General features: G+C 36.5%; 3 protein-coding genes, 3 long non-coding RNA genes and 1 pseudogene across 11 annotated transcripts; 5 read left to right on the top strand and 2 right to left on the bottom strand.

Moving 5' to 3' along the window:
* Nucleotides 1–12,982: 12,982 nt before the first annotated feature.
* Nucleotides 12,983–15,031, bottom strand: LOC106414332. Its single transcript, XR_007326074.1, has 4 exons — nt 14,515–15,031; nt 13,879–14,002; nt 13,573–13,794; nt 12,983–13,494 (listed from the first exon to the last, which is right to left on the bottom strand). It is a non-coding gene; the product is annotated as an uncharacterized LOC106414332 (long non-coding RNA).
* Nucleotides 15,032–23,698: 8,667 nt separating this feature from the next.
* On the top strand, nt 23,699–25,257 carry LOC125590548 (casein kinase 1-like protein 8). Its single transcript, XM_048764145.1, has 3 exons — nt 23,699–23,765; nt 24,727–24,872; nt 24,955–25,257. Exons 1-3 carry the CDS (start codon nt 23,699–23,701, stop codon nt 25,255–25,257), a joined length of 516 nt encoding a protein of 171 aa, XP_048620102.1.
* A 3,185-nt stretch (nt 25,258–28,442) lies between these two features.
* LOC106415859 (COP1-interacting protein 7-like) lies at nt 28,443–33,762 on the top strand. Its single transcript, XM_013856665.3, has 13 exons — nt 28,443–28,765; nt 28,950–29,132; nt 29,251–29,371; nt 29,462–29,504; nt 29,638–29,690; nt 29,778–29,833; nt 29,915–30,067; nt 30,143–30,285; nt 30,372–31,588; nt 31,684–32,556; nt 32,643–33,051; nt 33,388–33,453; nt 33,544–33,762. Exons 1-13 carry the CDS (start codon nt 28,707–28,709, stop codon nt 33,597–33,599), a joined length of 3,432 nt encoding a protein of 1,143 aa, XP_013712119.2. The 5' UTR covers nt 28,443–28,706; the 3' UTR covers nt 33,600–33,762.
* A 3,247-nt stretch (nt 33,763–37,009) lies between these two features.
* Nucleotides 37,010–41,866, top strand: LOC106414233. Of its 2 annotated transcripts, XR_007326073.1 has the most exons (7): nt 37,010–38,048; nt 38,135–38,401; nt 38,545–38,651; nt 38,761–38,824; nt 38,968–39,117; nt 39,201–39,602; nt 39,694–41,866. It is a non-coding gene; the product is annotated as an uncharacterized LOC106414233 (long non-coding RNA). The 2 variants fall into 2 exon arrangements; XR_002660092.2 differs by having other exon boundaries at nt 37,011–38,048; nt 39,201–41,866.
* Nucleotides 41,867–66,824: 24,958 nt separating this feature from the next.
* LOC125591023 lies at nt 66,825–66,916 on the top strand (annotated as a pseudogene).
* A 150-nt stretch (nt 66,917–67,066) lies between these two features.
* On the bottom strand, nt 67,067–67,921 carry LOC106358416. The gene is made up of 3 exons (XR_001272474.3): nt 67,827–67,921; nt 67,552–67,649; nt 67,067–67,334 (listed from the first exon to the last, which is right to left on the bottom strand). It is a non-coding gene; the product is annotated as an uncharacterized LOC106358416 (long non-coding RNA).
* Nucleotides 67,163–70,766, top strand: LOC106358415 (squamosa promoter-binding-like protein 2). 5 transcript variants are annotated; one of them, XM_013798210.3, is made up of 5 exons: nt 67,163–67,410; nt 68,925–69,617; nt 69,713–69,816; nt 69,937–70,158; nt 70,251–70,766. In XM_013798210.3, the coding sequence occupies exons 1-5, from the start codon at nt 67,181–67,183 to the stop codon at nt 70,550–70,552; spliced, it is 1,551 nt and encodes a 516-aa protein (XP_013653664.2). In that variant the 5' UTR covers nt 67,163–67,180; the 3' UTR covers nt 70,553–70,766. The 5 variants fall into 5 exon arrangements, with proteins under 5 accessions (XP_013653664.2, XP_022562997.2, XP_013653666.2 ...); XM_022707276.2 differs by lacking the exon at nt 67,163–67,410 and adding an exon at nt 67,664–67,876; XM_013798212.3 differs by lacking the exon at nt 67,163–67,410 and adding an exon at nt 68,100–68,264.
* The last annotated feature ends 1,323 nt before the right edge of the window (nt 70,767–72,089 follow it).

Genomic DNA, 72,089 nt, shown 5'->3' with positions numbered 1-72,089 from the left:
GAAGTGAAGTTCCCCGATGGGTATGTTTTGAATCTCTCTAGATGTGTTGAAAAGGGTCAAAAGTTCTCCGAGATGAAGAGTCATGATTGTCATGTATTTATGCAACGACTACTGCCCTTTGCATTTGCGGAGCTGTACATGAAGCACTTGCAGGTACGTAGTGTATTATATCACAATAATTTACAAAATAATATATGACTAACAATGTGTTTAATTTTTTTTGGAATATAAAAGGCATTGGAGCATTTTTCAGGGATCTGAGCACACGCACTCTTAAAGAAGAAGTTGTGGAACAGCTTCAGGAGAACATTCTCATCTTATTGTGCAACTTGGAGAAGATATTTCCTCCCGGATTTTTTGACGTCATGGAGCATCTAGCTGTCCACCTCCCATATGAGGCATTGCTTCGTGGACCTGTACATTACGGATGGATGTATCAGTATGAGCGAGCCATGAAATATTTGAAGGGAAAAACAAAGAACCTCGCCAAAGTTGAAGGTTCTATAATTGCTGGAAGTTTGACGGAAGAAGTTTCTCACTTCACATCGTACTACTTTGCGTCAAAAGTACGTAACCGGAGAAGAGCTCCAAGAAGATATGATGATGGTGGTGTTGCGCCAACATATGCAGTTGCTGGTGTTCCAGACATCTTTAGCCAGATTGGGCGACTCGGTGGGAAGTCTAAAGAGGTTTGGTGGGAAACACTATAAGTATAATTAATTGTATAATTGCGAGAGATTCATTCCTATAAAATGTGATTTTACAGCCTATTTGTTTCTCAAGTCGAAGAAACATTTCCTGGTATATCCACAAGTGACGTAGACAAAAGGAAAGATCAACACTTCATTAAGTGGTTGCGGAATCAGGTATTAACTCAAACTCTTTTTTCATACATGATCTGTATTTCATTAACATTCTCTTTATTTTTGCAGGTTGATTATGACGACGACGATGCAGATTATCCTAAGTGGTTACACGAAGTAATTCAATCTCCACCTGTAAAGGTCACCACATCACAGATGTATTTCACACGAGGTTATACTTTTCATACATATGAGTATGGTAGACAGCGGGCGACCAGTAACTATGGAATATGTGTGAAAGGGGAAACATATTTCTACGGGATCTTGACGGAGATTATTGAAGTCGAATTTCCAGGGATACTGAAGCTGAAATGCGTCCTCTTCAAATGTGAATGGTTCGACCCCGTCGTCAACAGAGGTGTTTGGTCTAACAAATTCGGTGTAGTTGATGTCAACGGTGGACGAAGGTACAACAAATTCGAGCCTTTCATCTTAGCTTCACAAGCAGACCAAGTTAGCTTCCTTCCATACCCTCGGATGAGAGATTCAAGTATAAATTGGTTAGCAGTGATCAAAGTTACACCTCGAGGACGAATCATCAGTGGAGAAGAACCACCATTGCAAGAAGAACATATAAATGAAGTCGAGGAACCTGAACAAGAAATTGATGACATCCTTCTCATTGATCCGCATAATCACGAGTACGAAGATCTTACCGATGATGCCACAGACGAAGCTGTTGAAGACGAGTTTAATGAAAATTATGATGTTTCTAGTGATGACGAGAATGTCGATGTATCCGATTGATGTATTTGTTTTATGAATAAGATGAGGAAGTTGGTTTTATGAATAAGATAATGTGGGGTTGTTTTATGAATAAGGTAATGTGGGAGTTTGTTTTATGAATAAGCAAACGTGGGAATTGTGGTTTGGAATGGAAATAAAAATGGGGTTTGGAATATATGAAGTAGAAAATAAGGAATATGGGGCTTGGGGTTGGGGTTTCGGATTCTAGGGATTTAAACATAACACTCGTTAATTCCACGTAAGCACAAATCGTCGTAAAGGACTCGGGATTGTCTCTCTTACTCAGGCCTCTCAGATCTTACCTATCGGGGCAGTATGTTCACTTGGTTGAATAACCAGACAGCAAAACTCCTCGCGAAGAAGATTGACAGGATCCTTGTCAATGACAATTGGCTCCTCTCTTTCCCAATCTCCTATGGTCATTTTGGTGATATGGATTTTTCGGATCACTATCCAAGTACTGTCATCATTAGCTCGCGGGCCAAAAGCAAGAAACCTTTCAAGATCTCTCACTTCCTTATGGATCACGAGCAGTTCACCCCTCGGTTGGAGGCCTTCTGGGACAACACCAACATTCCAGGAACTGCTATGTTCCAGTTTTCCAAGAAACTCAAGATGCTGAAATCAGTGATAAAAGACATCAACAGAGAGCATTATTCTGACTTGGAAAAATGGGTCCAAGAGTCACATGTTGGTATGCTATCTGCTCAAGCTGATCTCTTATCTTCTCCATCGGTTACTTCTGCCGAAAGAGAAAGAGAAGCCCATCAAAATTGGGTTAGGCTGGCAAAGGCTGAAGAAAAGTTTATCTATCAGCGATCAAGGGTGACTTGGGTGAAGCTGGGGGACTGTAACTCTTCTCTTTTCCATCGATCTATGCAGACCCGAAGATCAGGGAATCAGATACATTACCTAATAGATGACCAGAACAACAGGCTAGAGAATATCAATGATATTAAAAGCCATTGTGTGGACTACTATACGAACCTCCTTGGCAGCCCCTCCCCATCTCTCTCTACTGATGATATCGGGGAAATCCACCGTCTAACATCTTTCAAATGTGACGAGGCTTGTAAATGTATGCTCATGGCACCAGTTTCCCAAGCGGAGATAAAGAAGGAGGTGTTTGATCTCCCTGCCAATAAGGCGCCTGGCCCTGATGGCTACACAGGAGAGTTCTACCGAAGAGCTTGGCCTATCATAGGGAACGATTTCACTCAAGCAGTGCAAGAGTTCTTCTCTTCAGGTAATATCCTCAAACAATGGAACGCCACAACTATTACCTTAGTGCCTAAATCGACAGAAGTTGAGAGGATGAGTGGGTTTAGACCTATCTCGTGTTGTAATGATGTCTATAAGGTGGTCTCAAAGATTCTTGCAAGACGCTTGGAGAAGTTGCTGCCATCTATGATCTCTCCATCACAGTATGTGTTTGTCAAAGGCCGTCTCCTTGTGGAGAATGTCCTCCTCGCTACAGAGCTAGTGCAGGGATTTGGATCTAAGAACGCTTCTCCTAGGGTTCTCCTGAAGGTTGACATAAGGAAGGCCTTTGATTCCGTAAGCTGGCCTTTCATTCTGGAAGTCCTCCGAGCCGCTGATTTCCCAGGTATCTTCATCAACTGGATCAGAAACTGCATTACAACCACTTCCTTCTCTATAAATGTCAATGGCGAGCTCTGTGGGTACTTCAACGGTGGTTGTGGCCTAAGACAAGGGGACCCTATTAGCCCAACGCTCTTCATCATCGCTATGGAGGTATTCTCATTTCTGCTCACAGAGAAGTTTTACTCTGGCCTTATTGGGTATCATCCTCTAGGACCGAACCCGAAAATTTCACATCTTTGCTTCGCCGACGATCTCATGATCTTCTTTGACGGCTCAAGCAACTCTCTCACTGGTATAGCAGAGTCTCTGGATGAGTTTTGCCTCCTATCTGGGCTGGGTTTGAATAAGGAAAAGACTGCTCTGTTCCATGCGGGCATGGATGACACAGAAACAACTACTCTAAACGCTAGTGGCTATCTCTTGGACACTCTCCCCATAAGATATTTGGGTCTTCTACATCATCGGCGCCTTAAAAGTCTGAGTACTCGCCTCTTGTTGACAACATAAGGAGGTGAATCCAAATCTTGAAGGTTATACTGCTTAGCTATGCGGGAAGGCTGCAGCTTATCAAATCGGTAATCAACAACTTGATTAATTTCTGGCTCTCTGCCTTTGTTCTCCCTAAGGGGTACATTAAGGAGATTGAGAAAATCTGTCGAGACTACCTATGGTCCTCCAACCCCGACGCTCGCGGAAATGCTAAGGTCTCGTGGTATGACTTATGCCTTCCGAAAGCGATGGTGGAATTGGATTGAGAAACCTATTTCTATGGAACAAGGCTCTCACTCTCAGACTGGTTTGGTTACAATTCGCTGGTACTAAATCGCTTTGGGTTGCTTGGAACAAAGAACACCACCTAAAAAGATGTACTTACTGGAATGCTGAACCACAACCAGGTCACTCTTGGATTTGGAAATCTCTGATCTCTCTCCGGCCCCTGGCTCGTCATCTGATTGGCTGTAACATAGGGAATGGACAGCAAGCTAGCTACTGGTTTGACAATTGGCTTCCTCACGGTCCTTTCATTGACAATTGGCTAGAGATACGTCTCTTATATCTCTTATTTAAGATATGTCTTTTAGTTTTTTTAGTTAAAAGTTAAGAGACTGTATCTTATATTACGTTAAGAACCCCAACCTAAGAGACCTGCAATAAATGCTCTAACGATGAGAGAAAAATAAAGTCTTACTAATTAAACATCGTACATGACCAGATTGTTTTATTCTTCTGACGTAGACGCATATCGTAAACTTAAATATAGATGTAAAATCGTAATAGTTAGTTATCAAAAAGATCGTCTGAGTCAAACATAGATGTCTACCCATAAACAGGGAAAAAAAAAATAACAAACTCGTCCACGAAAACTGATGCGATAGCATTATTTAAAAAGGGAAAAACTGTGTGCCTTCTTGACCATCTTCAAAGATGCATTCTCGGGAGGGGTCTTCTGCTCATCACCAGTCGGGGCTGTTCCTGTATTTGGTGCTGACTGCTAACTACTTCCACAAGTTTCAACCTTACAACGACTGTGTCGTCACCTGCAGGTCCATTGTTGTCGTCGCCTCCCTGATCACATCAAATAAACTATATTTATTTGTATGACATATAACATAACAAAACTTACATTATTAACAAAGTCAGGGTGTGGTACTGGTGCGCCATCACGTTCGTTAAGGATGCGATTGATGGTGAAAGTAGGCTTGGGCATAAAATCCGGAACCCGAAATTCGAACCGAACCCGAACCGAAAAACCCGACCTGTTATCCGACCTGAAATGTAAAAATACCCGAACGGGTCTTGTAGGGTGATACAAAAAATATCCGAACCCGAAGTGTTATTAACCGAACCCGAAAATCCGAAATTAATAGTTAATATAAATATTTTAATATATATATATATATATATAAGTATTTCAATTATTAAATTCAATATTTGTGGTAATATGATATATAATAATAAATATTAAAATTTTAATAAATAATTTAAGTACACAATTAGTTATAAATAAGTATTTTATAATTTGCTCATTGAAATAAAAAAGTTTACTCTCTATAAGACAATACATACTGTTTACAAATGATGTTTGTTTTCATGCTTGATTTAACATTTTATTGTTATTTTATCAATTTTATGTGTGATAGATTAATTTTTATTTAATTTAGATGTTTTTCTTTATGTTTTGCTTCAAGTTTTCTATTTTTTTACTTCGGTTATATCCGAACCGAACCGATATAACCCGAACCCGTACGATATATGATTACTTTATGGGTTTTATGACGCAATACAATTTTGAACCAAACCCGAAGTGTTATTATCCGAACCCGGCCCATATTAATAAAATTTTAGTATGGGACCTAGGAGCGTAAACCCGAAAACCCGAAAACCCGAAAACTCCGATCCGAACGCCAACGGGTACCCGAACGCCCAGGCTTAAGTGAAAGTCTGATGATTAGACGTGAAGTTGTAAGTACTGACCATGACCTGAAAGGTGAATGTTTTTTTGGTACAACCGAAGCAAGCAATATAACACCATCCTTTTATCTATCTTGATGCTTGTCAACTTTCCAGTGCATATGAAATCAATATCCTACATATAGGATGACCAGAATCATATCTATGGTGCCACACATGCAATTTTAAAATTATTAAGGAAAGATGTATTACCTGAGTTGGAGCTGTGATGATAAACTCATTAAGCTCAGATATGGCCAGAGTCTCAACCTTAGAATATCCTTCAGCAGTGGAGCGGCTGAGGGAAGCCTAGTGTCTGTGGAGACCAACCTGCATAAATATATAAAAATATTCTAATGCATATAAAATAATCATACTACTCACTTGCAAAAGTAGCTTTCTCCTTCATTAGTCTCCTTATCAAAATAAATGTGGGTTCTTGAAGTAGCACCAAGATACAGACGTCTTTTTTTTTTTTTTTGCTAAATGATACAGTCAGGTTGCACGGGTACGCCAACTTGGTGCCGTCTCACGTACCGGGTTCGGCTGGGGAACGGGTATGGCTCGGGTACGCCTTGGAAACGTCCCCAACACGTGTAAGGTGAACCCGGGACGGCCTGAGTCAGTCGGAACGGGTTGGTCAGAGACCGGAGACGTCTCGGAAACGTTTCAAAGCAAAATAGACGTATCCTTTGATTTTTTGTGTTATGAAATATAAAGTTAAACCATATTTATTTTTAATTTGTTGATTCTATTAAGTCTGAAAAGATTAAAAGATGTAGTTAAAAAATTTAGAGGTGTAGATGCTAATAGTTTAGAGGTGAAGATGCTTAACACAGAGGCAATTTTGTTCCAAAACTTGAAAACCCAGTAATTTTTAAATTTCGTAAAGAAGATGACATCGTGTCATGTGACGACTATATATGCTTTGACTAGCGTTTTTAAATATCACACTTCAAGAAAATTTGATTTAGTGGTTAATATTCAGAATATCCAAAACGATAAAATAATGTCATCATCTAAAAACCAGTTAAAACAATGCTTAGAATTAAACTTTTTGTAAAATTTTATATTACTTAGTCTTAACTTGTGATTTGTATATAATATGAATATATTCGGAGTGAATAACTCCCTTTTGAAAATCCCAGCACATGTTAATTAAGAAGTGATTCAACCGGGTTATACATATAAGTATTTTATCGCCGTATCCCAGTTCCGTACCCGTATTTTAAATTTTTGGTTTTGCCGTTTTCCGTCCCAGTTTCCGGACCCGTTTCCAGTCCTTGTACCCGTGTCGGGGCTGCTTAGGATACAGACGTTTGGAGCTATTATTTATACTAGGGGCATTGCCTCCGCGCAAGCGCGGGGTTGTGGACAGAGTTCTTGTTTCATCTTAATATTTTTGCTAGGGTTATTGTAGTTGTGAATTTTGCGTTTTGAGTTGTTTTTCAAGTTTTTTTTTATTGTTATAGGGTTAGAGTTGGGATGATGAACTGTGTATGCATTGTTCTCCACTTATGAAGGACTAAACTGTGTTAGTAATGTGATTGATATAATTCGTGTTGTTGTTTGTTGTGTCACTGAGACTTATTGTTTGTTTGTATTTTTAATTTGTTTCTTGTACTGTTGAGAGTACATAAATTATATTAAAGTTGTTGAAAATACTTTTTGTTTCTGGATATTTTTTATCCAGTTTAGTCGTATAAGTCTTGTGTATTAAGTAATAATTTTTATTATCCTTATTATGTTTGTTATATGTTTTTATTTTATTTTTAAACTTATTACTCTTACCGGACCTTTAAAACAAATACATGAAGACTTGTAGAAATAACTATAAGATGAGTGACAGTTCTGAGTATTTGGGCTTTAATGAGTTTTAAACGAATTTATGTATTTTTCATAAGAAGATAATAGCATTGGCCTGTTGACATTGGGCATGTAAGCTATTTTTATAAGACAAGAGGAGTGAGCAGGTGAAGCTGTTGTTGCCGCATTTGTGTCTGTCGGGATTGTCTCTTGTATCTCTTGTTGTGGTTGTGTTTGTTTATTTTTTATTTGATGGGTAATATGTAAACAAAAATCATTGTTAGTTGTATTTATTAGAGTTCATAACTTACTCTGCTTTTTTGTTTATGTAATTTCATTGATCTTGGTTGTCGTATTCATCTTCTTTGTTGTAAAAGTAAGTTTGTAAATTGTTAAATAGCTGACCGTGTAGTTTGTATTTGTTTAGCTGACTCGATGTATGTGTCGTTACGAAAGTAAGTTTGTAAATTGTTAAATAGCTGGCCGTGTAGTTTGTATTTGTTTAGCTGACTCGATGTATGTGTCGTTGAGTTTTAGTTGAGGTGATTGGTTTGGCATATTTGTTTTGAAGTTTATTTCTAAGATTAGACAAAAAAGAGAGGTGATCATTAATGATTCGTCTTTTTTGGAATTCTAGTTTTTGATGTCTTGATTGTTTGAGTTGTTGTGGTTTCTTTTAAGCTGTAAAATAAAGATTTGTGTAAAATTAGTTTGATAAGTAAGAAAGAAAAATAGACGACCACAGATTTTGTGTAGGAAATATTTTTGATTATTGATGTTAGCACAATATAGATAATAGTATAAAGAGAATTGTGTGTTGATTGTTTCTTACAGATCGATTAGGAGACAGATAACGACTCGAGTTGTTTCTTTGCTAAGGTCAGAGCCTTGGACATAACGGATTTGTCCAACTACATCTGCGAGTTTAAATATCCTTTATGATAACAAAACATATTATAAACCCAGATGCAATATGATAATATACCTGAGAGTTCTAGGTTTGTGTTCGCAATCACTTGGAAATTGTCAAACTGTCTAATTATGATTGGAGATTGATCTCAGGAGCACCCGTGATGACTTCATCAATAATAGTTGGTGAAATGAAACGAATGGGGAATGGATGATCAGTTATCTTATACATGCTTGAGCATCTAGCAACCTCAAAACGATCGACTTTCAGTCTTTCACAATGAAACTTGCTTTCAAAGATGGCATGTATGATTATCACGTCCGGCGGGAATAAACCCATGAATCACAGAATGTGCAAATAATATTATTTAACAAAGAATCAGGAAATCAATTTAAAACAATTATATTAAATAAGTGTGATAAATCGAAGATTAACTTACCTTTTCATCAAGGAAGAGAACCGTGATTCCCATAAACTCACTGTCTTTCTTGAAGTTCAGGGAATCCCATAAGCGAGGAGGTTAGAGGCTATGCTCTGACTACTACGACCAACACGGAGAGACTCGAAGGTTGAGTGACGGATGCTGGGAACGCCGGTTTGAGGAACTGGAGAGGCAAAAATACATTTTCTAGAAGATCGTTAAAGCTAAGAGGAATCAATGAGTTTTGTGGAGATGAAAATTGGGTTCATCAAAGATGAGAATCATATATATAGGGTTTAAAGAAAGACTACAAATCAGGAACATTTAAGATCAAGCGATTTAAGATGGAGAGATGAAAAGTTCATCGGTGAAAAAATAGATTACGAACAGACACACAACACGACTCTTCAGACTTGTCTAAGACAATGATGAAAAGAACCCTAATCTCATGTTAAATGAAGACAGTTTACAATATGAAAAAACTATAATTGTTGTTTTTTTCATATAACGTGATGAACCTTATTTAAAAATGAAACTCATAATACACTTGTAGGCCCGACCCACAGAGAAAACCGAAGAAGCAAAGGTTTCAGACCTTCATAAATATATATTAGTTTCAGTCATCAATGTACAAAGTATCCCTTAGTTTAGTGGTATAAATGTTGGTGTTTATATCTCAATAACCCGTGTTCGAGCCACAAGTTTGACACTTTTTTCACACTTTTTAAAAGTGGGATCCACCAAAATACTGACGTGTCGTCTCAGGAGTGAGGCAACTGCCTCATTATATTATAGATTAGATGAGAAGCTTTTCAATCGAAATAATAACTAATACCTCCAACCATTTTCTTGGATCACCACGCATGACTTCGAGTCTTTTGTGAAATGAAACTGCGTTTGAGTCGAACAAACTAAGTCACAGAAACATCCCACGCATGTTATTTACAATAAATATTTATAAATTGGAGGGCTAAATATGAAATAATGAATTACTTATCCATTTTGATAGTCACCATCGCGGTTTTTCTCTTCTGGAGAATCACTGACTGTACTCTTCACCGTGGTGATCTCCCCAATGATGTCTCTGAGAAAAAATGAGTATTAAAAGCGTTTCCCAGTTATAATGATGACAACTAAAAGGAAGTTTACCTGGAAGTTGGGTGTTCGTATTCGCTAGTCCGAACAGCTCGCCTTGACTACGGAACCGGAAACATTCTTCAGGTATCGGTGAAATCGGTTCGGTAAACTCATTCAAGGAGATTGCATCACTGAATTGAACCAAAAGGGAGGAGCCAGACAGCCTGAAGTTTGGATTACACCGAGCCACATCAAATCCGGCGATAGAATACATCGCTCCCGCCGTGAGATGAGGTTGGAAGGTTGGAGCACAGCTAGCATTCACGGTGGCTGGCATGTGAGTTGCCTGAAAAATGATTGGAAGTATATCAGGATAGCAAAACGGATCATAGATGGCTAATGAAATTATTAAAGAACAGATTCGTAATTTTCACGATAGTTCACCTGCAATTGACATCATTATTATCAAGAGCATAACATTTCTCGCCTCCAAGAATCGCAGCAATCTAACTTCAACTTTCGAAGAACATCTCCCGGACTTCAACTCGAAAAGGAAAACTTGGGAGTTAGCTATATCTTAGAACAATTGTGTTTTGCTGTTTAAACATATTGATAAGATGATTGTAAGAGAAAGATAGCTGGCTTATTTATACGCTCAGGTTCACCGACTCCTAATCAAAGCATGCATTTAAGGCTACATCGTGGTGATTGAAGTAATGGAGATTAATCACGAAGAAGAAACAAACGGATGCGTTTCAATGCCACATATGATTCAGAGGAAGATGAAAAGTCTCTGAACAACGAAGAAGGAGACGACAACGCCAGAATCCTAGAGTTTTTGTTACGGGCTTGTATTAAATCAACCGCATCCCACCACTTTCCCAGCCCATACACAAAAAACATATAAATTCAACAGAAAGTCCAAATATTAGATACGATTGAAATAAATGAAATGCAGCACATAAAATGGGACACGTGTTGGACCATGGAGGAGTAATTTTATGATGTGGCGGATGAGGTGTCTCAACCAAGAGTGAATAAACCTTCTTTTATAATAATAGACTAGGGTCGGCCCGCACTACGAGCGAGATGTGAATTTCCATCTATTATGGTTTGTATTATTTTTGTTATATTTTGTTATATGTGTGATTAGATTGCGAATGGAATTGATATGGGTGATAATGGTTTATGTCATAAGATATGGATTAAGTGGATGGTTTCATTGGATGAGAGATTATATATGGTAGATTTATTTTATTTGACTATGTCTCTATCCATATATATTTGTTTTTGAGACTTGTTTCTGAGAGCAGCTCCAGCGTTTGTTCAGGTGTCTCACCAAGACCAAACCAAGGTGACTATTCTCTCATCAGTGAATATTTTTCCCGTTTCTTTGACATATCATGTAATTAGTCCATCACTACTGTTTATAAGGTGATTTTGTTAAGTGGGTGGATTTATTTTCTTTTGGGCATGTTTTCTAAATATTTTATTTGTTAGGATGTTTTGTTCTGTTATGATTGATTGTCAATTTTGAACTCTTATGTGAACATATTATGTATGTTTTTTGTTATTGTTTGTTTGATGCTGTTAATTATGGAGTCAGTTGGGACGATTTCAAGAAAAATGATATTTTTTTTCTTTCATTTATTGGGGTTACATTATTAGTACTATGAATGCAAGAAGGTTCTTTTCAAGAAAATATTTATGCATTTAATACGAATAATTGTTAATTTGATCCAGAAAAATGAATTTGAGAGGGGACATGATCAAATCGTCACTTTAAGAAGTAACAAAATCTATAAACATGGAAAAAGAAAAAGAAAAAGATTAAAATTATGCTCTAAGCCAGTTTATATATATGGAAATAAGTTTCTAAAGGTAGAATGAAGCTCCAGTAATTTTTTTTACCAGGCTAATGTTACATTTTTGCAACAGTTAGTTCAAGTGATTGCTAAGTTTATAATATGTTATTTTAAATTAATTTTAAAATTAATTATATTTGATTTTGATGTTTGTGTCTATATTAATATGTCGCGGCGTATAACATATTATATTGGGTGGACGAGGTATAGGTGGTGTTCTTGTTGTTTGTTTTTTTGATAATTATGAAGCCATAAATGGTTGGTTAATTGTGAATTGCTATATTTTAGGCTCTCAAGAATAGATTTGTGGTTCTCATGATTATCATTTGCATGAAAGGATTGAGCATAACATGATTGGATATTGTTACGTTTTATGCTAGGCTGAATATTATATTGAAGACCTGAGTAAAATATTGAAAATGTAACTCAATTGTCTATATTATAAATTAACACTTAAATGTAGATTTATAATATTCTATTTCAAATATTTCAATTCGTTTAAGGTCATTGCCTAGTTGTAAAGAAAATACATTTTGATGCTTAAGTAATTTACGATTTTTTAAGCAAAGTTATATGTGTTAACTATTATGTAAATATTTTGGTTTTATTTTTTTATTTTTCTATTAGTTTCTTAATTTATACAGTTTTAATTTAATATTTTATAGTTTTTTTGTAAATGAATACTATTACTTTTAATGTTTTTTTGTTCAACGTAGTTAATTTTTTATATTTAAAATAAGGTTATATTTTATGGAACCAAAGATACACAAATAACAATAAAGACGATAAAAATAGATATAAATTATTTTTTCATGTAGTTGAACTCCACTTATTTTTAATTTGGGATGTGGTTTATTTTTTTTTTATTCTAATATTTTTAATTTCTTATTCAGATTTTAACGGTCTTTATAAATTTAATTTTTTTAATGTAAATATGATGTCACGATAATATAAAATAATTCAATACATTTATGCATTTTTTATTTTATTACATAAATTTAGAAAAAATGATATTTGGTAATATATTGATGTCAGTAAATTAACGAATCAATTAGAAAAATTATTTATGAATTATTTAACGTTTTTTAAAAGATTTGGTATAAAAATAAGATAGATTAATAAATATGTTAAACCTAAATTAGTGACGTGCTCATGTTGTCTGAGAAAGCATAAATTATTCTGAAAAAAAACGGTATAACTTTGCATATAAATAACATTAGTACATACTATGTTTAAGTAGTTTGGAAAAAAATCATATCAAAAGTGTAATATTGTTAACGTAAACTGTTATTATTGTTGTTGTTACTAATTAAATAGAAACAGTACATATAATAACAGGAAGATTACATGAATCCAGCACCTTCAAAACACTATGCTACAAAGGTTCTTCTCCTTCACCTTCTTTTGAAATTTCAGGAACTTGTTACAATAAGCAAAGACAAAGTCAAAGAGTAGTATCCATCCTATGTGGACAGCAGCTACAACTCGTAAGAAGTCATGTTCGAGAACCCATTCGTCGGCAACATTATAAGGCTCATGTCTCCGACACCAGCATCTGCACTATCGAATGTCTGTTTCCTACTTGAGATGTGATGATACCGTACGACATTCCAGCAACTTTTTCATGGCAGATACATTACACCTTTGAGCAATAGCGGGTTGCAGCGTTAGTGGCACCGAGGAAAAGTGTTTCAGTATACATGACTGATGACTCCAAAGAAGTTATTCAGGTCCTGCTCCTTCTCTCTTCTGTGGTTTTGGGATGAATCATTCACGGTTTAATAAGATGATAGTTTAATAAAATGAAACATATGGAAGCAAGCTTACATTTTCGTTCCAGTTTCTAGAAAATTAAACCAAACATGACGCCAATATTGTCATGAGAAACCGGATAGCATTGTACTGAAGATATCTCCAGTTAGACCAATACTGTTTCAAGAAGCAAGATTTGATTTGAGTCAAAATGGCTATGAGTACTTAGCTTGGAAGTAGAGATCTTTCGATCATGGTGGGGTAGTATTGAGCTCTTTGATGAGTTCCTGGTTTCTCCTGAAGTAGACATCGATGTTGAGGTCAGTAAAGTTTAGTAACACTCTGGTCTAATACTAATATTAACATTTGACTTTAACATACCGATGAAAAAAGGAGTTACTGAATAGTTGAGCAAAGATCACACTCATTTGTGACTCCATTGAAGAAGTAGCGACGTCAAGCATCAACTGTATCCATCCTTGATCTTTGGAACCCCTTCAGCAGCCTGCATAATAAGGCTATTATTAGTTTGACCATGAGAAGGACAAAAATAAAATGTTTTACATACATCAACAACAGCAAACCTCTTCAAGAGCTTTTTTCTCCCTATCTCTCAGGTAACTTAAACGCTTAAATCTCAGTGTGTGCTTCCACTAACTCTCGATCTTTATATGCATCCTAATAGAAAAAAAACTAATAAATCAAGCAAACACCAACAACCAAAAAGATGCATAAAATTATAAATCAAATCGATGTGTAAACAACTATAGATCGAGCTAGAATTTTTTCCAAACCTCTATCTTCGTTCCTGTTTAATCATCTCATATATCCAGTATTCCAAATTTCATGAAACCTATTAAGGGAGGAGGACAGAGACTTAATCAAGAAAAAAAAATCTATGTTAGACAAAGATCTAAACAGGAAAAGTTGGTAATAAGGATTCAACACGACGGGATTGTAACATTTAGAATCGGATACTTAAAAAAATATGAACTGAAGCAGAGATTTAAAAGTAACCTGAGAATCCAGTAGAAGAATATCCACTCCCATGAGTTCGCCACTGCATCGTATGTTCCTGCCTCCCAGAAACGGAGCATCAGGACTTGGACTTGAACTAGTAGATATTGATAATAAGAAGCAGAAACATCTCTCAGAACTCTGGTTCTGTCGCATTCTCGAATGGCTGAGACGGAGACGAAGCAAAAATAAACCCTAATATGTAAAGACGTTCAACGCCGCGTTTCCAATTGAAAAACAACTCGATTGGCTGGCATAATCAAACAAAAGAAAGGCCCAAGTCAAATAAAAAAACCCACGTAACAAATAGTTTAACGAAGTGATGCGTTTTGGCAAGAAGGACACATGTCGCAACATCAATAAACAACTTTCTGACCTGAAATCATAGGTGGCAGCACAAAGAGAGAAAAAAAACATTTTTTTATATATATAAAGATAAAGACTAGGAATTAACCGGTGCTACGCGCGGGGCTTTATCAATTTTCAAATGTTAACTATATAGTTATTCTTTTAGAATTTGTATTATGAACAACAACAAAATTCTGAAGTGTATGTTTGTGTGAATACATATTTCCTTATAAAAAAAACAGAAAACTATACATTTTTCATATAGATGTTTGATATTGTTTTCCATTTTTTAACATTTTTTATGTTTTTGTCACAAAAATATATTTCAATAAAGAAAATGACCAAAATAGCCTTTTTATTTTGAAAATTTTAATTTTTAATTTTTAATTTTTAAAATTTCAAACTCTATCCTCAAAACCTCACCTCTTAACTCTAAACCCTAAGTATAGATTAGTTAACACTAGGGTATAAACGTATTTTTTCTCTTTAACAAAACTTGTTTTGGTCATTTTTTATCACTGAGAGCTATTTTGTGACAAAAACTTAAAAATGACTCGCCTAGAAAATTTCTATGTATTGTATATTTATTTATTTTAATTTTTGTTTTGCTTTTATATCAAATGGTAATATTACGATAGAAGTTTAACGTAATATTTCTATTTTTAATATATTATATTTGCTTATTATTTATTTAACTATACATTTTTCTATTTAACTATATATTTTTAGATATATGTTTAATTTAGTTTTTTCATTTTTTATATTGTATATTTACTTACGTTTATCTTTTCTTATTTTGTATATTTACTTATTCCAAATTTCTTGCTTTTATATCAATGATAATATTACAATATATATTTAATATAATATTTTATTTATTATATACTATATTTACTTATTATTTATTTTTTCTTATATTATATATTTACTTATTATAATATGTAACATTTCTATTTCTTATATTGTATATTTACTTATTATTTATTTCTTCCTATATTGTATATATATTTACTTATAAAAATATTTGTAAACAATAAAAATGTAAAAATAATACATTTTTCAGATAAATGTTTAATTTTGTTTTTCCATTTCTTATATTTTATATTTACTTATTATATATATTTTTTATTTTAAATCAAATGGTAATATTACTTATAATGTTTAATGTAATATTTATATTTCTTATATTGTTTACTTACTTATTATATATTTTTCTTATATTGTATATTTACTTATTATATTTTTTTTGCTTTTATATCAAATGGTAATATTACTTATAATGTTTAATGTAATATTTATATTTCTTATATTGTATATTTACTTATTATTTATTTTACCGTACGTTTTTCAGATGGTTAATGTAGTTTTTATAACTCTTATCATGTATATTTAATTATTATTTATTTTTACCCTAATATTATGATCTAATATTTTTATTTCTTATACTCTATATTTAATTATGTGGGATTTACCAAATTTTACTCAAAACTTGATTTTGATTGCAAAAGTATACCCAAACTTGAATCAAATGCAAAAGTAACCCAAAAGCCTTGTGAAATTACAGCCAACCCCTTGTGACCCAACAAAAAAACAGAACTCATTTTTACGAATATATATCCGCTAAGTCTTATGAGTCTTCTGAGATTCTGTTAAGTCTTCTGGACGACGTTCACGGAAGTTGTCTGGTATAGTTGATCTTAAAAATAATTTATAATATTTGTAAAAAATCTGAGATTCTGTTAAGTCTTCTGGAAGACGTTCACGGAAGTCGTCTGGTATAGTTGATCTTAAAAATAATTTATAATATTTGTAAAATATATTTTGATAAGCGAAAAATTAAAATCATGTAATTATAAACAGTTTTAAGTGATATAAATTAAGATATAATAAAATTGAATTGTTTTCAACATAGATGAGTGAAAGTAGTGAATCATGATATTCATTGGTCTAGGGTTTGACAACATATGTTGTAGTATTATATGTATTCTTAGAGTTAGATTTTGGAAAGCTTAAATGTTTTTTTGAAAAATTAAATTTTTTTCTACATGTGATTATTTCTGTGTATAGTAAACACTTTTTAAGTTTAATTTGATTTTATGAAGTGTTTAGTTAGTTAATTTAGTTTAGGGATTATGTTTAGGGTCTAGACGACTAACATTTAAGTCGTCTGGGAAGTCTTATAACTCCCGCTAACGCTAAAAATATTTTAGTTTCCCGCTAAAAATATTGAAGTCTTCTGGGCGACTTACAAGTAAGTCGTCTAGCAAGTCTTCTGATCGAAAATATTTAACCTTATTGAAATTTTTGTCTCCATATATAAAAATATTTTACACATTCTCTCTCCTCCTCTCAAATGGCTGCAACAAAAATGGTATGTTCCTCATTTTGAAACTCTCCAACCTCTCTTTAATCTCTTTGAACTTATAAACACCAAACTTTATATCAATTTATTGTTTTTGTCTCGTGTCTTTCTCACTAGTTTATCTTGTTTTGCAGGTTTTTCATCACATGGTTCTCATCTTCCACTCATTTAAAGGTAGATTTATTAATTTTAGATATGTATTTTTGTGTATTCTATAAAGGTAGATCTATCTAATATTCCACTCATTTTCTATGTTCTTAAGCCATTTGAACGTTTTTGGAGATGCAGGTTTTTCAGATCTGGAATTAGATATGCAGGTTTTTCAGATCTGGAAGACTTCTTGGCTAGAAGACTTCCAGGCGACTTCCAGGAAGACTTCCAGACGACTTCCAGGAAGACTTCCAGACGACTTCCAGGAAGTCTTCCAGACGACTTCCAGGAAGTCTTCCAGACGACTTCCAGAAAGTCTTCCAGACGACTTCCCGAAAGTTTTCTGACAGAATCTTCTCCCATGTCTCCCTTTCATAATAGATCTGAGCGTTTTGGTAAGTTCTTATGTTGATTTTTCTTCATTTGGTAACTTCATGTTGCATAAAATTCATACTTTTTTCCCAAACTAAAACTCTTCAAACCCACTCTAATCTCTTTGACTTGAAAACACTAAACTTTATATGATTTTTTTATTTTTGTCTCATGTCTTTCTCACTAATCTATCTTTTTGTTGCAGGTTTTAATCAGATGGTTCTCATCTTCCACTTGGATATGTACTTTGTGTGTTCTATAAAAGTATGTCTATCTAATTGTCCACTCATTTTCTATGTTTTTAAGCCATTTGAATGTTTTTGATATGATATGTAGGTTTTACAGATCTGGATTTGATATACATATTTTTCAGATCTGGATCAGACTTTGGAAGACCTATGGGAAGTCTTCCCGGAAGTCTTCTAAAATATAATGCGCTAGAAGACTTCCAGGAAGTTTTCCAGACGACTTCAAAGAAGTCTTCCAGACGACTTCAAAGAAGTCTTCCAAACGACTTCCAGGAAGTCTTCTAACGGGGTCTTCTTCCATATCACCATATCAAGTGGAGTCTAAGCTTGTCTTTGTAGAGGAATGATCTATAATAGTTTTGTTTGTGGTCTGTTTTGTGATTTGCATGTGTACTCCTTTAGTTATGACTTTTTTTGTAAATTTGAAGAGATATTAATAAAAAAGTTTGAAAAATATGTTCATTTTCCACGACATTATTTTGCCAAAATTACTTGACATAATTGAAGTTATTTATACAACTTCAATAGCAAAACACAATAACATAAAAAATTAATCAAATTTATTACAACTAAGGGAGAAGAATTCTCAAGAAAACTTAGTTAAATTCACAAAAGATAAAACATTACATAAGTTCAAAGCTAGAACACTTTCATTAGATACATAAGTAAAAAAATATATCTTATGATCTGAGAAGACACATTAAACCATGTTACTTGATATTCTTGAAGTTACTTAACACTTTTGAAAATTAAATAAACATATCTTAAAATTACTTAACAAATTTACAAACACTAACGCAGAAGACTTCCACGGAAGTCTTCTCAATTAGCTAGAAACTTTACTAAGCATGAATGTTGGTAACCTTATAAATATCACCAATTAAGTTATAAATTTCATTCAGTAGCCCAAATATTGACTAATATACATGAATTAACAAAAAAAAAATTAAAAATTCTTTATAGTTTTAGAAAAAATGAAAGTTTATTAAACATTGACGCAGAAGACTTCCACGGAGGTCGTCTGGTAGACTTCTAGGAAGTCGTCCATTTAGGTTAGTTTTGCAATTGATTTTTAACCTAGACGACTTACATGGAAGTCGTCCATCTTTGTTTGTTAAAAAAAAATTTCGAGACAACTTCCATGTAAGTCGTCTAGGGAAAACATGTTAGTTTTGTATTTGACCAGATTGTGTCAGAAATTTAAACATTTCCTGGACGACTTACATTACATGTAAGTCGTCCAGTAGAAAATTAAAAAATCAATATTTTGTTATACGTAGACGACTTACATGGAAGTCGTCTCAGGTTAGTTTTGCAATTGAAAAATAAAACAAAAAAAATTATTTTTTTCTAGACGACTTACACGGAAGTCGTCCGTCTGACGACTTACATGGAAGTCGTCCAAGATAAGCAAGGTTTGACCAGAATCTCGGAATAAAATCATAGACAACTTTCGTGGAAATCGTCTGATGGACGACTTCCGTGTAAGTCGTCTAGACAAAAATAATTTTTTATTTATTTTTCAATTGCAAAACTAACCTGAGACGACTTACACGGAAGTCGTCTAGGTATAACAAAATATTGATTTTTTTTATTTTCTACTGGACGACTTACATGTAAGTAGTCCAGGAAAAGTCAAATTTCTGACACAATCCGGTCAAATGCAAAACTAAGCCGTTTACCTTAGACGACTTACATGGAAGTCGTCTCGATATTTTTTTTAACAAACAAAGATGGACGACTTCCATGTAAGTCGTCTAGAAAAACACATCTAAAAATCAATTGCAAAATTAACCTCTGCATTGACCAAAAGACTTCCATGTAAGTCGTCTACAGCCAGACGACTTACCCGGAAGTCGTCTGGACGAACAGATCCGGGAAAAAACTAATTTCATAGTTTCAACCAGTGAGATAACTTGTTTAGCACACAAAAGTCTTCTCCAAGCACCCAGAATCTCAAACAAAAGTGACCCACCAAGAATCGTAAGCTTCAATGGCTCTATGAACCATAAAAATTTTAGAATCAAAATCTTGGGTTTTTTTTAGATGAATATGGAGAGAAAGTAAAGAGATGTTGTTTTTGGTTCATAAGAATTGAGAAAGAAAGAGTGTAAATCGATTTTTATGTGCATTAAGAGCTTCAAATTGGTTGTTCATGGTGGTTGGTATATTGATAGCAATTGCAATATTCTGAATACTTGAGGAAGATGAGGGTGATAGAGTAAAATAAGCATTTTCAAAAAAAAAAAAAAAAAAAAATGATGGCATTTTCGTGAATAATCTGAACTTTGGGGGTGAAAGAGGCAAGTCAAAGTTCCAAAAAAAACATGAGTTAGTTTTGTGTTTGACATAAGTTTTGAGTCATATTTGCAAAAAGCCCTTTAATTATTATCTAATTTACTACACATTTTTCAGATAGATATTTAATTTACTTTTTCCAATTCTCATATTGTATATTTACTTATTGTCTATTTTTCTTTATATTGTATATTTACTTATTTTAATATTACGATAGATGTTTAATATAATACTTCTACTTCTTATATTGTATATTTATTTATTATTTATTTTACTATACTTGTTTTTAGAGATATTTTTAATTTAGTTTTTTTCATTTCTTAATTGTATTTTACCTATTATTTATTTTTTCTTATATTGTACATTTACTTATTCTAATTTTTTTGCTTTTATATCAAATGATAATATTATGATAGATGTTTAGTGTAATATTTCTATTTCTTATATTGTATGCTTGTTTTTTATATTGTATATTTACTTATAAAAATATTTGGAAATAATAAAAATGTAAGACTATACATTTTTCAGATAGATGTTTAATGTAGTTTTTTAATTTTTTATATTGTATATTTATTTTTTTTATTGTATATTTGCTTATCTAATTGTTTTTCTTTTATATCAAATTGTAATATTACGATAGATGTTTAATGTAATTTTTTTTCTTATATTATATATTTACTTATTATTTATTTTATTATATATTTTCAGATAGATGTTTACTGTATTTTGTATTTTTTTATTGTATATTTACTTATTATTCGTTTCCTGGTTATTTTTCGTTTTTGCTTCTTTGGCTCATCACACGTTTTCCCTATTTTGTTATTTGCAACGCTAAAGAGTTGGCGTTAATTGACTGCTTTGTGGCCGCTGTCTAGGAGCTTATTAGTGAGATAACAAATATATATTATAATGATTGAGTTTTTGCTCTTTCCTAAGGGTGTCCACTTCAGCATTTCATTTATTTTGGTGGGACTCATCTTTATCCTTTTGTTTTAATATATTATCTATTCGTAAAAACTTACAATAAATAAGTGAGTGCAACGGTTTACACATCTTTAAAAAGACTAACAACCAGGGTTCGAATAGAAACCATGGGTGTTTTGCATGTTTTTATGATTAAGTTTAATTAAAGGCAATTATGATTTCTACAAGTCGTCTTTCTCTTTAGACTTTTAGGTTTTCTGCAATATTGACTCCGACGGCTCATAATATTTCACGAGTTATAGATCAATTTCTTCGTTTTTGCCATTTTCATGAAAACATCATGAATCTTTATATAAACTACTCGATTATAGGATGAAACGAGTAAAAATTAAACTTTTTTTAAGAATCCTGATTTTCAGACCGAATCAGTCTAAATCGTCACGGTTGGTGCCCGAGTTACGTTTTTCCAGCGATTTTACGGCCCTCGGCGATGAGTTTTCGAGCAGGGCTGTTTAATGAATTAACGGTTGTTGGGTCATATTAATTAACTCGCGGCCTATCGGACCAAGTTTCTACATAAGCCTTAAAAGATAAGGCTGGCGTCAGATAGACTCAAAGAAACCTCCTAATCGTCTATTCTTTCTCACCGTCTCTAAGCTAGGGCCTAGGGTTCTCCCACTTCGTCGCTTAACTCTCACCTCAGTGTCGCGTATCATTGAAACTCTTTAAATTGATAGAATTTCATAGTCTTACTGAAAACTTGATTAATATAACTTTTCTTTGTTGTTTGTTCTACTTTCCGAAGTTGTCCACTAAGACCTATACGCCATGGAGCGATTCACTAATTTTCCAGACTTCGAATCCGAATTAAAACACATTGGTAGTTTCAAGTAGGAGGTGAACAAAATCGTTTACACAGCCGACAACTACAAGAACAACCAATGAAAAAGAAATACAGCTTCTTGGACGGATTAAGAGGGTTCGCATAGACCTGAGATGAGCTCATGGCGATTCATTTTTTATTTCTGTTAAAAGATCTCGCCTTGACCATATTCATAGGGTTATGTTCTCTTGCTCTATGTCTAATAAAATGTTTCACTATTGTTTGGGATTTCTAAATTGTGGTAGATATTATTTTCTTATACTTGCACAGCTTGCGGATTTACTGGATAGCTAATGAGGATGAAAATTAGTCAGTGTATCAGATGTTGAATCTCAGCGGATATGTGGGTCTCTGTCCGACATATTCATGGGGAAAATGTTGCTAGATGTCGAATTCATGAAGATAAATCAGAAACTCTTTTAGACGTCCACACATAAGATATGAAATATTAACACATAAGAAATCACCGGTTATTCTCATATCAACCTAACCGATCTATTATAATATAGAATATATACAACACGGAAAAACAAAAGTTAAGAAAAAATCTCATACATAAGATTACAAAATGCATCAATAACGTACCCGGCGGGATATGTGTAGCATCCCAATCCCGCAGTCTGAACTGGATCAGTCCAAGGTCGGACTGATCAGACGGGATAGACATGTTGGACATTACATCTGGATAGTACTGGTCAGGTTATGACGATACTGTCTGTCCGAACATAGCAGTTGAGCTTGTCAGACTAATCTGGACGGATTCAGACAAGGCAGCTGGACTTGTTATCTGAGATCAGTTAGTCAATGTGTGGACTGACTGGTCTACGTTCTGACGGGAACGGATAGTGAGCTGAACATGAACTGATTAGCCAAGGAAAATGGCGGGAATGGTTAAGTAGTGGTTCCAGGAACAGTTAACTGACTGTTACTGGAGCAGTTACAAAGTAGTTACCGGAACAGTTACAAGACGGTTCCTGGTGGTTATTGGACTGCTTAACTGACTGGGACGATTTACGGAGAGTTGAGTTAAGGAACTGTTAAGGCGTTTATAGAGCAGTTGGAACTGCTAGGAGTTACTGGAAAACCGTCAAGGACGGTTACTGACTGATAAGAAACTGTCCGAGGGCGGTTACTGATGGGTTTGGGGCGCGGAAGCAGTTATGGGACGGTTATGGACGGTTAAGGCCGAGAAGTAACCACCCAAACTCCCTTTAAATTAAAATCCCGCGGAACAGGAAGGACATCTCTGCTCTACACGGTTCAGGACGGACGAGAGAGAGAGAGAAATACCGAGACAGGTTGATTCTGGTCGGAAAGATAGAGAGAGTTGGCCGGAAAGCGGATCGGGGTCTCAGTTACTGGCCGCGGGTCTGTCTGATGCACTGCGACTCCGACTGATCCAAACACGATCGGATCGCAACTGGGATACCGACTGGATCGAAGGGATGGAGCGTGGGTACTGATAATAGATCAGCGTACTGTATCTGATCAGGTACAAAACGGGAAGGGAACATACCGAATCTGTGTTCTGCGTGAGTTTTGGTGATTTCGAGTCGTCCTTCATACTGCGGGCCTGATGATGCAGATCTTCCTTAATGGATGGCGAGTTCAGAGGAGGCTGGCTTGGCTGGTTCTGTAGATGGCTTGATGGTTTCTGATGGGAGGCGTTTGTATTGATGATGCGGATCAGACAGCAAGGGTTATCTGAGGCGGTTATCGGATGTATGGTGCTGGGATGCGATTCTGGCGGTTAAGACTCGGATCGAGTCGTAAATCTGTTCCAACGATGGTAATATTCGTGTCTTGGTGGAACGGCTGGTAGCAAGGCGTCTACGTCCTGTTGCAGACTGAGTGTTGGTTGGATCGAGAAGAGTCTAGATCTGTACGTGTGCTGGGATGCAAGAGGATGGCTGTGGAGCCGAGTATGTACTGACTGATCCGTGTGTGATCAGGGACTGGTTCTGGGGTGCTAAGGATGGCTAGCGTACTGTCTGTTCTGGATGGCTGGTTGGAGACCAAGCCGTCTCTCCTTGTTTACTTGGGTTACATGAGGATGGTTGGCTGAGTGACAAAAGAACAAGGGGATTCGGTTAAGCTCAAGCTATTGGTTAGATAATTAAGGCCGGGAAGCATGAAGACAGCAATGAAGGAGCGTATGGATGGATTATCAGACAACAAAGCACTGAAGCAGTAAGGTACATGTTTATTATGCTGCGATTACTAGTAGACTGCTAAGTTACTGGATTAGACTTAGCGAACCTTGTGTACTGAACTGAACCTGTTAGAGAAAAGCTGGTTAAAAATCGTAAGTAAAGGGAATAATTCGAAAAGAACCAGTCTGGGTCGGGGCAAGCGAACTGAGGACGAACCGGCGGTAAGGGAAACCGGATCGGGGCCTTTCACTATGCCCCTAGTGATTATAATTATTGCCTGTCCAACTTCATAGTGTAGAACAATTTTTCTCTATTTCCAGATCTATAGTTATTGATCATATGCTTGATTCAATTCCATTCTTGATTTTTTGAATACATTGTTTCCTTCTGCACATTCTCTTCTCGTAGTTTGGTGTTTTTTGAAGAAATCCAGACTTAGAAATCAAACGTGTCTAATTTTGTTTCCGTTTACAGCTGGACAAGACGGCCGTGATAGATTCTCGGGTGCTTTAGGGGCATATGCTAGAAGAAACGACTCAGGAAGTGGCGCGGTTCAAGCTGATCGATCTAGACCAAGAACCTCAGAGAATGTATTAGCATCATCAAAGGATACTGCACCAGTGAGTCATCTAAAAGCAGCAAAATCTTCTTATATGCTTTTTAAATCCTTTCTAACAAAAAAATGCATTTGATTGAAACCAGCCAAACCACGAGAGAGTTGAAAGACCAATCTCTTCAACAAGACACGCAGGTTCGTCAAGGAAAGCCATTGTCTCGAGCGTTAGAGCCACTTCTTCAGCTGACTTTACAGAGAACCGCTCGAGCAGAATTGTCCCAAACAATGGCCGTTCCTCAACCGCTCAACGGACTCAGCTTGTTCCTGACCCGACCGCTAGACCATCATCATCTTCTTCTTTCGCCCGAGCTGGGCCATCAAGGACTTCTCGTGAAACCACGCTCCAGAACTTTGAGCTACTTACCATAGGGAATGGGAAGAGGAAGTGAGGCTTTATAATGAATGAAGTGGAGGAAACTGTGACGTTTTTTATGGTCACTTTGTTTTTTCTTTTGCAAATTAATCGGCTTCCTAATTTAAGGAATCAAACAAACGCCATTTTATTGAAAGTTGTATATATGATATAATATAGAGCTATTTTCACTATAGGGCAGTTTTAAGTTTTCTATTACACTCTATAGCAGTTATTGCTCCTTAGACACTTTCTTCTAACTTATTCTCTTCTTTTCTAACTAAAGTGTAGTTTAGTTATAACTAAGTGGACCCACTCAATATTTCATCTTCATCCTTATTTTTTTGTAACCACGTAAACAATGGTGTAACCATATAATGAAAACATCGGTGATGAAAACGGCTTCGCCGAAAGCTGTCGGAGAGCTTCCTCCTTCACGCCGTGCTCCGCAACTAATCCGCCTCGTTCTGTGACAGTAATAAAAAGAAGAAGCAAAATTTACCTTTTGTTGTAGAAACAAAATCAGTTAGAGCTTGAAATCATGTCTTATATGAAATTTATACATGTTTAAAGGTATAATAAGCAAGAAAAATTAAAAAACGGACGATTAAGATGAGAATAATGGCTGACGGCTATAAAAGAAAATTGCAGAAAACCCTAATTGATTTTGGAGAAGATGAAGTTAAAATTACAAAAATGTCCCTCCTTAAAAAAACATGAAAAAATAAATGATTTATATGTACATGATATGTACATACAAATACACTATCCACATGTACAATGATTCATATGTATATGAAACGAGACATCCCTTGTTTCTGGTTCCACGATGATGATGGTTTCCTGGAGGAGCAGGCCCAAGTGGTTTTTCTGATGCAATCCATAAAGATATATAACATACATTTGTAAGTTATAACATTTGCAAATTTAAATAGCATTCAAATGTACATACACATATCGTTGTCCACTTGTACAACGACTCACATGTACACCAGTGTATACTAGTATGTGTTTCATATATGTACATCGATGTGTACATACAAAAACTATTCATGTGTACATATATGATATATCATGTTTACCAATATCGACATGTACACCAAAATTTAATATCCACATGTACACTTGTTTACCAATATCGACATGTACATTTTGAAATATTACAAGCAGTTCAACAATAAACATATCTACATGTACATTTTTTTACCAATATGGACATGTACATTTTACCATGATGCAACATTCAATTAGACATTTGAAAATTTGTAACATAGATTTACAAGTTTCAATATTGTATGTTCAAATGGTGAATGTATTTACACAAAATTTATGCCACATGAGAATTCAAAACAGTCTAAATTGTTTTAATTATGTAAACTTTGATTCTTTCGGATAGAGTTGGAGATGTACATCATGTTCGTGTTAAATTTTGATTTATTTGGATAAAGTAAACAAACTCCGTGTTGCATTTTTGTTGTTATGTACATCTTGTTAATGTACACAAGTATATTGTTCAGTGTACATGTGTACATGGGAAAACGAAAAGAATCCAAATGTACATCGTGCAAACAATGTCTATATTGTGTTAACACTATCTACATTATGTTAACATTAGCGTGAATTCCAAAAGTCGTAGAAGCTTGATTTTTTAGATGGAAAATCTACAAAAAGTTGTATATCAAAATCATCAATGTGTACACATATATTCATTGTCCACATGTACACTATTTTACAAAAAGCTTCATGTACACTGTTCATTTGTACACCAACTAGGTTTTAACATACATTTAGTGGTGTGAATATTAGAACGGTCATATTGTCAAATAGTGGTTTAAATTACATTTTAGGTGAATAAATTACTTTTGTGTATTTATTTGCATATCACAGGGGAAAATATATATTTAGAATTTTGGAGGTGAAATTAAGAAGCAATTTGCATGTTTAAATAATATTAGGATCAAAACTGAGATAGGACAAAAGTTGAAGGGTTGGACGTGCAAAAATACCAAAGTTAGCCATTGTTGCTCTTAAGCTTTTTGTACCAGTTGGAGGTTGCAATAAAGATGAACGAAGGTCACAACACGACGAGAAAAGAGGAGCTGAGACACAACAAAAATGATTGAGGCAAAGTGAAAACGGGACAGAGTGGGTTCAATCGTCGTGTGACACCACGAGGAAGATGAACACGACAGCCAGGAGATCGAGCTTGGTTGAGGGCCGCCTGCAGTTTTGAAGCAAGAACAGAGTACGGCGATGCGAGAAAATCGAAAAAACGTAAACGCCATGGTTGAAGCTTTAATCGATCACATTGTTAACGTCATCGTATACATCACGATTATACCACCATCAGAGATATAACTTGATATATCTCAAAAGATAGACTGAATAATGAATATACTGATTAAATACATGTTTTTTTTAAGAAAACTTATGGAAAAACAAGATTTATTTTACAAAAGAAAAGTGAAAAACTCAAAAAGAGGAAAACAAAGAAGAAAGGTATATGGGGACCCACTTTATTTTTCTTGTTTGGTAGGAAGAGTTGTGATTAAATCCTATAGCTAGTCAACGAGTAGTTAGAAAATAAAACTAGTTAGTTTAGAGAAAAGAAAGCTGTTGAAATAAACTGATTTGATAGAAGAAAGTGACTTATTTTGTTATAAAAAGCTCAAAACTGCCTTACAGTGTAATTATTTCTATAATATACATGATTTTAACTCTCCAAGCTCTGCACTATATTCCTTGTTTTAGAGGAATATTTATACTTTTCCAAACTTAGTCGCGTTTTGTTGTTCTCATCTTTATACTCTTAAATCTGTATAGACTGTAAAGATATACAAGGTTGTTCTTCAATAGTTGGTGTCCTGTATACTGTATTTGCCCATATACATTAGATCTTTATCATCATTTCTATCAATCAAGGCTAAGAGTAGGTGGACACTACCCCTTAATTTAACACCGAAATAAATCTCTTCTTTGTTTCTTTTCAAAGACCATTTATTGCTGTTTATCTTTCATTAAACTCGGTAAAAATATACAACCAATATAACCGTTGAGAGGCTAAAAAGAAAGACCAACGAAGCCATGAATGTTCCTATCAAGCCGGTGACAAACATTAGGGGATTTGTCGTGTAGCAAACACTAGGAGTCTAGGACATACTACTATTGAATTTCCGGTTTTACCCCTGAATTATTTATTGAATTTTACACATTTCATCCCCACATTTCCTCAGAATTCGGAAATCACTCTGTCTCTTACTCTTACCAGCTGGAATCCAAGACAAGAAAATGCAGACAAGCTGATTGCCCTTTTTCACTACTATTAATTTGGATTTTCTGCAATTTGTGTTCCCACACTAACGCTGGTTTTTAGACATTTTCGACATCTTTTATAATTCCACAATTTTCTTTTCTTCTTGTCTTCTGGGTTCCCTCCCTCTTCTTCGGATGATATAGTAGTAATCTGGAAAAGTTTTAAGATTTGCGATGAAATCTTCGACTCGGCTTGATTCGGTTGTGTTTCAGCTCACTCCCACTCGAACCCGGTAACACAATCTCTTTCTCTCTTCCTTTTAACTCTAATCGATCCATCCAGCATGTTTAGTTAACAACTTATAATGCTACCTTTGTGTTCGAATCTGTAAAAGTCGCTAACTTTCGTGAGAAATTTCGTTATATAAAAGTCTAAAGATTGCATTTTTTTTGTTTGTTTGTGGGGGTTTTTATCAGGTGTGATCTGTTGGTAACAGCTAATGGAAAGACTGAGAAAATAGCCACAGGGTTGCTTGATCCTTTTCTTGCTCACTTGAAGACAGCACAAGACCAAGTTTCTAAAGGTGGCTACTCAATTATTCTCAAGCCGCCTGAGGATAGTGACATTGCAGTTTGGTTCACCAAGGCAACAATCGAAAGGTGGTTTTAAACACCATATAAGTTGTTGTTTCTTTTTACATGGAACTTTGGGTTTGATATTGGACATTTGGATTGAATTGAGAGTTTTATTTTTCTTCTTCTTCTTTGTTCTGGTCAGGTTTGTTCGATTTGTTAGCAATCCTGATGTCCTAGAACGAGTATACACTTTAGAAACTGAGATCAAACAGATCAGGGAAGCAATTGGTATCCAGAACAACTCTGAAATAGCTTTGCCTGTTGTAAGTAAACTTTTAGTTTTTTTTTTCTTTGTTTTGAAGACTTTGTTTGGTGTATGGTCAAAATAGAATTTAACGTTAGATTGTACACAGGTGGAAGATGATCTACGAGCAAAAAGAGCAGAAAATACAGAAGGTATGCTATGAAGATGGCAAAATTTTGTGTTTTATGAGTCTATGCTTAAAGCTTCAGCTCATAAAAAATGAAAATATTATGCCTCTTGGCTCTTGAGCTTACAGTTTAACCAATATATGAGAATGTGATTCAGGTAGCAGGCCTTTGCTACAGCTCAGCGAAGAGAAAGCTATTGTACTTTACGAGGTTAACTTTGAACCAATATGGTTTCTTCTCATCTTATTCTCTCAAAAGAAAAAAAGAAGTTGATTCATCTTCTTGCATCTTTGACAGCCTGGTTCACATCCAAGGCAGGCAAATGGATCTACCGCATCAGATGAAAACTCTAAGTACATTGCATGAAATATATGTGTTTTAATCAAGAGACTAGTTTAAGTAGCTGATTGATGACGTGGAATTGTTTTTATCAGAGTTCAAGTTCTGAAAGTTATGGAGACAAGGAGGACAATGTTGCAGAAAGAACAAGGAATGGCATTTGCACGTGCTGTGGCAGCTGGTTTCGAAGTTGATGATATGCTCCCTCTTATATCTTTCGCCAAATCGTTTGGAGCCTCACGTTTGATGTAAGAAAGACTTTTATCCTTTTCACCTCTTTCTTTTACTGTTTCGCTTACCAACAAGCTTCATAAATGTGATAGGGATGCTTGTTTAAAATTCATGGACTTGTGGAAGAAAAAGCACGAAACTGGCCAGTGGGTTGAAATCGAAGCAGCAGAAGTAATGGCTTCGCAGGTAAACATCTCTGCAGCAAACGACTCAGGGATTGTGTTCGCAAATGGTGGTAAGATAATCCGTGAATGGTTTATGAGTCATAATCGATGATCCATTGTTCGATATTTATAGTAGTAATATACTTCTTGTGTTCAGATGTGAAGTCTCCTTCAGATAGTAAAGCAAATGTGAATCAAGAACATGGGCAAGGGCAGCATCCGCAGCCAATGTATGCACCATGGCCAGTTCACTCTCCTCCGGGGACGTTTCCTGTATTTCAAGGTTACGCTATGCAGGGCATGCCGTACTACCCGAACTATCCTTATCCATCTCCCTATCCCTCCACCGATGATTCTAGACGTAGTTCTGGCGGAAGAAAGGCTAAGAAACACCATTCTTCTTGTAGCGAGGACTCAGGTTCTGAAGATGAGGAGGACAGGGAGAAAGGAAAGTCAGGTAGGAGAAGGAAATCAGGGAAGGTGGTGATTCGGAATATAAACTACATTAATTCAAAGAAGCAAGATCATTTGGGAACAGAATCTGATGCCGATGAAGGGGCGATAGTAGAGTGTGACAATGGTAAAGAGAGACGGACAGAGGCTGACACTGGGGATTGGCAGGCATTCCAAACTTTCTTATTGCAAGATGCTGACAGAGAAGAGCGTACCGCTGACCATATGATGGAAAAGGAGGTTGCAGGGAAGAAAAGGCAAGGTGCAGGGGGAAATGACCCTTTGGCTTATGGTGAACGTGAGGCAGAAAAATATCAAGAAAGAGATACAGCTGACATTCAGAATGGGACTGCGGCTCGTAAGTTCAGGGGATCTAGTGACTCTTTTATGGTTCGTCAGAGAGAAAATGGTTTTGAGAATTCTTCTGATCCTCTCAACTTGAATGGATTGGATCATCCAAGGAATGGTCTTGATAAGAGATCATCATTTAACATGGATGATGACTCTTATATTGTTACTAGGGAAGCTGGAAGCAATACGAGAAATGCTATAGACATTGGATCAGAGATCTCTTCCTACCACCAAACTGATGAAAATGAAAGAAAGCAGATCAGTTATGAGCCTCATGATCTCAGCCTGATGCCAGAACGAGAAACAGAGAAGTTATCTGCTGGGTATGATCCTGCGCTGGATTTTGGATCCAGAGCTTTGAAGAAGAATAACCAGGCAGCTGGAGCTGCTAAGAAGTCAGTGAGAGATCCAAAATCAAGACTATCTAATGATGCTGCGGATAAGAGGAAGGCTTCAGGGCCAATACGGAAAGGAAGACCCACTAAGATGAGCCCTTTAGATGAAGCAAGAGCACGTGCTGACAAGCTTAGAAATTTCAAAGCTGATCTCCTGATTATGAAAAAGGAAAAGGTAAAATTCTCAGCCTTCAACAAATTGATAGGATAATTGCCTTTTTAATCATTATTAATCACACACTCGTATAACACCCTCCTTTGTTGTTTTAGGAAGAAGAAGAGAGGAAACGCATAGAAGCTTTGAAAATAGCAAGGCAAAAGAGGATTGCTTCTAAAACCAACTCAGCCGGTGGCCAGTCGCAGTTGCCTGCAAGAAAAAAATTGGTAAACAAGTTTTCTCCTGGCGCTCCTAGAGCCTCCAAGTTTAGTGACTCAGAACCAGGATCATTATCACCTCTTCAACGGCTTCCCATAAGAAGTGCTTCTCTAGGCTCAAATGAATCTCAGAAACTACCCAAGAGTGGTAACAAACTGAGTACCGGAAGTAAGTCAACAGTAAATAGGCTAACAAGATCAATATCACCGCTACCTCCATCTAAGAGAGAAACAATAGCAACGGTAAATAGGGTAACCAGGTCGGCATCACCGTTACCTCTGTCTAAGAGAGAAGCCAGAGTTAGTCTAGATAGTCAAAACAAGTCTGTCTCAAGGATAAGACGATTATCAGAACCCAAAATAGGTAATAATAGTGCACCGAGCTCTTCAGTAAGGTCACTGCGCACAACAGCATCCAAAAAAGCAACTGATACTCCTGAGATAAAGAAAATATCTGCTATTGTTAACTATGACATAGCGAAAATCGCTTCTCTTCCGGAACTGAAGATAAAGACACCCAAAGGTCCTACTAATGTTGCAGTGAAAGGGGTCGAGAAAAGTAAATCTTCTGCTTCTGAGATTGAACCAAGTGGTAGCAAGAACAAATCCTTGGGCCAAAATGATGTTAATGAAACTCCAGTGATTGAGAAGACAGTGGTGATGGTGTTGCCAAATTCAGCTCGGAGTATATCTGCAGATCAGACTAAACGTGACAAGTCAGAGGTAGTCCCTGAAACAACACCGGAGAGTGGCAATGATCTAGTCTTAGTAAGCAGCACTCTTGTTCTAGCTAGATCAGTTTTACTTACTATTTAATCGGTTTTTGGTGACCAGAAAGGTTATTTTGTTCGCAGGTTAGGTTGGAGACTCTGAGTGACTTAGTAACAGAAACACCAAAGTTTCTGACAAGTCAGAGTGTTGCTGTAAAACCATATGAAGCTCCACATGCTCGAGTTTCTTCATTAGAAGATTCATGCACAGTGTACTCAGAGTATTCCCGAGCACCTGCACCAAGCGTACATTCAAATGAGGCAGCGCTAGAAACTGGGAAAGTCCTTGTACCAGAGAAGAAGATAAGTGAGGCCTTAGAGAAATCTCAAACAAAAGAGTCAGCGTCAAAAGGGCTCAGAAAACTGTTGAAATTTGGAAAAAAGAGCCAGTCTTCTTCGTCTACAAGTGAATACCATACCGAGTCTGATAACGCAGCCGGCAATAGCAATGAGGATCATGGTTCAGCTATAACCGCTGCTACGACAAGTGAAGGTACAAGCTTCTTAAAACCTTTTTTACCTTTTAGTAAAGACTGCCGAAGCAACTGTACATTTAGTTTGCTTTTACTCCTTACAAGTTTGTTGCACTGTATTATCCGCTCATAGGATACATTGTAGCATAAGAGCAAGAACCTCGTAACTATTTTCTCTAGGATGAAACTTACATTATAGCATAAGAGCAAGAATCTTCTGTTTCACACCAATATATGGTTCTATTGATCTTAGCATACATGGTGTAGAAATGATAACCATGTACCTTATATGGAAGTCGGTATAAAGCATGGTTATATATCTCGGAGGGGGTTAAAGTTTCTGTTTTGTTATCCAGCTTTTACACTGAAGAACCTCATATCTCAAGATGAAACACCTACAGCAGCAGCCGCTTCACAGAAATGTAAGTATACTTCTAATCATTTATTTATGTGAGTTCTTTCAGTGATGGGAGTCTAAAGAAAGATTTCTCACTTTTGTTGAACTTTCTCAGCTTCTCGCCATTTCTCATTACTGTCTCCCTTCAAGAACAAGAAGACAGTCTCATAAGGAAGTTGAGTGAATTAGATATCATCTCCAGTTACACATTGTAATGACTTGCGTATTTATGATGATTATTTTGCAACCATGTCTGCAAAATAAACTACCATTGATGCAAAACACTTGGTTCCAATTCCAAATGCAGTGAAATGTGACCTTTTGCACGTTTTAATTTTCCACCATGAGCTGGATACGCTTGTCAACAAATAAATATAGAGAGGTTTTCAAAATTTTCAACAATGAGCTGGAACCACTTTTATACAAACTGTTTACAGCTCAAGGCACTTACCTTTGAGAGGTCTCAACCGTATATATCTCTCTTTGGATGATGCACGCGACGGTATTGCTTATCAGACTATCACTAGACATTATTATCTAAAGATAATCCGATCACTGTAACTAACATAACCGAACCAAGAAAACCTTTTGATTCAACTAAACAAGTTACAATGCAAATATTTGTCTTGGTATATCTTCAGTGGGTATATATATATATATATATTTTTTTTTTTTCAGAAAAGAATGTACTTTATACAAACATCGGTAGCAACGTATGAATTAGTTAGTTAGAGTATTAGAAATCTAAAATTACATTATAGTTGATAGGATAAAACAAAGCAGTCTTCTTCGTGACAATACATAAATTAAGCATTAGATTTTTTTTTTTTAATGAATGTTAAATATAGGAAAACTTCAATCACCATCAAACAATTAATAATTTACTCAACGACCAATCTATATTATAATGATTCAATTTTTGCTATCTCCTCCGCGCGCCACATCAGCATTTTATGAGTCCCACTTTTAAAAAGAATAAAAAAATGTCAAGCACATGGTTCGAACCTAGGTTATTGAGATATAAACACCATCATTTATACCACTAAACTAAATGATACTTTGTACATTGATGACCGAATATTATAATGATTCAGTTTTTGCACTTTTCTCAGCGCGTCATGTCAACGTTTTGTGGGTCCCACTTTTAAAAAGAGTAAAAAAAGTGTCAAGCACATAGTTCGAATCCGGGTTATTGAGATATAAACACCATCATTTATACTACTAAACTAAATGATACTTTGTACATTGATAGCCGAAATTAATATATATTTATGAAGGTCGGAAATCCTTGCTTCTTCGGTTTTTTCTGTGGGTCGGACCTACAAGTGTATTATGAGTTTTATTTTTAAATGAGATTCATCACGTTATATGAAAAAAACAATTATAGTTTTCCCATATTGTAAATTTTCTTTGTTTAACATGAGTTAGAGTTCTTTTCATCATTGTCTTAAACAATACTGAGTTACAGAGTTGCGGCGTGTGTCTGTTCGTAATCTATTTTTTCACAGGTGAACTCTTCATCTCCTCATCTTAAATCGCTTGATCATAAATGTTCCTGATTTGTAGTCCTTCTCGAAACCCTATATATATGATTCTCATATTTGATGAACCCAATTTGCATCTCTACAAAACTCATTGATTCCTCTTAGCTTTAATCAGCTTCTAGAAAATGTCTCTTTCTGCCTCTCCAGTTCCTCAAATCGGCATCCTCGGCGTCCGTCACTCAACCTTCGAGTCTCTCTGTCTTGGTCGTAGTAGTCAGAGCATAGCCTCTAACCTCCTCGCTTCTAGGATTCCCTGAATTTCAAGAAAGACAGTGAGTTTATGGGAATCACGGTTTTCTTCCTTGATGAAAAGGTAAGTTAATCTTCGATTTATCACACTTATTTAATATAATTGTTTTTAATTGATTTCCTAATTCTTTGTTGAATAATATTATTTGCAGATTCCGTGATTCATGGGTTTATTCCCGCCGGACGTGCTAATCATTACATGTCATCTTTGTAAGCCGGTTCCATTGTGAAAATCGATCGTTTTGAGGTTGTTAGGTGCTCAAGCATGTACAAGATAACTGATCATCTATTCCTCATTCGTTTCATCTCACCAACTATTAATGATGAAGTCATCACGGGTGCTCATGAGATCAATTTCCAGTCATAACTAGACTGTTTGACAATTTCCAAGTGATTGCGAACACAAACCTAGAACTCCCATGTATATTATCATATTGCATTTGGGTTTATATTATGTTTCGATATCATAACTGATATTTAAACTCGCAGATGTGGTTGGGCAAATCCGTTCTGTCCAGGGCTCTGACCTTACCAAAGAAACAACTCGAGTCCTTATCCATCTCCTCATTGATCCGTAAGAAACAATCAACATACAATTCTCTTTATATTATTATTTATATTGTGCTAACATTAATAATCAAACTCTTGATTCTTTGTTGAATAATATTATTTGCAGATTCCGTGATTCATGGGTTTATTCCCGCTGGACGTGCTAATCATTACATGTCATCTTTGAAAGCCGGTTCTATTGTGAAAATCGATCGTTTTGAGGTTGTTAGGTGCTCAAGCATGTACAAGATAACTGATCATCCATTCCTCATTCGTTTCATCTCACCAACTATTAATGATGAAGTCATCACGGGAGCTCCTAAGATCAATTTCCAGTCATAACTAGACTGTTCGACAATTTCCAAGTTATTGCGAACACAAACCTAGAACTCCCAGGTATATTATCATATTGCATTTGGGTTTATATTATGTTTCGATATCATAACTGATATTTAAACTCGCATATGTGGTTGGACAAATCTGTTCTGTCCAGGGCTCTAACCTTACCAAAGAAACAACTCGAGTCTTTATCCGTCTCCTCATTGATCCATAAGAAACAATCAACACACAATTCTCTTTATATTATTATTTATATTGTGCTAACATTAATAATCAAAAATATTTCATATTTTGTGGTCGTCTATTTATCTCCCTTACTTATCAAACTAATTTTACACAAACCTTTATTTTACACCTTAAAAGAAACCACAACAACCCAAACAATCAAAACACCAAAAACTAGAATTCCAAAAAAGACGAATCATTAATGATTACCTCTCTTTTTTGTCTAATCTTAGAAGTAAACTTCAAAACAAATATACCAATCCAATCACTTCAACTAAAACTCAACGACACATACATCGAGTCAGCTAAACAAATACAAACTACACGGCCAACTATTTAACAATTTACAAACTTACTTTCGCAACGAAGAAGACGAAGACGACAACCAAAATCAGTAAAATGACCTAAACAAAAAAAACAAAGTAAATTACAAACTCTGATAAATACTGCTAACAATGATTTTTGTTTACATATTACCCATCAAATAAAAGATAAACAAACACATCTACACGATGAGATATAAGAGACAATCCTGACAGACACAAAGGCAGCAACAACATCTCCACCTGCTCCCTACTCTTGTCTTATAAAAATAGCTTACATGCCCAATATAAACATGTCAATGCTATTGTCTTCTTATGAGAAATGCATAAATTCGTTTAAAACTAATTAAGACCTAAATACTCAGAACTGTCACTCATTTTATAGTTATTTCTACAAGTCTTCATGTATTTGTTTTAAAGGTCAGGTAAGAGCAACAACTTAAAAAATAAAATAAAAACATATAACAAACATAATAAGGATAATAAGGATAATAAAAATTATTACTTACACATAACTTACACAACTACACTGGAGAAAAAATATCTAGAAACAAAAGGTACTCTCAACAACTTTAATATAATTTATGTACTCTCAACAGTACAAGAAACAAATTAAAAAGACAAACAAACAATAAGTCTCAGTGACATGGCAAACAACACCACAAACTATATCAATTACATTATTAACACAATTTAGTCATTCATAAGTAGAGAACAATGCATACACAGTTCATCATCACAACTCTAACCCTATAACAATTAAAAAACTTGAAAAACAACTCAAAACACAAAATTCACAACTACAATAACCCTAGCAAATATTGAGATGAAACAAGAACTCTGTCCACAACTCCGCGCTTGTGCGGGGCAATGCCCCTAGTCTATATAATAATAGTACAGTTTTTACTCTCCCCTAAAAGTGTACACCTAGACACTTTTTTAAGATTGTGGGCCCCACATTATTTCCGGTTCTTTAACGTACTATAAGTAAGTGAACCAAACTATGTCGTTTTATTACAGCCCTCATATTGTTTTCTTACTTTGACTCTTCACCTCGCGTCTCTGGTGTCTGTTTCTCAACTCTTCACCTCCAACTCTTTTCATATACATGTATTCCTTTGGCTTCCTTCATATTCCTCTAAAATTTGACATAAATGTCTATAAATTGGAGATGGTTGAGAGTATGATAGAATCTTCACAGACCTTCTCAATTACTCTTTTATCTCAAACCTAGATACCTGCTTCGAAAATGTCTTCGTCTGATGATGTTGTAGTTCAAGCCCAATCCGCCTCTCAACCTTTGATGCTCATTGTTAAGGCTGGCTGCAGACAGATCGTCTGACACGGCTGCTTCGATTTTGGGCGTTGACATCCTGCTGATTGATTGGAAGGTATGTCGAATATCTCTTTGTTTATCAAATTAACAGAATGAGTTTATGGATATTGTAGTTTTCTGATCCATCTTACCCCTTCGCAGTCAACGCTAATACAAGAGAGATCATTTTACCTGTTGAACACCTTCAAGGAAATCTTGCAAGAGAGATCCTTTTATGAGCTAAGCATTTTTTATGTTACACGAAGCAACACGAACTTCTGGTATGTTGCGCCCCTGTTGCAATTAGTTTTGCAGACCAAACCATGTTCGTTGAGATTGCTGCGATGGTGGAACGGAACCCAAGAAAGAGCGGTGGTTCCGCAACTTTGACACAATCTGATTTGGCCAACACAAAAACTGACTTGCCAGGTTCTGTTTAATCTTTTTCCTTTGCAAGCACATCAAATAACATCTTTACATAACTCATGAAAGAAGTCTTCTTTTGTTTCTTTGCACTCTAATTATTTATTCATCCCAGATAAGCTAATAATTAGTTTTGTTTGTTTGTGTAGGGTTTAAGCTAACATAATCGATGGATGCCTAGCGAAAAATAGAATGAAGAGGAGAAGTCTAAGAATAAAAACAAACGTCCAATTAGTTCTGTAGATCTAAGCACAAGGTCTGTTGCAAGTTCTATTATTTTATAATTTTGTGTGTGTTGAGTTATAAGATGTAGGTTCACTTTTATTCTCTTGCTCAACTTATGTACTTTCTTGCATCTACATCAGTAGGAATCGTGGATTCTGAGGTTTCTTTGAGCGCCCAATGAGGAAGTCTGCTCCATACTTATTGGTATTCTTTAATTTCTTATCTAATGTGAAGCATATCTTACACCTAATATCTTTGTACTTGATATCTCGAATTTGGTTTTAACTTTTAACCAAGTGAGAAGATGTTGTGTTAATATCTTTGGGCTTTTTTTTAACAATAAGCAGGGAGATGAATGTATTGAGAGATCCAGAGAAAACATTGATAGCTTGGATTCCGAACCCAATGAGATCTATCGGTTTGAACTTCTAATGAATGAAATTATAGAGCTGGAGAAGCGGGTCCAAAGAAGTACAAATGAGCCGATAAATGAGGAGGTTAATAGTAACCAGACTTTGCTGCAAGATGTTTATTTCATTTTCGACACATTTAGTAAATATCAATTTGGCACGTTCTGTAGGGAAGTTCTGGGGATCCTTCTATATCAAGCAGTAACACAAGGTGTGGAGTTGGTTCAGAGCTCAAAGAAAGAAAACGTCACTGGGAAAACACTCGATCAAATCAAAGAAACAAACACAATATGGAAGTCATTCCAAGCATTCATGAAAACCCAACTTTTTCTGATCATCTTTGTTCCTTGACATTTACTCTACATCATGACGTTAGTTACTGTGATATTTTTGATAGGACGTGTGGCAAGGTTTCAGCTTTTTGGATCTGATTCAGTTGCTGCTATGGAGCTACTTCGGAGGTCTGTAATAGGAGATGAGTTAACAGAGAATGAAAAGAAAAGCTCTGCACAGGACTATGACTGGCTTAGCATCAGTTGTTCCCATTGGTGTTCTTATGATTCTTCACTTGAGTAAAATTATTCCCTCCGCATTGGTTGATCATCCTTGGCAATGTGTTTGAGTTGTTGAACTAATCCATTGGGTACGCTTATGTAAAAACAGGTTACACCAGTTTGCCATGCGGCTATACTTGCTATAATTCAAAGATATGTGCCAAGCCTGGTAATGTTCTCATCTTTTGTATTACATGAGATGATGGCGATGGTCAAAAAACATGTTTGCTAACGTCTACTCGCTGCTCATCACTCGCGGATACTACATCTACGTCATTAAGACATGGTGCAAGAAAACGGTTAATAACTTATTAACCACTATACTCAATACAAAGTTGTAACTGATGCAGTATGGACTCTGATTTTGGTTTTTGATAGACCATGGATTTTAACTACTTTTAGCCATGGTTTATAAGTGTTTTAATATATATTTACTACTATATAGAGAATATTTAGAGTATTTACAGGTTCAGGTACGTTCTGGAGAAATATGGTGATTTTGGAGCCTTTTGAGGTGCAGAACTGCACAGACGCATCAGATGTTTAGCTATGGATGAAGACCTTTTTACCGTTAGATTGAGCCCATCGTTTGACACAAGATAGATCTTTGAGTTAGCTTTCCAACACCACCGGTTTGAGGTCAATCAGCATCCTGTAGCAGACGTTATGCCTGGTTTACGGAAGAGTGCTCAGTCTGCCTCACGAGAGGAAGCTGTCGAGGAAATAAAGGACTGTCGATCGATATTGCATCATTGGTGTCGGTCGACAGTGATCCCAGAAAACAGGACAAGCCTATTTCGTGACCAATTTAGGCCCGGAAGTCACCACATATTACTAATATACCCTGGACGACCTAAAACCTATTTTACTGTTTTCTAAGCCATTGTTGACGGCTATGCTTCATACTATTCTAGGGAGAGAAAGCTGAAGATTGGAGAGAGAGATCTGTACATCTTGAGAGAGGGAAGATCTTGAACTCCCTTTGTTTCTTTCCTCTATCATGTTTTTATTAGTTTATTTAAGTATTATTCAGACCATCATAACTATGTGTTTCATAAATATGTCTGAGTAGTCCTTGCTGTTAGGTTTAGGTTTCTCAATAGGTTGATAAATGTATTACTGACACAAACAATTGTTATGGTGTTTAGAAATATAGTTCTTCATCTAGTTGTTCTTAAAGGTAAGTTTAGGATTGATCACCTTTTAAACTTAGATCTTAGGATTAATTGAGATCAAGCCACTGTTTGACTCAATACCTGAAATTAGCTAGTATGATCTAACTGACTAGATACAGACGAGAGTTGGTCTAGTGAGTTAGAGAATATAAATCAAACATGTCCGTAAAGCTTTCTGGAAGAAGTATCGATCGACGCAGCGATATTCAAAATATCGATCAATATTCATAACGAATTATCGATCGACACTTTCTCGTAATTAACATACGAGAGTTGAAATCCGAGATCCAGATTAGACAATCAAATAGATTATATCTTAGTTTGAATTCAAGAACAATTAATATCAATAAGCCCTAAAGACCCAACTTAAGTATTACTTATCATACCTGAATCTAGCTATTCTCCCAACTGTTAACAACCTCAAATCAAATCAATCGAGCAATTATTTTGCTCACCAATTCATTTACTGCTTTAAAACCTATAAATCATTTAATCTAGCCTTAATTCGAATATTATAAATCTATTGTGTAATCCTAGAGTTTATGTGGATTCGATCCCTAAGTACTACATCTGAACCTCTTATTTGAGAGAGTAATTCACTAATTAGAATAATTTGAGTGATATCAGTTTTTCATATGTGATTTATTAGACTGGATGTATTTGATGGTACGAAAGGCTAATTTGTGCGTTCAGGTCAAGCATTGAGGCTGTTTCAATACTAGAGGTATAATCTATAAACATTTCTCTATTGTATATCCAAGAACAAGGAGGAATAATATAGTCATCTATATTTTTACCTTTAATGTGTGTTACCAGGAAATGTCTTGACCAAGCAACTTTAGATACAAAAGCGGAGAATACATGTGCCTCAACTGTTCTGGAGTTTCTTCATCAGAATGGTATATTGAATCAGTGTCTACATCAGCGTTATAGGAGGCATGACTGAGCAATTAAGACAAGTATTCTCTGCGGTACTTTACACTTCATTTCTCCACTAAACATAAACAGAACAAATCCACTGAGTCAAAATGTATGTAGCTTACTTTGTCTGTATATGATCCTTAGGTGTGTAAGCCACACCTTCCTAATGAATATAGATTGAACAGAGTTGACCTGAGACTCCTAAATAACATCACTAAGTAATTAAATCTTACCAAAATATATCCATCAGTTACTCTCCAAAGCATTTAGATGGTGATACAAATTTAAAGTCACTCTTATTTTTACATGTTTTTTGTTTTTTTTTATTTGAACTGTCAAAGATCTGACAATAGTACCACGAGTAAATGTGAAGGTAAACATGTAGGTTACAAATTTATTTTGTTCTCTAACCGGATTTTGTCATTTGTTGAAGAAATATGAAATTTTGACTTTTGTTTTAGGTAATTTTTCTCTTTTTTTTATCCTGAAAATTATTAATTTTCGTATTTTTTTCTCATTGGAAAGGACCTAGATCAGTGATAAACATCAAAGTTCTTTAGCTATAGCTTAAGGATCTCTACGACGAGGAGTACACGATGAGCACATGTCAAAGAGAAAGTGTTTTGACTTTTGACTAATGATCGTAATTTATTGGTTTATAATATCTATCTATAATATTTATACATAATCTATATATATGATTTGCCTTTTACGTAGTAGGATTATAGATTCTTTTTGTTTTGATTTAAGTTTATCGTCTTGCCCTATCTCTGTATCAAATTGAGTTATGTAACCTGCTGCTCAAAAAAGAGTTATGTAACCTTTATTGGTTTTCAAGACTTTGTAGTACTATTAAGTGTTAGCATTCGACTGCTACATTCTTTGTCGGGTTCTTCTATTCCTTCCAAGGGATCTCTGATTTGACATTGCAGGCTGAACAGACACATACAGTCTTTGATACTCTTACCATAATGAAGTTGACGAGTTGAGAGTTCAACAATATTGCAAATTTGAATAATCAAATAAAACCACTACGACTAAACCAAAAGAACACCCAGAACCACCTCTTTTTCTATTTTAAAATATATTTATTTGTCAATCAGCAGGGCTACAGCGGCATTCCATGCCATTTTAAAGGGTATCACAGTTGTTTGTTCAGGTGGTAACTCTTGCCCAGCGGCTCAGACTCTGGGGAATGTGGCTCTTTGGATCGTGACAATGGCTGCAACAGCTTTACACCGGTCCTTCCCCACACATCTTTTGGTAGCGACCGAACTGTCTCGGACATCGACCAACGGGTACAACCCAAATCCGTGCATTCTCGTATGTTCCTCAATACTAGCTCCCATGTACCTCAGTTATATCATTTCTCACTCCCATCGATCGGAATTATCATTTAAACTTTACGACAAAAATCGCGGAAAGTTCATTCTTATCGATAAAAATCGTGATAAACGTTTCGAATCGAAAGACGGCCTAAATAGGTCTAAAACGCGATTAGAAACTCACTTACGAATAAACTTCTTCGAATGGCTTATGTAGAGGAATCCTGAAGACTCTCTTTTGGAAATTTTCCTTTTCCTTTTCATTAGCCCCCCTCTTCAGATGTTTCGCCACTTTTTCATTTCTTCTCCTTAGGGTTCTTCCAGTAGAAACCCTATCTTCTTCCATGGGATCATCTCCATCATCTGAAGGTGTCCTGACAGGCTCCGGTGGTTGTTCTGAAGGTTTAGGTTTGTGCATGAGTGCGTTAAGTCGTGATACCACTACAAGAAAACAGCGGTATTCTGACGGACATTCCGACGGAAAATAAAATTCTTGGAATTTGCCGAGGAAACCCAAAATTTGGTTTTCTCGGAATTTCCTCGGAATATACAGACGGAATTCCGAGGAAATATCAATCCGTCGGAATATTCTTATGAAATACCGAGGAAAAATGTGTTCCTCGGAAAAAACCGATGAATTCCGAGGAAATATTATAGCCGTTGGAGAGCCGTTGGGGGATTTTACAAAATTCCGAGGAAATTCCGACGATGATGACTCGGAAACAGACTACAATTGATTTTTTTTTTTAAGAAATACCGAGGAAATTCCGAGGAACACTTGATATACTCGATCGATCGATGTGTTTTTGAACATATATCCATCGATCGATCCGTTTATAAAAAAACGTTCAAGATTTTGTTCATTCGATCTATTGGATATCCACATCGATCGGATAATCTAATCGATCGATCACATTGTTACGCTTTGGTCCATCTTAGTGATCGATCGATGCGTTTTTGGACATATATTCATCGATCGATCCGTTTATAAAAAAACGTTCGAGATTTTGTTCATTCGATCTATTGGATATCCACATCGATCGATCGGATAATCTAATCGATCGATCACATTGTTACGCTTTGGTCCATCTTAGTGATCGATCGATGCGTTTTTGGACATATATCCATCGATCGATCCATTTATAAAAAAACGTTCGAGATTTTGTTCATTCGATCTATTGGATATCCACATCGATCGATGGGATAATCTAATCGATCGATCACTTTGTTACCCCAAACCCTGTTTCCTCGGAAAAGCCTCGGAATTTTCCAAGGAAATTCCGAGGAACATTTGATATACTTGATCGATCGATGCGTTTTTGAACATATATCCATCGATCGATCCGTTTATAAAAAAAATGATGTTTTGAAATCCCAAACACAGGGAAGAAAAGGGTTTCCTCAGAATTTCCTCGGAATATTCCGAGGAAATTCCGAGGAAATAGGATTTTTAAACCGAAAACAATGTTTTGCGGTTTGAATAACACCTCTATAACCCTTATTAAGTGTCTTACGTTCATTATGAAGTCAAAAATTTGTTCCTTACCCTATAATAAACACTTTTTCGATTGTATGAACGAAATCCCACAACATAAGAGAAACACTTATACACTTTAATGAACGGTAAAGGGAATACTTTCAATTCTTTTTGAAATTTGTTATTTCATGGTTTATGCTCATCTATACAAAGAATCCTCAATGGTATGCATTACAATTGTACAGAAATGAAATACGGCAAAAAAAAATTGATGTTTTGAAACCCCAAACACTAGTTCCTCGGTGTTTCCTCGGAATATTCCGAGGAAATTCCGAGGAAATAGGGTTTTTAAACCGAAAACAACGTTTTGCGGTTTGAATAACACCTATATAACCCTTATTAAGTGTCTTACGTTCATTATGAAGTCAAAAATTTGTTCCTTACCCTATAATAAACATTTTTCCGATTGTATGAACAAAATCCCACAACATAAGAGAAACACTTATACACTTTAATGAACGGTAAAGGGAATGCTTTCAATTCGTTTTGAAAATTGTTATTTCATGGTATATGCTCATCTATACAAAGAATCCTCAATGGTATGCATTACAATTGTATAAGAAATAAAATATGGCAAAAAAAATTGATGTTTTGAAACCCCAAACACTAGTTCCTCGGTATTTCCTCGGAATATTCCGAGGAAATTCCGACGGATATTTTACTATCCGTCGGAATTTCCTCGGAATATTTTCATTTTACCGGGCAAATATTTCGCGAAAATTGAAATTAGAATTCCGATGGAATTCCGACGGATAATGTCCGTCGGACCCTAGGTTTTATAACCACGAGCCCCTTCTTCTTCCCCATTTCTCTCTTCTTCCTCTGCGCGACTCCTCTCTTCTCTCCGGCGATTTCCCCCTGAATTCCGACGATATCTCCGGCGATCTCCCCCTTCTCTTACACAAATCATGTAAGGACCCTATCCCACTCTCTTAGGTTCTATTTATTAGGTTTTTGTGTAGTTTTGATAGATTTTTGTTTGGGTGATTGGTTAGGATTGTGATTTGGTTGTATAATAGGTTTAGAATTGTGATTTGGTTGAATAATTTGTTTTGTTGAATTGATTTAGAATTTTTTTATAATTTTTTTATTTTTTTTGTATTTATAAAATCGATTTTTGTATATAAAATCAATTTTTGTATTTTACAAAACGATTTTTGTATATAAATTTTATTTTTTGGATTTTACAAAATGTTTTTTGTATATAAATTCGATTTTTTGGATTTTACAAAATATTTTTAATATCTATAAAACTTTTTTGTGATTAAAAACTATTATTTGGGATTTCTTTTTTTTAAAAAAAATATATAATTATATTATATAAATTTTTTATTTATTAAAACTATTTTTTGTTTATTAGAACTATTTTTATATATTTATTAAACATTTTTAATATCTATAAATCTTTTTAGAATGATTAAAAACTATTATTTGGGATTTTTTTATAAAAAAAAAATAATTTCTATATTTCTATATTTATTAAATATTTTTTTTTTTTAATTTACAGGTCTCATGATGATCAGACCCAGCCTCGACAGCGTCGTGGTCGTGGTGGTACGGGGTCAAACATGGTAAGGATGATCGCATATCTTTGTTGGAGACCTAGATGGCGGCTCAACAGGCGGGCTATGAGGTACATAGTAGGGCTGAACCAGCAAATGATGGAGATGATGCAGAGGATGTACCCGAACGAGGTGTTCCCGGACGTGCAAGACCCGTAGTTTTTTTTTTTCCAAAAACTCGGAATGTTTTATTTTTATGTGTGAAACTTTGAATATTAATTAATATGATTTCAATTTTAATTTTAATTTTACATTTTCGAATTTAAATTTCAAAAATTTTATTTTTTAAAAAAATTAATATTTTTTACATTCTGAGGAAACGAAATACCGAGGAAATTCCGAGGAACACTTGATATACTCGATCGATCGATGCGTTTTTGGACATATAACCATCGATCGATCCGTTTATACCGAGGGACATGTTCCTCGGAATATTCCGAACGTTTTTTTATAAACGGATCGATCGATGGATATATGTCCAAAAACGCATCGATCGACGAAGTTCCGAGGAAATATCCCGACGACGTTCTCCCTCGGTATATTCCGAGGAGTTTTCCGACGAACTAGTGGTCCTCGGAATGTCCTCGGAAATTTGTTTCCTCAGAATTCCGTCGAAAAATTCCGAGGGATTTCCGAGGAAAGAAGAAATTCCGAGGAGTTATTTCCGAGGACTTGTTTCGTCGGTATGTCGTCGGAATATCGTTATTCCGACGACACACCGACGATTTTTTCCCTCAGTATGTCGCTGTTTTCTTGTAGTGTACATCTATCTTCGGCATCTGCACTCGATAGGTAATAGGTGCACGTCGATCGATAGGCGGTGATGGTTGTCGATCGATATTAGCTTCTGAGTGTCGATCGACGTTGTTGTTGGCATGTCGATCAATTCGGACATTGTCAGGGTTGGGCGGATGTGGGTGTTTTGCTGCGAACTCCTCGTGAGTTAAAATTTTCATGGCATTGCAAGAGCGGTTGACTCCGTAGGCGTTGTCGATCGATGCTCTGGTACTCCTGTAGATCGATTTGAGTTGGTGTATGTCGATCGATGCTCGGTGTCTGGTGTCGATCGACGCCAATGTGACCCGCCGAAACTCATCAAACATTCTACGTCGAAATTGCCTTCTTGCAGCTTCTCTTCCTTCACCACTTGCCAAAATTCATCCTCAATAATGGCATTCACGTGGTGCTTCATCACATCATCCCCTACTCCTCTTGTTGAAGCTTCCTGCCTCCTAATAGCATCTTCTGTCTGCACAACCTGTATCTCCATCTTCTTCACATGAGAGCTCAAAGTCTCAAACTTTTTGTTCAGATTGGTGTAGACAGAATCTATCTTCCCATTGAAGTCCATAGTCATTCGCTGTTGTGCCTCAAGAACCCTATCGAGCATCTCTTCAATCTTGCTCTCTTGAGTAGGCGGCGGTGGCTTCTGGTAGTAGGAACTTCCAAAATTTCTGTTGTTGTTGTAGCTGTTGTTGTAGGGTTTCTGGTACTGGGAATTTTGGTTGAAGTTACTCCTATTTCCATAGGAATTTCTGTTTCCACCCTGGTTTCCTTGGAATCCAGCTCCACCAATGTAGTTTACTTCTTCTTCCTCTGCTCTACCCTCTACAGCTTCTGCATCTTCAACAAAGCTAACCTGCTTCTTGAGAAGCTTGTTTACACTGTCCAGTTTTGCCTTCACCTCATCCATCTGATCATTCCCGAGGATGGTGGCAGATCTCTTCCTCTCAAAATCAGTGTTCTTGATGCTATTGCTGGATGCTAGGTTTTCAATCACCTTGACTGCCTCCTCTGGATTCCTGGTGTTGAAGTTTCCATTTCTGGAAGCATCAAGAGCCACCTGGTACTGCACCGCGATGCCTCTGTAAAAAGTACTGAGTAGTTGTACTTCATTGAATCCGTGGTGTGGACAGTCTCTCTGGTAGGACTTGAATCTGATCCATCACGGACCCGGTCGCTACGTAGCGACCGAACTGTCTCGGACATCGACCAACGGGTACGACCCAAATCCGTGCATTCTCGTTTGTTCCTCAATACTAGCTCCCATGTACCGCAGTAATATCATTTCTCACTCCCATCGATTGGATTTATTATTTAAACTTTACGATAAAAATCGCGGAAAGTTCATTCTTATCGATAAAAATCGTGATAAACGTTTCAAATCGAAAGACGACCCAAATAGGTCTAAAACATGATTAGAAACCCACTTACGATTTTTTACGGAAAGGCCCATAGATACTATGGCGGTTTATACTTAGTCCGCAAGAAAAGATAAATGTTAAGTTTCCGCGGATAATCATGAAGATCGGGAAAAATGAAATATTTCCATTTTTGAGTTATGACGGCTTAAGGGCAGGAAGGGAAAAGCTCAAACCGACCTTGGAGGGAGTATATAAAGAGTCCTAGGCGAGAGGCACAAAGGGAGAACTCTTTTTTTTTTGTTCAACTGGATAAATTCATATTAGCAAAAGGCTCGTGGGCTGGTTCAATACAAAGATAGGTGGGCTTTAGCAAGCCTATCGGCCGGCCCATTTGTAGAACGGGGAATAAACTCAAAGCGACAAAAGGTAAAGGTTGAAGACGCAGAGAAAACTAAGGAGTCGATGTCGGAGAGAACGCCGTGGAGTTCAATCGTCTATTTCCTCCTGTTGATAGCCCGAATAAGCTCTTGGGAATCTGATCGAAGGCAGATATTATGGTAGTCGAGGGACGCCGCGTTGAGAGGCGCTCCTCGGATTGCGAGAGCCTCTGCCATACAAGGAGAGGAAACATGATGGAGGGAGAACTCTTTAAGCGCAAATTTAGCACTTAGAGCATTTAGGCAACTTTCCGTTTTTGTTATTTCGAGCTGCGACTCAACTAGGTTTTGCAGTCTTAGGTTGTTAGAACTAGGAATCTCGCTGACAGCTCTCATTGCCGAGGCTTCTACCTTGTTGTAACGCTCATACGCGAATTCGGAATAAGACACATTTTGCTCTTTTTTACGATTTCTTATTTCTTTTTGTTTTTACTTTCGTGTTCTGATTGTTTGGCGTGTGGTTTAGCAGATATCCGGGACCTCTGGGAAATTAGGGTTTTCCTAACTTTCCTAATTTAAACGGAAATCGACAGTGCGAATTTCGGTTCCCACATACTATCTCCACTAATTTCGTCAGATACACTTATCTTTTGTCGTCGTGAATGACCCATAATTGATCGGAGAAGATAGAACGTTTTTTTTTAATCTGTGTTATATTCTATCATATGCATATAAAATAGAAATGCAAAACAATAAGTATTATGTTTATTCTATTCATGTTATGTAATGCGATATATTCTGTTACTATATTATTTATCATGTTCTGTTCCATTTGACGAGCAATAAAGAGTGTTCTATTTTGTTTAGAAATATATTTTGTAATTTTTTTTTAAGTTCTAACTATTGTTACATGTTTTTGAACATGTAAAATATCTTACTATAATCTATATTGTACAGTTTAAAATTACATAATACAACTTAATGTTACATAATATTATGTATTTTTTAGATTTTGATATTTGGGTTTTGAGTTTATGTTTGGGTTTAAGGTTTAGGGTTTAGTGATTTGGATTTAGTATTTAGAAGGCGAGGGGTATGGTTGGGACAACATTAACTTATTCCATGCAATGATAAACATTTCATAATTTCACTATTAAGTACTATACTAGGTATTTTGTTCCATTCTATTTGGGTTTAGGGTTTATATTTGAGTTTGTGGTTTATATTTGGTTTTAGGGTTTAATGATTAGAATTTAGTATTTAGGTGTTGTTGGTGGGTTTGGGATAAAGTTTCTTATTTAAGGGTTAGGATATAGTTGATGTCTTATGCTATTTGGTTGATATGGAACATAATACACCGGTTTAACTGTGAGAAGTAAATGAAATACACCATTTATTGTAAGAGTATTCTACTTTTATCCACACATTTACTGTGCACAGTAAAAACGTACGCGGTAATTACGTCAATGGATTTGGTGTCGTCATTTTCAACAATGCACAGTAAATGTTGACCATACCTTATTTCTTCAACGTTATGTGCCTCATTTACCGACTACTTGCATCAATAGAGGGTATAACCGGAAAAAGGAATGCTAAATGTTATTGATTACATTACGTCAAAATCAATGTCATTCACTTAATTTACCTTCAGATTTTAGCTATTTGGCAAATTAACATTAAGATTTATTCCACCAAAAAACATTTGTACAAATAATATGGCATTTTTTGAAATGAGTTTGAATTTTAGGGACTCAAAAACATTAAACTTCAATCCTTATATCATCTTGTGGATAACCAAATCCCCATGGCCCTGTCATATCGGCCATTGCTGGACCCTCGAAAAGAATCAACTCGGGTTCCAAACTTGTTTATCAATGTAAGAACACAAACGAGTCTGGTCTTGTGGATGTTCTCCATAAAAAAGATCCAAGATAGCGTTTTATAGATCAATAGAACACGAGTACAATAGGTTAGTTTATCAACCCTAATTCTAGTTGTAGGATTTTAATTTTTATAAAATATATTTCGTAAAATAATCTTGACAATGTTTTATGTAACAACTTTCGTAAAACAAACTAAACAGTTTTACGGAATAAACTTCCGTGAAACTAACTCTTACAAAATTTTGCATAATAACTTTCTTAAAACAAAACTAAACAGTTTTACAAATTAAACATCTGCAAAACTAATCACAACATTTTACCAAGCATCTTTTGTAAAATGAAACATAACAGTTTTACAATATAAACTTCCTCAAAACTAACTATAGCATTTTACAAAACAACTTTTGTGAAACAAAACATTATGAAACAACTTTCCTAGAACAAAAAAAAGGTTTTACAGGAACAACTTTCGTAAACTAAATGCAACTCTATGTTTTGCAAAATGGTCTTTGAAAAATCAAACAAGATAGTATAAAACAATTAATGGGAGATGAAAGAAGACGAGAAGGCCAACAAGAGCGCCTCCTTGCCAATCTCTCTCTTTCTCTCGAGTGATTGCCCTCTCTCTCTCTAGTGGTCACCACCCTCTCTCTCTAATGGTCGCCTTCTCTCGCTCTAGTGGTCGTTGATAGACCATGGATTTTACCCATTTTCAACCATGGTTTATGAATGTTTTAAGATATATTATTACTATATAGAGTCTATTTAGAGTAATTACAGGTTCATGTACTATTTGGAAGGAAATGATGTATTTGGAGCTTTTTGGAGATCTTTGGAGCTTCGCTGGAAGCAAGAGATGATCGACGGCCGCAATTCAGTATCGACCGACAGTTACCACCAAATATCGATCGATGTTGGGAATCTCACATCAATCGATTATGAAGCCATTCGAGAATTAATGACAAATTAGAAGATTTCAAGTTTTGAAAAGTCCCAATAATTACATCATTAGTCCATGGCCGCCTGTTAGGCTATTTATTAGGGTTTTGTATCATTTTAGAGGCAGACTTGCCTAGAGACCTTTTTGGACCTAGTTTGGAGGAGGCAAGAACCCACCATTGAAAGAGGAGAGCTTAGGATTGGAGAGATAGGTCATCTACTGCAAAACAGAGAAGATCTTGAACTCCCTTGCTTTCATTATTTCTGTTACTTTTGCTATTTATTTTAATTAAGTATTATTCAGACCATCAAAACTATGTGTTTCATGAATATGTCAGAGTAGTCCTTACTGTTAGATTTAAGTTTCTCAAATAGGTTGATAAATGTAATACTGACACAACAATTGTTAGGTTGTTTAGAAATATAGTTCAATCATCTAGTTATGCTTAAGGCTAAGTTTAAGATTGATCACCCTTCAAACTTAGATCTTAGGATTAATTGGGATCAAACCATTGCTTGACTCTGAAAATAACTAGAATGATCTAACTGACTAGATACAGACGAGAGTTGGTCTAGTGAGTTAGAGAATACAAATCAAACCTTTCCGTAAAGCTTTCTGGAAGAAGTATCGATCGACGCAGCGATATCCCTGTCGATCGATATTTTGAAAGGTGTATCGATCGATATTCACAAAGAATTATCGATCGACACTTTCTCGCGACCAAAATAACGAGAGTTGAGGTCCGAGATCCAGATTAGATAATCAAACAGATTATACCTTAGTTTGAATTCAAGAACAATTAATATTAATAAACTCCTAATTTTCCAAATTAAGTATTACTTGTCATACCTGAGAATATACATGAATCTAGCTACATCAACCAACTGTTAACAAACTCAAAACAATCAATTGAGCAATAAACTTGCTCACCAATCCATTTACTGCTTTTAAAACTTATAAACCATTTAATCTAGATTTATTTCAAGACCATAATCTATTGTGTAATCCTAAAGTCTCTGTGGATTCGATCCCTAAGTACTACATCCGAACCTCTTATTTGAGAGAATAATTCACTCCTTAGGGTAATTTGAGTGATATCAAATTTGGCGCCGTTGCCGAGGACTCTTTCTTATTACCATTAGATAACGTTTAGAGTTTAATTTAGATTTTGTTACTAAATTTGCTAAAAGTTTTCTTGCTTTTCCTGCTGACACAGGAGCTTCAAGATGGAAAACATGGATTTCGGCCGGACATCAATCAACGAAGTGACATCAATATCGGTCGACATGTCGACAGCGATATCGAGCGACAAGTCGACGGCAATATCGGCCGACAACACACGTCAAACATCGATTGACAACACCCCGCCGGAAGCAGGTAAGTATTCTCTTACCATTGTTGCCAATGAGAGAGTAGTCCTAGGAAAAACTAAAGGTCAACTAAGCAACGTAAATAACCAAATTATGAATGAACCGGGACTGAAATCCCTGTTCAAATTAAATCTATCTCAGAAAGGGATAATGAATGGAAATTGCCTTTGCAAGACTACTTAAACCCTGGAATGACCTATTCCAATAGGTCCACAACTAGACTACCAAAAGATGATACCACGAAATTCGGGATGAGTCCCGAATACTTAATTATGGTACGTCAAAACCCTTTTCGTGGGACCGTCTCAGAGAGACCGCACGATCACATCGAGTATCTAAAAGAATTGATGAATGATGAGTACAATCGTTGTAAACTCTTTCCATTTTCCTTAGAAGGCGACGCCAAAAAATGGCTAGACCAAATACCAACATGATCTTTGACCTGTTGGAAGGAGATAAGGAGTGCCTTTATAAATCAATTCTTCGATGAGGCGCACTACTGGGATGTAAGGAAGAAAATCTCCACATTCCGTCAAGGTCCACGGGAATCGTTCAGAAACGCATGGGAGAGATTCAAAAGCTAAAAACTTGAATGCCCCCACCATGGCTATTTAGAGCCGCGACTCATTAATACCTTTTACGGAGGTATTAACCTTCATTACCAGGTCACGCTTGACACAGCCAGTGAAGGAAACTTCAGTACCAGAAACCCTAAAGAAGCAAAGCGTTTGATCAAAATATAGCTACGGGTAGATCCTACGAAATGATGGCTGAAGAGTTAGGATGAAAAGTTGACTCAGTTGATGAATCACCCTTACTCGAAATTAAAGAACATCTAGACTCACCCCATCCTACTCTTGAGGGACATAACCAATTTGGGATTTACCAAATTGATGATGATACCCTATCTGAACTAGAACAGCAAATAGATTTCGTATATAGCCAAACCTTGAAAAATAATTACCTTAACCCCGATAGTTTTACCCAAAATTACGATGCTACTGCTGGATCACGCCGAGGCAGAGCAAAATTTAGGCTAAACCAAGCTTTCACGGGAAATCGCAAATTGGCCACTGACCTGAACGGAAACTGATGAGGAAGTTTAACGTTTTAAATGAACACATTAAGAGACTGGACAGTCACGTCGCGGAAAACGTAACCGCTATCAAAAGAGAGACAGGACGTCTCCCTGGGCGGACTGACGCGAACCTGAAACGTCAAGTTAATGCTGTGTTATTACGAAGCGGAAAACGCCTCATTCCGAGGGAAATGGAAATCAACAACTCAGAGAAACATGATGTAGTTGAGGAAACCGGTGAAATTAGGTCATGCCCTATAATCCTCGATGATCCCAGTACCGAGTCAGAAATACCTCGAGGAAGAGAGAGGCCCAACACTGATGAAGAGGCCATCGACCTCGGGGAAGAAGAAGGAGAAATGGAAGAGGACGTCAAAATCGATCGACAAGAAAGAACAAATGTCGGTCGACAAACCACAGTGAAAATACTCTAGAAACAATGTCGATCGACTCCCGACTCCTACTGAACCGGCAGTAGAAAGAGTGTATAGGACTCTACCACCCTTCCCTCCTAATAAGACGCAGACTAAGCGAGAGCTACACAAAGCAATCTGCAAGAAAGCATTCGATAAGATCACGTTGGAAATGCCATTGAGTGAAGCGATAAAAGTATCACCTTCGATGAAAAAAATATGTAAAAGATATGGTATCCAACAGCTTTCCAGCCACTGAGCGCAGCGTCATGATGGTTTCAGAGGAAGTAAGTGCAATAATCCAAGGCGAGATCCCGATCAAGAGACCCGATCCGGGCAATTTTGTTTTGGATTGCAATATACGGAACAAAAAATTTCCTCGATCCCTTTGTGACCTAGGTTCCAGCATTAACCTCATGCCACATTCTGTCGCAATATCCCTAGGATACGACAAGTTCTAACCTACCAAAATAACTTTGGTTATGGCCGATAGATCCGTTAGATTACCTGAGGGAGTGCTTGACGACGTGCCAATAAGGATTAATGGCTGTCACGTCCCAACGGATTTCATAGTACTGAAATACTAAAATGAACCAAAGGATCCCCTTCTTTTGGGTAGACCATTCCTAGCCATTACAGGTGCGATAATCGATGTCAAGGAGGGTAGGATATGTTTAAACATTGGAAACATTCCGATGACTTTCGACATGGATAACCTGATGAGACGACCCTGATCGATAAACAGACTTCTTACGTGGACGATATCTGTGAATTGGCTGAAGAATCTTTCATAGACTCATGCTCAGACGACCCTTTGGAGAAAGTACTCACAGCTGGTGAAGAGGAAAATTTCAGTGTCGATAGTAGAGCTGAGGAATACACACGATTAATGGACGCAAGCATGGAAAATGCAAGCGTCGATGACGTAGAGGATGACACTTCAGAAATCAACGTCGATCGATATTTACTAAAAGCTGTCGATCGACAACCATCCTCCTCGAATGAATGGGATCCCGAAAAGGCACCGAAGATTGAGTTGAAACAGCTGCCCGCTTGACTCATATATGCCTTTCTCTATAAAGATTCGTATCCAGTAATCGTGAACGCCAACCTCACAAATGGAGAACTTGCGTTGTTATTAAATAAATTATGCAAATACAGGAAAGCCCTCGGGTACTCTCGCGAAGACATTCCTGGCATCTCTCCAGATCTGTGCATGCACCGGATTCACCTAGAAGACGGTTCGAAATCGTCAGTGGAACACCAAAGGCGACTGAACCCGAACTTGAAAGAAATTGTTAAAAAGGAAATATTCAAACTTCTAGATGCCGGAGTCATTTACCTGATTCCGGATAGCAATTGGGTTAGCCCCGTGCATGTTGTACCAAAAAAGGGCGGAATCACTGTGGTGAAGAATGACAAAGACCACCTTTACATGCCCTTATGGAACATTCGCATACCGCAGAATACCATTCGGTCTTTGTAATGCCCATGCCACCTTCCAACGATGCATGATGTCAATTTTTACTGATATGATAGAAGATTTCATGGAAGTCTTCATGGACGATTTCTCAGTGTATGGATCCAGTTTCAAAAACTGTCTCGATAACCTATGTAAAGTTTTGGCAAGATGCGAAGAAAAGAATCTCGTTCTAAATTGGGAAAATGCGACTTTATGGTTAACGATGGAATCGTCCTAGGACACAAAGTGTTTGCTGCTGGTATAGAAGTAGATCAGACAAAGATTGAGGTAATGACCGGCCTGCCGGCACCCACAAACGTAAAAGATGTGAGGAGTTTTCTCGGATATGCCGGATTTTACAGGAGGTTCATACAAAATTTTAGCAAAATCGCTAGACCTCTCACCTCCCTCCTCTGTAAAGAAGTTAAATTCGACTTCACACCAGAATGCGTAAAGTCTTTTGAGGAAATAAAGAAAGCCTTGATAACCGCCCCCATCGTGCAAGCACCTGACTGGAATCTTCCTTTCGAAATCATGTGCGATGCGAGCGATTTCGCTGTAGGAGCAGTTCTGGGCCAAAGGAAAGACAAAAAGCTGCATGCAGTTTATTATGCCAGTCGAACTCTCGACGAAGCACAAAGAAATTATGCAACAACGAAAAAAGAACTGCTAGCCGTGGTTTATGCATTCGAAAATTCCATCAATACCTGGTCGGCTCGCGAGTCATCGTCCACACTGACCACGCTGCAGTTAAATACTTGATGCAAAAGAAAGACGCAAAACCACGACTCCTTCGATGGATCCTTCTACTTCAAGAATTCGACATCGAGATCAAAGATAAAAGAGGAGTAGAAAATTGAGTTGCAGATCATCTTTCCTGGATAAGAATATACAATGACGTCCCTATCGATGATTTCTTACCAACTGAAAACGTTTACCAAACGGAATCGTTCATCGGGAATATATGTCTCACTTCAGAAGACCTATCGATCGACGATAACGACCCAATGTCGATCGATTACGACAGTACCAGGTCAATCGACAACGACGTTTGTATGTCGATCGACACTTCAAATATTCTGAGCGAAGATACTAGTCCCAAAACCTTTCACCTTCGATATAAAAGTTAACGTTGCGCACAACAAGCTGTACCCTGACCATGACTCCCCCGTGGATGAAAATCTGCATCGAGGAGTGCATGTAGTCGGACAAGGTTCAAAGGACAGACCTTGGTACGCTGATAGAGTAAACTATTTAGCTGTCGACATAGAACCCGAAGAGTTGAGGGGGTACACAAGAAAGAAATTTTTAAGAGAAGCTAGGAGATATCACTGGGACGAACCATATCTTTACAAACACTGCTCTGACGGGATGTATAGACGCTGCGTCGCCGATACTGAAATACACGATATTTTATTCCAATGCCATGGATCCGATTTTGCTGGGCATTTTGCAACCTTTAAAATGGTATCAAAAATTCTTCAAGCAGGATTCTGGTGGCCAACCATGTTTTGCGATGCTCATGCATTCATAGCACAATGCGACAGATGCCAACGAAGGGGAAAAATCAGTAAAAGACACGAAATGGAACATAAATCTATTCAAGAAGTAGAAGTCTTTGACTGTTGGGGGATAGATTTCATGGGACCTTTCCCTTCTTCGTACAGAAATAAATACATCCTAGTCGATGTTGACTATGTGTCAAAGTGGGTCGAAGCGGTAGCTTCCCCAACGAACGATGCATCTGTAGTTATTAAGCTTTTCAAAAGCATTATCTTCCCGAGATTCGGAATACCCCGAAGAGTCATAAGTAACGGTGGTTCCCATTTCATCAACAAAGTGAAGGACTACTCCGTAAGAACGGCGTACACCATAGGGTTGCTACACCCTACCACCCGCAGACGAGTGGGCAGGTAGAAGTCTCAAATCGACAGATCAAAGAAATTTTAGAAAAGACTGTGGGCACATCCAGAAAAGATTGGTCTAAAAAATTGGACAATGCACTCTGGGCCTACCGGACTGCCTTCAAAACCCCTTTAGGAACCACCCCATTTCATCTACTATAAGGAAAATCATGTCACTTACCAGTTGAGCTGGAACACAAAGCAGCCTGGGCCATTAAATTATTAAATTTCGACATCAAACCAGCTGCCGAAAGAAGGCTCATACAGCTTAACGAACTGGACGAGATTAAACATTTAGCCTATGAGAGTTCAAATATATACAAAGTGAAAACGAAATCGTATCATGATAAAAAGATCATTTCCCGACACTTCGAACCAAATGATCAAGTACTACTGTATAACTCTCGGCTAACGCTGTGTCCCGGAAAACTCTGATTTCGTTGGTCTGGTCCTTTTATTGTTGTGAATGCCAATCTTTATGGAGCTATTACGCTTAAAAATAATAAAGGAGACAAATTCATGGTAAATGGCCAACGAGTAAAGCATTATTGGGATAAAATGCCAAATATCAAGCCCATTGACTTAGGCCCCCTTTCCGATAATTAGAAAATTCGAATCGAGTCAAGCTAAGGACTTAAAATAAGCGCTGACTGGGAGGCAACCCATTATTTTTAATTTTAGAATTTTTTTCGAATTTTTAGGATTTAAAAAAAAAAAGAAAACAAAATTATCGGAAAACAAAGCCTCTGTCGATCGACAACAAAATTATCGGAAAACATAGCCTTCAAACAAGTCTGGAAGGCTGACGAGATGAGAACGAAGAGGAGATTCAACACCAACAGCCCACCTCCTGTCCGTGACAGAGACCCTTGGCCAAGACAGCACGAGGATGGACCTTTTCCACTCTTTGACCACTTCGAGGACACGCGGAAAGCGGCGAAGAGCTTAGCATGCCAAAACCGTGCGATTGAGGACACCTGGGACGACTACGACAACATATTCTACAACGTGTGGCTGAAGGTTTCAATAGAACCGACGGGATTCGTCGATCCAGACGTGGTCCGAGCATTAGGTATCCGATCGGACCTCGAGGACTTGTTCGTTGAGTTGGGTATGGGAAACTTTGCTACTCACCCAAAAGTTCTCTACCCGGAGCTGGTCTGTCAGTTCATGGCCACCATGAACGTCTACTATGCCAACGAGAGGGAAAAGAAGGCTAGCGAGGGCGTCCTGACTTTCTTCATCTGCGGCATTTGCTACAGAGTCCCTCTTTTGACTATCTGCACTATCTACGGGTTCGAGACTGAGCGCCAGCATGCCATTGTACCCGAATTTCTTGGGATAGGGACATTTTGGAGCCACATAGCCACCGGCTTCTTCGACGTCAATAAGACCGTTCAGTCGGACATTCATCACCCGACTCTACACTACTTCATGAAGGCCCTTGCCAACTCCTTATTGTGAAGGATGGAACCTAGTAAGGTTCAGGTCCACGAGATCACTCTGGTTTACAACGCGGTGAGGAGCTTGGTTCAGATGGAGGGCATCGAGGAGCCCGCGGACGACTCACGGCCCAACCTTGGAGCCATATTTGCTGAGCATCTGGCCAAGCTCAAGATGAAGTCTTTCCAGTCAACGGGAAAGAAGAGGGAGACGGTTGGGAGCCTACTTACTCCGATGTTCGTCCATTGCGGAGTCCCTCTAGGCGACTGTGGGAACCGAAATTCACACTGTCGATTTCCGTTTAAATAAGAAAAGTAGGAGAACCCTAGTTTCCCAGAGGTCCCGGATATCTGCTAATACCACACGCCAAGCAATCAGAACACGAAATAAAAACGATAAAATATAAGAAATCGAAAAAAGAGCAAAGTAGATCTTATTCCGAATTCGCGTTTGAGCGTTACAACAAGGTAAGAGCCTGGGCTGCGAGAGCTGTCGGCGAGATTCCTAGTTCTAAAACCCTAAAGCTGTTAAACCTAATTGAGTCGCAGCTCGAATAACAAAGACGGAAAATTGCCTAAATTGCTCTTAGTGCTAAGTTTTTTGCTCTGTCTCTCTTTTTTTTTTTGCCTCTCGCCTAGGACTCCTTATATACTTGCTCCTAGGTCGGTTTGCGCCTTTCCCTTCTGTCCATAAGCCGGCATAGCTCAAAAATAGAGATACTCCAATTTTCCCGATCTTCATGATTATCTTCGGAAACTTTACATTTATCCGCGGAAAATTGACATTTATCTTGCCTTACAAACCAAGCATAAACCGTCATAAGGCTTATGGGTCTTTGGTTAAGAAATCGTAAGTGGGCTTTGAGCTACGTTTTAGGTCTCTTTGGGCCGTCTTTGACTTGAAACGTTATTACGGTTTTTTCGATAAAAACAAACTTCCCGCGGTTTTTATCGTAATGTTTGACTGATGACTTCGAGTAATGAAAAACAAAGAATGGTTTAGCCATGGCTCACGGGAGATAGCATTAAAGAGTAGACGAGAATGCATGGATTCGTGTCGTATCGACGTTCTAGGAGAGTTCGGTCGCTACGTAACGACCGAGCCGCGTACGTGCTCGGTCGCTACGTAGCGACCGAGCTTTGGCTCGAGCTCGGTCGCTACGTAGCGACCGAGCCATGTGTGTGCTCGGTCACTACGTAGCGACCGAGCTTCGGCTCGAGCTCGGTCGCTACGTAGCAACCAAGCTTGGCTTGTGCATGGTCTGATTGCCATACTCGAGCTTGTCCGTGGCCAGTTTGGAAACGTGTCTGTTGCCTTGGGACAATCGGTATTTAGTTAGATCGAGATTAGAACAAGATTTTACCGCAAGGGTCTTTGTAAAGATATTTTTTACGAAGAATCATTTTCGTAGAAAATGCTCATGCTGATTTTTGTGGAGATTTGGACATTACCTTCGTCGTAACCGTTTTCGACCCCAACAACGACGCTGATATGGACGACCGGATCGTCTACATGGATGCAGCACACCTCACGAGCGCACAGTGGCTCAAAGACGACCGCGACTGGTGCTTCAGGGATGAGGACGGCATACACTTGGTTTGGCTCCCACTTCAGTCACGTACGGACTTCGCCCATGGACTTAGGAGCATTCAGTTCCAACCTGACCCTCGCCGAGTCCAAGCGGCAGCAGCCCAGCCGCGCCGCTACACGGTCCAGCGCCCTGGAGGACCCCAGCCGCATCGTCCCGAGGACTCACTACCACGTTTCCCTCCTATGCCAGGCATGTCTGCACGTCCTGAGGGAAACTTCCAGTGCGTCGTAGTCGATGCTCTCACTGCCATCTGGGCTAGAGTATCGAGATGTCGCTGTTCGAGCAGGAGGAGTGTGCGAGCCAGCTCACCGTCAACAACAGGACCGTCCCGCCAGCGCAGAGGCACCTCCAGCAACGAGACCACTGATGAGGACTAGTCCTCACATCTCTATCCCTATCTACTTATGTTTATCCTTTATTTTTGAACTTTTAGGATTTACTTTTGAACTTATTATTTTATGTTATGACTGGAGTTTATCTATTTTACTAATCTTGCATGTGTTTGGATTGTCTAACAGAGCTAACCTAGCTGACTGATGCTAATTCTATGATGAGTTAGACACATGGATACGTTGCGGCTAGCGCAGACGTTTTTATGTCTCTGGGCTATCGATCGATAACAAGACGGTTACGTCGATCGACAGATATGCGGTGATATCGATCGATTATGTGGTATACATGTCGATCGATCCTCAAGATAGAGGGTAACACATTCTTTTCTCTTGTCTAACATTCTAACATTTTAACTTAGTTATTATTAACTTTCTAACCAACCAACCTTAGACTGAATATCACTGGGGACAGTGAAGTTTAAGTTTGGGGGAGGTACTTACTAATATTTGTTTATTCATGAATTTTTAAGTATTTTCAAATAAAAATTTTATTGAGTCAAGAAGGGAATAATGATCTTATTAGATTTTTGCTTGTTATCTAACCACTTCTTTAGCACCATTTTAAACTTTCTGATTGCACATAGTACTAAAGATACTAAAGTGGATCAACCTGTCAAGTATCCACACTTGATGAGATTGTTTGAAGGAACCAAAGCCGACCTCCAACACTAAACTTGACACAACTGCTTGTCTTGGAGCTTGGTATACAAGGGATCAGATTCTTCAAACAAGTCTGGAAAGTAAAGCCTTGTGTAGATTTATCATATTTTCTATCTCTATTTCGACCCTAGATTAATAGGTAGATTGAGAAAAAAAATTAATAAAAAAAAAATTAATTAATTAATTAGGCATTAGTTAGGTGGAATCAAAACAGGACTTGGTAGCTACAACCATTAAGGCTTGCTTCATAAGGATTCCAACAAAAAGAATTCGAACGGGACTTGGTGGCGGCAATCATTAAGGTTCGATTCATATGAATTCTTGGATATAGGTCAAATAGAAGTGAACAGGACTTAGTGGCAGCCACCATTAAGGCTTGATTCGTGGAAGCATGTCCAATCTTGGTCAATGAACCTGAAATAAGCAGACTTTGACTAAAGAGAAAAATTAGAAGAGAGAAAAAATAGGAATTAACTTTTACATGCAGATCCAAATACTTGTTTGAGAATCATTGCATCATGTGATCGATACTCCCAAGGTAAAGCCTTCACTTTTATTTATGCCAAGAAATGAGGTTGGTAGAGGGGAATGTCAGACAAGAATTGTTTAAGTTGCTGGCTAGATGAATTTGGTTGCTAAGTTAGGATATAGTATAAAGTGCTGTTGTGATTAGGACTTTTTAGATATGGATTGCAATATTGTAGAGGTGATGATTCTGAGTTTTAGATCATGTGAGTTCCTGATATTTTCAAACCTCTCTCAGAGAGACTGCTCTGTTGTGTTTTGCTTGAGGACAAGCAAAAGAGTAAGTCTGGGGGAGTTGATAGACTATGGATTTTACTCATTTTCAACCATGGTTTATGAATGTTGTAAGATATATTATTACTATATAGAGTATATTTAGAGTAATTACAAGTTCAGGTACTATCTGGAAGGAAATGATGTATTTGGAGCTTTTTGGAGATCTTTGGAGATTCGCTGGAAGCAAGAGATGATCGATGGTCGCAATTCAGTATCGAGCGACAGTTACCACCAAATATCGATCGATGTTGGGAATCTCACATCGATCGATTATGAAGCCATCCAAGAATTAATGACAAATTATAAGATTTCAAGTTTCATAAAAGTCTTAATAATTACATCATTAGTCCATGGCCGCCTGTTAGGCTATTTATTAGAGTTTTGTATCATTTTAGAGGTAGACTTGCCTAGAGACTTTTTTGGACCTAGTTTGGAGGAGACAAGAACCCACCATTGAAAGAGGAGAGCTTAGGATTGGAGAGATATATCATCTACTGCAAAACAGAGAATATCTTGAACTCCTTTGCTTTAATTACTAGGGGCATTGCCCCCGCGCAAGCGCGGGGTTGTGGACAGAGTTCTTGTTTCATTTCAATATTTTTGCTTGGGTTATTGTAGTTGTGATTTTTGCGTTTTGAGTTGTTTTCAAGTTTTTTTTATTGTTATAGGGTTAGAGTTGTGATGATGAACTATGTATGCATTGTTCTCCACTTATGAATGACTAAACTGTGTTAGTAATGTGATTGGTATAATTCGTGTTGTTGTTTGTTGTGTCACTGAGACTTATTGTTTGTTTTTTTTTTAATTTGTTTCTTGTACTGTTGAGAGTATATAAATTATATTAAAGTTGTTGAAAATACTTTTTGTTTCTGGATATTTTTTCTCCAGTTAGTCGTGTAAGTTGTGTGTATTAAGTAATAATTTTTATTATCCTTATTATGTTTGTTATATGTTTTTATTTTATTTTTAAACTTGTTGTTCTTACCGGACCTTTAAAACAAATACATGAAGACTTGTAGAAATAACTATAAGATGAGTGACAGTTCTGAGTATTTGGGCTTTAATGAGTTTTAAACGAATTTATGTATTTTTCATAAGAAGATAATAGCATTGGCTTGTTGACATTGGGAATGTAAGCTATTTTTATAAGACAAGAGGAGTGAGCAGGTGGAGCTGTTGTTGCCGCCTTTGTGTCTGTCGGGATTGTCTCTTGTATCTCTTGTTGTGATTGTGTTTGTTTATTTTTTATTTGATGGGTAATATGTAAACAAAAATCATTGTTAGTTGTATTTATCAGAGTTCATAACTTACTCTGCTTTTTGGTTTAGGTAATTTCATTGATCTTGGTTGTCGTATTCGTCTTCTTCGTTGCAAAAGTAAGTTTTTAAATTGTTAAATAGCAGACCGTGTAGTTTGTATTTGTTTAGCTGACTCGATGTATGTGTCGTTGCGAAAGTAAGTTTGTAAATTGTTAAATAGATGGCCGTGTAGTTTGTATTTGTTTAGCTAACTCGATGTATGTATCGTTGAGTTTTAGTTGAGGTGATTGGTTTGGCATATTTTTTTTGAAGTTTATTTCTAAGATTAGACAAAAAAAGAGAGGTGGTCATTAATGATACGTCTTTTTTGGAATTCTAAATTTTGATGTTTTGATTGTTTGGGTTGTTGTGGTTTCTTTTACGCTGTAAAAATAAAGATTTGTGTAAAATTAGTTTGATAAGTAAGAGAGAAAAATAGACGACCACAGAATTTGGGTAGGAAATATTTTTGATTATTGATGTTAGCACAATATAGATAATAGTATAAGGAGAATTGTGTGGTGATTGTTTCTTACGGATCAATTAGGAGACGGATAACGACTCGAGTTGTTTCTTTGTTAAGGTCAGAGCCTTGGACATAACGGATTTGCCCAACTACATCTGCGAGTTTAAATATCATTTATGATAACAAAACATATTATAAACTCAGATGCAATATGATAATATATACCTGAGAGTTCTAGGTTTTTGTTCGCAATCGCTTGGAAATTGTCAAACAGTCTAATTATGATTGGAGATTGAACTCAGGAGCACCCATGATGACTTTATCAATAATAGTTGGTGAAGTGAAACGAATGAGGAATGGATGATCAATTATCTTGTACATGCTTGAGCATCTAGCAACCTCAAAACGATCGACTTTCAGTCTTTCACAATGGAACCGACTTTCAAAGATGGCATGTAATGATTAGCACGTCCGGCGGGAATAAACCCATGAATCACGGAATCTGCAAATAATATTATTTAACAAAGAATCAGGAAATCAATTATATTAAATAAGTGTGATAAATCGAAGATTAATTTACCTTTTCATCAAGGAAGAGAACCGTGATTCCCATAAACTCACTGTCTTTCTTGAAGTTCAGGGAGTCCCATAAGCGAGGAGGTTAAAGGCTATTCTCTGGCTACTACGACCAACACGGAGAGACTCGAAGGTTGAGTGACGGATGCCAGGAACGCCGGTTTGAGGAACTGGAGAGGAAGAAAGACATTTCCTAGAAGATCGTTAAAGCTAAGAGGAATCAATGAGTTTTGTGGAGATGCAAATTGGGTTCATCAAAGATGAGAATCATATATATAGGGTTTAAAGAAAGGCTACAAATCATGAACATTTAAGATCAATCGATTTAAGATGAGGAGATGAAGAGTTCACCGGTGAAAAAATAGATTACGAACAGACACACAACGCGACTCTTCAGACTTGTCTAAGACAATGATGAAAAGAACCCTAATCTCATGTTAAATGAAGACAGTTTACATTATGAAAAAACCTATAATTGTTGTTTTTTTCATATAACGTGATGAACCTCATTTAAAAATGAAACTCATAATACACTTGTAGGCCCGACCCACAGAGAAAACCGAAGAAGCAAAGGTTTCCGACCTTCATAAATATATATTAGTTTTAGTCATCAATGTACAAAGTATCCCTTAGTTTAGTGGTATAAATGTTGTGTTTATATCTCAATAACCCGGGTTCGAACCACAAGTTTGACACTTTTTTCACTCTTTTTAAAAGTGGGATCCACCAAAATGCTGACGTGTCGTCTCAGGAGTGATGCAACTGCCTCATTATATTATAGATTTTTGTTACTTTTGCTATTTATTTTATTTAAGTATTATTCAGACCATCATAACTATGTGTTTCATGAATATGTCTGAGTAGTCTTTACTGTTAGATTTAGGTTTCTCAAATAAGTTGATAAATGTAATACTGACACAACAATTGTTAGGTTGTTTAGAAATATAGTTCAATCATCTAGTTATGCTTAATGCTAAGTTTAGGATTGATCACCCTTCAAGCTTAGATCTTAGGATTAATTGAGATCAAACCATTGCTTGACTCAATACTTGAAAATAACTAGATGATCTAACTGAGTAGATACAGACGAGAGTTAGTCTAGTGAGTTAGAGAATACAAATTAAACTTGTCCGTAAAGCTTTATGGAAGAAGTATAGATCGACGCAGCGATAGCCCTGTCGATCGATATTTTGAAAGGTGTATCGATCGATATTCACAAAGAATTATCGATCGACACTTTCTCGCGACCAAAATAACGAGAGTTGAGATCCGAGATCGAGATTAGATAATCAAACAGATTATACCTTAGTTTGAATTCAAGAACAATTAATATTAATAAATACTTAATTTTCTAAATTAAGTATTATTTATCATACCTGAAAATATATCCGAATATAGCTATTTCAAGCAACTGTTAACAAACTCAAAACAATAAATTGAGCAATAAATTTGTTCACCAATCCATTTACTACTTTTAAAACTTATAAATCATTTAATTTAGATTTATTTCATCGGATATGTTTTCAATTTTATAATTCTAGCGAATTCCTGGGAGTCAGATCGAAACCAAACGCTCTAACATTAATTAATCATGTGAGATCATATCAGGTATACTTTCTATTAGTTAATTAATATTTTATAAATAATATATATATATATATATATATTAAATTAAGAAGTTCACAAGGGTATTCGTATAATATATTAGAGCAATATATATATATATTTGTTATTCTGAAAACTGTTTTAGAATTAAATTAAGAAGTTCACAAGGGTATTCGTATAATATATTAGAGCAGCTCTACCTGACGAGCGGTTTGTCTTCCAGCACAATGATAACTCCAACGAACTTTTCTTCCTACGATAAAATGTTTTAAAATTGAACTTATCATGGAATCAATTTACTAACCCAAGAACTTTTCCTCCATGGAATCATGCTAGATTGGTGACATTCGTGTTGCAGTTCTGTCTAAATTTCTCCTGGCTTAACTGTGTCAAAGCAATGTCTAGATTTCGTATTAGTGATTGTTTTCTAAGTTCAAAAAAAAAAAACTTTTCCTTTAAAAGGGGTGTATTGAATCATGCATATATATTACTATATAAGAAACAAAAAAGAAAATCAATTAACGAAGCATGGGCTATTCTTGATTTTGACGCTCTTTGATCTACCAAAATATCCACATGTCTGTGTAAGTACATATCAAATTGCTTTTTCTTAATTAACAATATCATAAAGTTTTTTTTTTATAAATAATAAAATCATGCTTTTTCCTCGATAATGAATGAATCGTCCAAAAAAGTTGAAGCTGGTGAAAGGCAGTTTGACCCCTCCCCATCTCCCAACTTGGTACTTCGCTTTGCACACATCACATGCTTCCTCTCACTCTCTCTCCTCTTTTCTTCTCCCACTCTTGTTCTTCTCTCTAAATGCTCTGTATTGTGTCAAGCCAAAAAAGGAAGCTTTACTCCATTAACGACGAGATCCTTCCCTAATTCTCTGATCAATAGGTAAACCATTTTTATCTAGACTAATCATGATAATGCCTTTTGGTTTCCTGTAAATCTTATAGCTTAGAGTAAATATTTTGATTTACTTAGCTTAGAGTAAATATTTTGATTTACTTAGCTTAAAAGAAAGAACTTCTTTACCATAAATGGTGAGACATCCATTTGCGGCTGAGATTTTGCTAACTTTATTATCTCTCTCTCTTTCTTGATTTTTCTATTTTTTTTTTCTATTTTACTACCTACACAATAGCATCATAATCAGAGAGGGATGGTGAGTTGAAAATAACCATTGTGTTGCATCTAGTTGATAAATCTAAAAACCATCAAATACCCCACTTTCTCAACGAAGTTAAAACAAATTTTACTCTTTTACTTTACCCCTATAGATCTCATTCCCAGAGAAAAAAAGAGAAAACCTTTTGTGGGGTGTTGATGCTTTATTGGTTCATGATTTCTTATGGGTTTTGTAAGTTACTGATTCTAGTGTCGGTTTACATATGTGTTTAGGAACCATGAAATCTGTAGTGGGTTGTGAGTAGTATATAAATATTAAAGGGATGATTTTGACAGCTATTGAGTAGTTAATCCGCATCTGTAGACAGCTTTTGATAATGAAATGGTAAAGGAGGGTCCCTACTTCTTGAAGGATTATGCCCCCACAAACTCAGTGAATGTAAATTATTGGTTGAGCTAAAAGTTTTTTTTTTTGTGATGAAAAAAATGAGGGTGTCTTTTATTGTTCTTGTTATAAATGAGAATGAAACTTGTCTTGGAAAGTCAAAAAAATTGAAAAAAAAAAAAATTCTTCTTCCTCAGGGTTTACCTTAGAGAGAGATCCACAAGTTTTTTTGTAGGTATGTTGGTGTTTGTGCGATCTGTTGATTTTGTCCTTTTTATCTCTGCAAATAATAGAGAAGATAAAAGAAGCATTTTTCCTAGGTTAAGAGTACTTTTTGCTACTTGAAGTTTATGTGAGTTTTATTTTCTCTTGACTTTACTTGTAGAAAACTATAATTCTGTAATGAATAGTGCAAGAGAAAGAGCTTCTTGAGATCTGCTTTTAGTTTGATCACTTATATAGATCAGAAAACAAATTTCTCTTTTATTTTGTTAAAATAATAAGGATGAAGGGTTTTGAGAAAACCATAGAGCCTAAGTACAAACAAGAATTTATAATAGAAACTTTCTCTAAGAAACCTGAATTCTTAACTTCCCTTGTCTGCTCATGCCAAAAATTTTTACATCACAATTTTGCTTAAGCAGATCTATTTTATCTTCACTCTATCTTCTTGCTTTGGATTTTCTTTGGACTGTGAGGCCTCATGGTCTGGTTACTAACAGAGTTAAAGAAGAAAATGAAGTGTATGAACCAAGTTTATATTCTAATTGTCAGTAGCATCTATATATGCTATTTTCCAACTTAAGTAGCTTGCTTGTAAGAATCCATTTTGTTTATCAAGAGTGGAGAACTCCATTCTACAATTTGGCTCTTATGAAATCTTTTGTTCTTTCAGATTTTGGTGTTTTAGTGTCTGTATGGAGTGTAATGCAAAGCCATCATTGCAGTGGGAGTGGGATAATCTAATATCGTTTGGTACTTCATCAGCTGAAATTCCTAAAAAGCAACGACCAATGGATTGGGAAAATGATGGGTTTGATTGCACCACTTTTTACTCTTCCAGCTTTTCTACAGTAGCAGCATATGGTGGTAGTTCAGGTTCTGATCTAGCTCATGCTTTCTCTAAAAGCTCAAAGTCAACTTCCATTAGCTCTTCGTCAGCTGAAGTTAGAACATACAATTTCACATCAGAAGCTGGTGAAAGTGTTCCTGCTGGGAGCAGTGAAGAGTTTGCAATGGGAATTGATACTTCTCCAAGTCTTGAACTTTCTTTCGGCTCTGGTGATCCGGTTCTTGGTTTGAAGCTCGGTAAGAGGACATACTTTGAAGACTTTTGGGAAGTGGAGAATGCTAAAGGTTCAGCAGCACTTCCAGTGAGCCTGGCGTCATCTTCTGCTTCTCCGGTGAAGAAATCCAAACCCATTTCTCAGAAATTACAAACTCCTCACTGCCAAGTTGAAGGCTGTAACCTCGATCTCTCCTCAGCTAAAGACTATCATCGGAAACACAGGATTTGTGAAAACCATTCAAAGTTCCCTAAAGTCATTGTGAATGGCTTAGAACGCCGGTTCTGCCAACAATGTAGCAGGTAAAAAAGCTAGTCTTTCCCACAAGAGATATTGGTTTAAACAAAAGCCTTAAAGACATCTCATATGACAATTTTATTATTTTTGGTCTTCAAAGGTTTCACTGTCTCTCTGAGTTTGATGAGAAGAAACGTAGCTGTCGCCGACGTCTCTCAGATCACAATGCAAGACGTCGCAAGCCAAATCCCGGGAGGACATATGGTATATACTAGATTCGCTTATCTCTTATCCTATATCAAATCTAAATTTAGCTACAATTTAGTTATAGAATATCATTAATGGAGAGTTTGGAGATGTGTTTTTTTCATTCTGTATATGCAGATGGGAAGCAACATATGGATTTTGTATGGAACAGATTTGCACTTATCCATCCACGAAGTGAAGAAAAGTTTCTATGGCCAAATCCGAAGCCTGTACCATCAAGAGGGTTATTGCAGGAACCTGCAACGACCGAGATGCCCAGTAAGCTTTTCACCGAGCAATGTGGCTTTGGATTGTTGGACCCCAAAACAAAAACCACGAGAGCTGAGCTATTCAGTAAAGGTTTGTGTGCTTCTTAACTGTTTAATATATTTCCTCTTGGGGTTCAAGTACAGGTTGTATTCATGATTTTGATGATTGCTTGTTTTATGCAGATTTGTTAGAAAAGGTCACAATCTCTTCACACATAAGTACTTCTCAAGATCTTGATGGTGCTCTCTCTCTTCTGTCAAATTCAACACCATGGGTTTCCTCAGACCAGCCAAGACGGTTTTCCCTTAACCACCATTCCACAAGCAACCTCCAACCTGTGGTTCACGGGTCTGTGACTCAACCCAATTCAGTGTCCAGCTATTGGCAGCCGGATCCACCAGCAGTTGAGGGCTCAACCGCTTTGCCTAGGAACGGGGAAGGCCAGTTTAATGACCACTACAACTTGAATCAGTTTTACAACTGAAAGTGTATTGCCTTTATATCATAATAAGATATTTTGTTTAAGGATCAGGCGAGCCTAGTGGTAACTTTAAGATAGGAGCTGTGAAACTTGCTAAAGACATCAATTCCTCTCTTCTTTCTTTTTTATCCTTTGATTTTCTTGGGTTAGGGAGAGTTGTGACAGTTAAGTCTTATAAATCATCTTGTCAAATTATTTTTACATTAGAATTTTCAAATATGGATGGTGCAGCAACTAAAAATTGATCAAACGCATGATAATATACGTATGATAAGAATATATGCATTTGATCTTTTTTTTTTATATTCGTATTAGTCAACAGTATCAATAAGCGCATCTTGTGTTATATGCATTTTCTCTAATTCTTTTGTCATAGTTTTTTCCACAACATGAAATATAACGATTTAATTTAGGTTTCATTTGAAATCTTAATAAGAACTAGAGTCTTCCTTTCCCATCAGATGAAAGTTACATATTGCCAAGCTTTTCAACTTGACAATATAGCGAAGACTTGGCAAGAACTGGAGTCTCTCCTTCCTATTTGCCAGCTCGACCATGGTCAATGTTTTCTAACAACTCTTGATTTCTTTTCCTTCGTTTCCTTGTTCCTTAGTTTTTCTTCTTCCAAACCAAAAGGAACTTTTCGTCTAGCAAAAAGTGTGAAAATTGTTTGACAGCCTCCTCCAACCTGTTGAGAAAAACTTAATCATTAAACCGGTTATCTCACTTGAACGATTAACATAAGTACTTTTTGTAGTTTTGAGTTTGTCAAAGACATAAGAGATTTATTTATCCAATTCACTTTACATGTACATATAAGGACATGCCGATATTTTCAACGGTTCGCTAGTATCAAGTGTATACAATAGTTTCTTTAGACAACTATCTTAGTGTTTTTCTAATAACCTAGAGAAACCACAACAATAAGTTAAAGACTTAGACTTATTGAATTTGTGTGAGTAAAAGATCAAACCCACAAACCAATGAAGAAGACGCAGTCTGAGAGTTTTAACCGAATCTTCTTTCTACTCTTCATTCTTATGTAGATTCTCCTTCAATCTCCTTTTTCTCTCTTTCTTCTTGCCTCTCTCTCAATTTTCAGATTTCATACGTTATAAAGTGTTAAGAAGCAAGCAACAAGGTTTAGGAGCTTATATATATAGTGTCTCCCTAAACCTTTGAGCTTAGCTCCAACCATTTGAATTTCATTTCTCGTCCAATAAACCAAATAAGATAATTTTCCCTTGCGCAACACGGGATCAGCCGATTCATACAAATGGGATCGGGTGATCCGGTGATCTATGAAAAAATGTACATATTCCACAAAGCTCCACCTTGGGCATTTGGTCAATTGTGTTCGCTACTTATGTAGATGAAATTCTTTCTCCTTGTCGATTAACCTCAACCGTAAGATAAATCTTAGCTGCTGCCCGGTAAATATATTGTCAAAATATCCGCATAATATAGGAAAGTATGAATTTTCTGCACTTTGATTGAACCATCCCCAACCCTATCCCTAATGAAATGCACTTTATTCTCA

The sequence above is a fragment of the Brassica napus genome, chromosome C7 (assembly GCF_020379485.1).
Source record: "Brassica napus cultivar Da-Ae chromosome C7, Da-Ae, whole genome shotgun sequence".
Lineage (NCBI taxonomy): Eukaryota > Viridiplantae > Streptophyta > Magnoliopsida > Brassicales > Brassicaceae > Brassica > Brassica napus.
This window is presented reverse-complemented; position numbering and strand designations above follow the sequence as displayed.

Coding starts and splice junctions, on each gene's coding strand:
- LOC125590548 (XM_048764145.1), top strand. CDS start 23,699: ATGGCGAGTTCAGAGGAGGCTGGCTTGGCTGGTTCTGTAGATGGCTTG. Junction 23,766..24,726: donor GATGGTTTCTGATGGGAGGC/GTTTGTATTGAT, acceptor TTCCGTTTACAG/CTGGACAAGACGGCCGTGAT. Junction 24,873..24,954: donor CATCAAAGGATACTGCACCA/GTGAGTCATCTA, acceptor GATTGAAACCAG/CCAAACCACGAGAGAGTTGA.
- LOC106415859 (XM_013856665.3), top strand. CDS start 28,707: ATGAAATCTTCGACTCGGCTTGATTCGGTTGTGTTTCAGCTCACTCCC. Junction 28,766..28,949: donor CTCACTCCCACTCGAACCCG/GTAACACAATCT, acceptor GGTTTTTATCAG/GTGTGATCTGTTGGTAACAG. Junction 30,068..30,142: donor TTTGGAGCCTCACGTTTGAT/GTAAGAAAGACT, acceptor TAAATGTGATAG/GGATGCTTGTTTAAAATTCA.
- LOC106358415 (XM_013798210.3), top strand. CDS start 67,181: ATGAATGAATCGTCCAAAAAAGTTGAAGCTGGTGAAAGGCAGTTTGAC. Junction 69,618..69,712: donor TTCTGCCAACAATGTAGCAG/GTAAAAAAGCTA, acceptor TGGTCTTCAAAG/GTTTCACTGTCTCTCTGAGT. Junction 69,817..69,936: donor AAATCCCGGGAGGACATATG/GTATATACTAGA, acceptor CTGTATATGCAG/ATGGGAAGCAACATATGGAT.